General features: G+C 33.9%; 1 protein-coding gene across 3 annotated transcripts; it reads right to left on the reverse strand.

Annotated features, from left to right (window-relative positions):
• Nucleotides 1-26,065: 26,065 nt before the first annotated feature.
• LOC146993754 (uncharacterized) lies at nt 26,066-54,168 on the reverse strand. Of its 3 annotated transcripts, XM_085806908.1 has the most exons (4): nt 53,976-54,168; nt 49,324-49,595; nt 31,706-31,866; nt 26,066-31,408 (listed from the first exon to the last, which is right to left on the reverse strand). In XM_085806908.1, the coding sequence occupies exon 4, from the start codon at nt 31,111-31,113 to the stop codon at nt 28,714-28,716; it is 2,400 nt and encodes a 799-aa protein (XP_085663034.1). In that variant the 5' UTR covers nt 31,114-31,408; nt 31,706-31,866; nt 49,324-49,595; nt 53,976-54,168; the 3' UTR covers nt 26,066-28,713. The 3 variants fall into 3 exon arrangements, with proteins under 3 accessions (XP_085663034.1, XP_085663032.1, XP_085663033.1); XM_085806906.1 differs by lacking the exon at nt 53,976-54,168 and having other exon boundaries at nt 49,324-50,666; XM_085806907.1 differs by lacking the exons at nt 49,324-49,595; nt 53,976-54,168 and adding an exon at nt 32,268-38,353.
• Nucleotides 54,169-72,089: the final 17,921 nt, after the last annotated feature.

Here is a 72,089-nt window from a genome sequence, read left to right on the forward strand (position 1 = left end):
TTTTTTTATTCGGGTATGACATACCCGACGCGTGTTCTCGTGTTCGTCGGATCGGTGCGTGTGCTCGCGGGTTAAATCTTGATTCTTACTGGAGAAAAAGACGAAACTCTTTCGCATCTATTAATTATAAAAGTCAACTAATTTCTGGTCAGGACAATAATTACTTGGTTTGTTGATTGCACTTCGCTTTTAATTCCATTTTAAATATGTTAATGAGTAAATTCATTCCTTTTCTAACTATTTTTATTTTTCAAAGAAGAAAATGTATTCAATAATCCCCCTGAGAAAATTCATAATATCTCAATTTAATTTTTATTATTACTAATATTGGGAGAGTCAACGGTGATCCTAAACTGACTGAGTAGTCTTAATTTTTCACTTGTCAGATATACTTTCTTTACTCATTAGCAGATGTTATTTCGTTGACATTTTAAAATTAAGACAAGTTGTTAATCAAATCTATTATTTCTAGTTATATATCAGAAGTGCATATACTAGTTTCAAATTTTCTGTGTTTTTTTTTTTTTTTTTTTTTAAATGAACCATTAAAACCCAGCAGGTAATCGAATATATGTTTATCAGTAGCTATCTATAGAGTGAAACAGTAACTGGCAGCAGTGTGAAGCTAAAACACAACTTTTAAATGTTTTAATTTTAATAAAATACAATAAGGTATTCGTATTTGCATAGAGTTGGGGATTATCATTAAGATAAAAAATTTGGCAATTAGGGCATTAATGTTTTAGAGCTTAGGATAAAAATGCAGATTTGAAATAGTTCATTTCCATGGTGTTCCAAATGGAGGAAATGTAGATTGTATTTATAAAACTACCTTTTAATACATTTTTGAATTGCCACAAGAAGGCATGCAGCTTCTCTTAAAAGATCACAAGATAAACTATTTCGTATTTCAAAATTTCACAAAGGACATTATATGACCTCTAATGCAAAAGGATATTGTCTGATTTTGACTTAGCAAGAAAGGAAGGTAAGAAAACAGTTATAAAGCAATTCAAGAAAGGGCCAGCTTACCAAAAATTTTAGTTCAAGGAATTCGACTTTCAAAAAGGATGACTCTTAGTTTGTAATAAGTACTATTTTCACAATAAAAACTTCTTAATATTCAGTTAATTGATTAAAAAAAAAAGCATACGACTGCTGTCACAAACATCCTGAGGGTAGTTGACCCTATCAGTTTCACCTGTGGCTAAGTGAATAAAACAGCTCTAAACTTTTATCACTTAACAAAGGTTTGAATGCTGGCAAAGAGGCTAGTTTCACACTGCTTTTATAGCTTTGCTCATACTGTGTATGTAAATATGAGCCAGTCTTTATGAAGTCCTCCATGCTGTGACGAATTCAGAAGGCAAGAGGTAAGTGTAAATAAATTTATTGGAGTTCTTTCTAGGCTATATGCAAAAATAAATAAACTCACTGTAGGGTGAGGGGGGGGGACTATAACAACCAGACATTGTGAATAAAGTTTCCATTTAGCACTGATTCTAGATAAAAGCTCTTGTTTCAAAATAATTCAAGATGATGCTGTTTAGAATTAATCGTCTCTCCAAGTTAGTGGTTCCCGGACTGAGTTGGATGCTGTCTGGTAAGGTAACGCGAGGCTACCTCACTGTAAACTCTTGGCAGAGATATTAATGTCACTCTACGCAGAGCGAAATAAAATTTGCGCATGACCAAGCTGGAAAAACCAAGAGAAGGTTTCTCTCTTCACTTACTGTAACTCACTCTCACTCCTTCTCTAAAACTACGTTCCATGATTTTGTTCAAGTTGTCCTGGGCATGTTGAAAAAATATTGAGGATCCTCATTTGTTCGTAATTTTAAAAGTGCCTCTTGACTGGCAAGAGAACCTTGATTAAAAATCGGATATAATGAAGACAGCCTGGGGACTCAAACCAGGTGGTCTGAGACAACGCACCTATAAACTGATGAAAGGGAACAGAACAATGTCTCCCTTCGGACAACTATAAGAGGAACAAAAACTTGAGTTTGTTTTGTGGCTGCTGGTCACTTTCTTTCTGAGAATTCATTAAGAAATGCTCTGTCCGTGGGAACTTTCAAAGCCGCCATTCTTTTTTTCAGAATGTTGTGGTGGTCGATACAATAGCTTAAGCCATTATAATGCCCTGTTCTGTTAGTCAATTAAACATTAACTTTTGCAAAGTTCGAACATAGATAGAATTTTTTTTAACAGATCAGTGCATATTTTGCTGATTGGAGATTTTTCTCTCTGGGAGCTATAGAAAAAGTTAATTTTTTAATCAAAATCCTCAATGTCTTGGAGTCAGTCTTCATCTTATTTTGAAAAATTCCATAAGTGGAAGAATGTATATTGGATCAGTTTTTAAGCTAATAAATCAGTTCATGTATACATAGGGTATGAAGAAATATGCTCTGTGTAAGTAAACTGAAAGCATTTTCCAAAATAACTTTAAAATAAGAATCGCAAAAAAAAAACGCTTCTTGAAGTGTTATATAGCAATAGGTAATAAAGAAGAAATATTAAGATTTATTTCCTTCAAGACTGAGCCAACTTGAATAAAATGTAAAATTATTTACTTCCAGGCATTCTTCCTTTCAAAATAAATCTGAGCATGTAACTTAAGTGAAGATTGAAATATCAAAAAATTCAGTACATAAATGAAATAAAATTTGTATATTCAGTAAGCATCAGGGATGCAATTTTTAAGCTTTCTCTTTTATGTAGGCAACAACAAAAATCTATCCCTAACTAAAGGAATATGTGAAAATGATAATAAAATTTCAATGAAATGGTAAAAATCGGTTTAACTGCAGTAATTAAGTTTCTATGATTTTATTGCTATTTCATTAACACATTTACTACTATAATAATACATATTTTGACTCTCATATATATTACACGGTAAGAGATGGACTATGAAATGCTTGGGATATGCAAATTCTTGATAAATAAAATTTCCGGATAATAATATATAAAATGGTGTGGTGTTGGTGTATTTAATTACGGCAAAGCACACTAGGGCTATCTGCCAAAGATGAGGGAAACTGGCTCGTATACACGTTACACATGGGGAAAACCACGAAAACACCCATGCAGCCGGGATTAGAACCTTGGACCGAACTACCAGTGTTCAGCAACTTTACCACTCGGACCGAACTACCAGTGTTCAGCGACTTTACCGCTCGGCCGCTTGTGGGCATATATAAAATGCAATTGGCAGAAAAGTCCTGTTAATGGAGAAAGAAATTTCAGGTCTAATACTATAAAAACTGTCTTCTTATTTTTTATCAGCTTCTAATCAAAAGCCTACAATTAATTATGTAACGTTTAAAAAAAACTTCACACATAAATTTGTATGTATTTGCTAGGCTTTTGCCATATAAAATTAAAATATCTTCTTATTAAATGTCATCATGAAAATTAAAGGAGATGTTGCCAAATTTGCACCATTCATTCCAGTAGGAGCTTAAAGAAAATGGCCAATTTTTATTTAATATCATGATTCAAGTTAAGGATATAGCATATCAAAAACTTAAATTTTGTATGATAATTTTGCACTTTGTATCACCATTGTTCATTCATTTTTTCCTAGTTTAATGTCATAAATTATAATTAATCCGATGCTAAAGTCTTTCATTAAATTTTGCTTGTTTTCACCTTTTTCAAAACTTAATTATTTTGTTTTTTATATGTTGAAGAATCTTCCATTTTTGCAGTCAAGTTCTGGCAAAGATTTTCAGTCAGCAGATGGATAATTAATCAAAATAGATACAATATTAATTTCCTGTCACACTAAAAGATGTTTAGAAATTGTTACCTATAGCCTATTCAACTTGAGGACCAATTTAATGAAAAATCTGTTAGTAAAACAGGTGAAAACAATTTCTGATAGAACACCTGTGTTCAAGTGCACTTCCAAATTTCCACTCTATGCAGTGACCTTGGTCCTGTTTGCTCACCACAAGAAATCTATGTTCCCCTCTAGTAGTAACAAAGGACTTCTAATGGGAACTGAAATGTGTAACTTCTCACAACTGGTGAGAAGAATCTGAGCCAAAAATAAGGACTATTATAGTTACTGTTAGCCTTGGGTGAAGCCTATTCTCTGGAGGAATTCTTAGAACAGTATGATGGATATAGCAGTGGGGAAGAGGGAATGTAAGAAAGGTGTGTAAATGTAAATCTCTTCACAATTTAGAAGTTATCAGCAGGGTTTCTGGAGGCCTGTCCTTGCTTTATATGTCACTTAAATTTCCAGTTAGTTGATAGTCCAGCTTTTACTGTATTTTAACATTTAAATGTTATGGATATATAATACTGCTGTATTTAATAATTATTTAAGTAAATTATATTCATAAGTGTGTCACTGGCTGCTATCCACATAGGTATTTGTTGCACGGGCAATTATCACAATGGTATTTGTTCAGTGGTCTTTTATCCGGGAACCTATTTTAACTTGTTCTGGAATTTTCAAATATTTTTTAGGAAATGACTGAGAAGAATTAAGCATAATTTCCTGCTTTTTATATGAAAACCAGATTTCTATTTTTCGGTAACTTATTGGTAATTTCTTGTATGACTGGTTTCATAAAGGCTGATTACATACAAAATATACAGATGATTGATGAATTAGATATTAATGAAGTTTTTAATTTGGTTTCATAAAGGCTGATTACATACAAAATATACAGATGATTGATGAATTAGATATTAATGAAGTTTTTAATGTAACAGGATATTTAATCTTGATTCTGCTGTTATTAATGATCTAAATTTTGTGTAACATTAAAAGTGAAATTATAAATTTAAGTTTTATTGTCTTTATGTAACATATTTTTTTATGCTTTAAAACACTTTTTTGTTGAAATAATTTTTTTTTAATTGCATGGTAGCTGAATGATCTCTTATATGGATGGATGCCATGCCAGTATAAGAAAAGATTAAGTCCCAATGGCAATTGTTTTTGTGATTGACTGTGCAATATATTTGTAAAGCTTTCAGAAAATAATTGCTTTTAGGACATATAAAAATATGTTCCCTATATAGAATTTAAAGAACATCTGGTAAAGTTACATTTGAATTCTTGTTAATTGTTAAAAAAGCAGATGGTATATTTCACAGAAGATGGATGATATGTTTCACTTGTTTTTATTCCAGATTTCTGTTATTTTCAAATATTGCAACTAAATATTCCTCAGATTCAAGAAATGTGGCCTCTAACCATTTTGAGACGTGGAATTGACAAAATAGTAAGGAGCTTTAAGTGAACTATCAAAATCTAGTTGATCATTTATAAATGAAATCTAATTAATTTGTTAACTTTATGGCTCAGTCTTAATTATAAACACTGGTCATTTTTTAGTATTCATTCCTCCCATCAAATATAAAAAAATAATGGTACATGAAAAGTCATCCTGTGGACTCGGAACCATATATGACCACAGGATGACTTTCGCAGAAGTCATCGTGCGGTCATATATGGTTTCGGATTCACAAATCAATGACTTAATCATACATTTTTTTAAATCTTTAGAATTCTCAATATAGTGTCAACTATGTCAGTCCATTTCTTTGTATAGTTGTTAAATTGTATCCTTAAAAATAACACATAACAGTAACATTTGGTGAAAGCATTCTTTTATTGGAAAAATGAAATAAATATGAAATTATGGACTAAGGCTAATACATTTAATTGCTTCATAATGAATTTATTCTCATAGCATTTAGCACAATTCCAAAATACATTTAACGCTTATAAATATAATATGTTGTTCTCAATCACGTACCTATTTTAAATACCAAATTTCAGAAGTTTCTCTTGTCTTTTTACAAAAGCCTGTTCCAAGTGTTAAAAGTATCACTTCCAGTGTATTAATATTAAGAAAAATCTAGTTGTTCCCATTGATATGAAAGTCTTAAATGCCAAAACTGGAAAGTAAGAAGATGCAGATTTGATATAGTATGGAGAAAAACTGTAAAATTAAAAAAGATATGAATGGGTGCATTAAATACAAAGTAGTGGTTTTTGCTTATTATTAAAGCAAAAAGCATTACTTTGTATTTAATGCACCCATTCATATCTTTTTTTATACTAAGTTCCAATACAGCTTGCTAAAGAATTTTTTTCCATTAAAAGTAAAGAAGATAAGACTGGATTTTAACTATATTTAGGCATGAAACTCTTGAAGCAGTTCTAATTGAAAAGTTAAATATAATGGGAAAAGAAACTTTATTTAAAAAATTCCATAATTTAGAGCTTAATCTTACTAAGCATGCTACCTATAAATATTTATATTCATTATTTGTAAAGAAATTATAAGTAATTTTATTATCATTATATAGTACTATTCTTCTGTATCTAAAATTCAATTTTTTGTAACTTTATTTTTCTATAGAAATCAGAATTCAAAAACCTAAATATATACGATTTATGGATTCTAATTTTCTCTATGATTATTTGTGATTTAAAATATTTGCATCAGTAATGTTTTAGTAAATTTTGATATTTCTGCTTTAATAAAAGGAAAATTTCTAATAAAATATGCATATAATTTATAAGATTTTTATTTATTCAATTTTATATAGAGAGATATTTTAAGCTAATCTAATTAAATGGATTACAATTAATGATTTAATTAAAAATTAATAAATGGGTAATAAAAATATGCTTTATATGCACATTTTCAAATTTGTAAAAATGTCATTCACACATTGACTGCTGACAAGTTTTGCTCTAGGTTGGAGTATAAGTAGTGTAAACAGGCCTTATGAGCTTCAAGCAAAGTACCACTTCTAGTTGTCCAATTTTGCCCAAAATCTAATCAACTCTTTATGTACGAATGTAGAAAGCTTAAATATGGAAAATGGGAATTTTTGGAAGTTCCAGCAAGCGTTATTGTGGATGAAAACATATTCACACACAAACAGACATCATTCTAAAAACAGCTGAAACATGTTGAGTTCCCTAATTCGCGCTTTTTCGCGGAAAACATCCTTTAGAACAGCGAAAAAAAGGTTGTAAAGCCCTTTAGAAAGGCACGATCCAAATCACTTTTCTGCCCTCCTTTATTACTGTTCCCTAATGAGAAGAGTCATTATAGAGGCTCACCAGCGACCGAGCGGTAACGCTGCTGAACACTTGTAGTTCGGTCCTAGGTTCGAATCCCTTGAACGGTCTGGCTGCATCAACGTTTTCGTGGTTTTCCCCATGTGTAACGTGTATACGAGCTAGTTTTCCATAAAAAGTACTCCATGAAGGCATCCCTCCCTTAAGGCAGATAGCCCTCGAGTGCTTTGCCGTAATCTAATAAACCAAACCATTATAGTGGTTATTTGTGCCCTCCCCATGAAAGTAGTAAAATTTACAGAATGAAAAACATTCTAAAATTTCGTAACATCAGTTTGACACCTGAAGAGATATGTAGCTAGCAACTGCTCAGAAAAATGAAATGTAAGTGAAATATAAACGCATAAGCATAGGGCCCGTACGCACTTGGGGCTGAGGAACACATGCGTTAAGACGGCCTTGGCATAACTACACTGAAGTGCAAAATTAAGAAAATTTGCAAATTATGTCTATTTTTACAAAAAGTATTGAACCAAAGATACTAATTATGGCTCTAAAGAATTATGATGAAACATGTCGAATATAAAGCGTACGCATATCTGCGGAGGGGATCTAGGCCGCACGAAGGGTTTTCGGCGATTTGTGTACTTGTACTTCTTTACAACATTTGCTGTGTTTCTCGCAAGAGTGGGGTAAATTTTATGACGTATCAAGTAAAATTAGTAGCCAAGAATGTATAGATGATGGAATAAGGGGGGTATTGTCAGTAGATTGGAGATAGGACAGTCAAAAGCGCAGATGGCTGCAATGTAAAGTCCAGTGTCATTTGCCATTTTCCGGAAGTAGTTTCAGTACAATGGATCTATAGCGTTCCTATTTTATATGCACTTCCGAGAAGTACACAATGGATCTATGTCAAGAAGACCTGGACAAGGTCCACAAACATTTAAAACGATGAAAGAATCATAATTTAGAACATTCAGGGCGGCGACACGGGACCGCTACAGCTGTTACGTGAGATGTGTGCTGTCAATGTAACTCGAGTTTTACGGTTTACAGTTGCCTCAAAGCTTCGTGAGATAGGGCTGTATGCCAGGAAAATCTCTGGTTGTGTTCTGCTCACTGCAGCACGGAAGAGAGCATGTTTAGCATAGTATAAATGACACGTGCCTTGAGCCAGATTTCAGCGGAACAGCGTGCTTTTTCACAGGTGAGCCGCGATTCATCCTGGGGCACTGATTCTTAGCGTATCTTTATCTGGCAGTGGCGTAGCTAGGGTGGGGCAAGGGGGGACATCTGTCCCCGAGCGCAGCATTCAGAGGGCGCCAAATTGATGTTACGAAATTTTAGAATGAAATGTTTCAGTTCTTGGCACAGAGAAAGGGGCGCAAAATCTTCAGTTGCTCCCGGGCGCTGGAAACCTAGCTACGCCTCTGTTATCTGGAGAGAGTATGCAACAAGATACCACCCCCTCTTCATCAGAAAAAAGATCATTATGGTTGTGGAAGTGTAATGGTTTGAACAGGCATTATGTTGAATAGCCACACAACCTGCATGTGTTTGACAAATGCTTCCAGACTATTACAAGGTATAGAGAGATCTTAGAGCTCTTTTTTCGACTTTCAAGGAGCGCAGTTGGTGGTGGGTTCCTGTTAATAAACGATAACGGTCGTCTATAAAGGGCTCAGCTAGTCAACCATTACTTGTAAAGTAAAGTAAGTATATTTGTCAACATGGACTGGCCAGCTAGATGTCCTCACCTTAATCCTAAAAAACATGTCTTCGATGACGCTTTTGGTAGTCCAGTTTAATCTCGCCATTTCCCCCTCCAAGAACTAAAGCGAAGTTGAAAACTGCCTTGCTGTAGAAGTGGGATCGCCTGACACAGGAATTCCTTAACTGCCTCATGTCCAGTATGGCGTCACCTTGCGCGACCTGTCTGGCTGTGAGAGGGACACATAGCTCATATTGCACTTATTTTTAGTTCGATATCACAACGTGGATTTTCGACATCCTTGCATCGTGAACTTTATTGACAATCTCGCATATATGAAATGATTTTTGAATAATACATCTCTTTCTCTGTTATAAATGTATATTCATAGCAAATTTCGTTAAAATCTGCTCATTAGTTTTCAGAAGTTCATTGCTAGTTGCCTAAAATATGGATACTTTTGTGGAGGAACCCACCAGCGAAAGAGTGATAAGATCGCTGAACACTGGTAGGTCAACCGGGGTTAAAATTCAGGCGAACATGAAAGGTTTCATGGCTTTCCTCATATAAAACGTGAATGTGTGCCTGCTTTCCTTAGGAAGTCTTCTACGACGGCATCTCTTCCCACACAGATAGTCCTCGAATTTCTTTAATTAATTAATTTAACTTTTAAGTTCGTCGAAGACTTCGAGAGAAAGCGGCTTATAAATCACGTTAGACACGAGGGAATAGCAACAAGCTGCAATTTCGAGTTTTGACTTTCCAGCAGCTAAACTGACTGCCAATAAGTATTTGGACACCTGTGATATTTGGACACCAATAAGTATTTGGACACCTGTGATAGAAAAGAAAAATAATTTTATTCAAAATCAATAATTGGTAGAGCCTCCACGAGAGGTAATTACAGCGTGGACCCTCCAGGGCATACTTTTCACATAGGGGCGTAGCTAGAGGGGGGCAAGGGGGACATCTGTCCCCGGGCGCAGAATCCAACGGGCGCCAAACTGATGTTACGACATTTTAAAATTAAATGTTTTTCATACTTGGCAAGCAGTAGGGAGCGCGAAATCTTCAGTTGTCCGTGGGCGCTGAAAACCCTACCTACGACTCTGTTTTCACAAGTCTTTGTATGACAGCTAGTGGTATATTCTTCCACTCGGCTTGGAGAAGACATAGAAGTTCCTTCGCCAATTTTGCACGGGTATTGCACCCCTGAATTCGGCGATGCAACTTGTCGCAGAGGTTGTCGATACGGTTCATGTCTGGACTCTGGGCAGGCCAGTCCATTGGCACCATACCAAGCCTTGGTTAACGTCGAAACATGACAACTGGCATTGTCGTCCTGAAAGTAACAGGGGTCCAACCCGTAAAACTGCCACAACGTAGGAAGCACATTGTCATCCAAAAATAGTGCAGTAGGCATCAGAGTTGAGCTTACCATGAATGGGGACTAAGGATCCCAGCCCATACCAGGAGAAACACCCCCAGACTATAATTCCACCTCCGCCGAACTTGACTGTTGGCACAATGCATTCTGGCAGGAGACGTTCTCCAGGTAGACGCCAGACCCAGACCCTGCCATCCGAACGGTAAAGGGTGAACCTTGATTCGTCACTCCAAAGAACCCGTTTCCACTGATCTACGGTCCAATTTCGATGTGCTATGCACCACATTAACCGAACAGCGCGGTTGGACTTTGTGATCAAAGGCTTATGGGCAGCATAACGACCATGAAAACCAAGCAAATGTGCTTCCTTACGGATGGTATTCATTGAAACAATACTCCCGGATACCTGTAGAAACTCCTCGCGGATGAGGGACATTGGTTGGGTGTGGTTCTGGCGAATTTCTCTGGACAGCACTCGTCGGTTTCTATCTTCCAGTTTCGTTGGTCTGCCGACTCGGGGCACATTCCGACAATCATCGCACACCTTGCACTTCTTAATCACATAGGCCACTGTCGATTTTGGGTACTTCAGATCATTAGATATGTCCCTTAAGGATCGGCCACATTTGTGATACCCGATAATTATACCTTTCTCGAAATCAGAGAGCTCCGAACTGCGAGGCATCTTGCACGCGACTAAAGCCGATGCTGTTTCCTACACGATATATACCGGCGGAGTCCGTGACGTACCTTAGGACCGCAGATATCATCATTTGCATAGGTGTCCAAATACTTATTGGTAGTCAGTGTATAACCACTAGATTATGCATATGAATCAACATGAAAATGTCAAGCTTATTTTTCCAGCGTAGAGATGTCATCCCATTTGTGAAACGCACTGTTCGTTTCTCCTCTATTCAGATAATTTTTCCCTTATATCATTTTGGATATGCTTCCTATACAGAATAATAGTTCAATATGCATTTGTTTTATTTTCATTTAATAAATTTTAAAAAAAGTTTGGGGGATGAAAAGAAATTACCCATCAATAATTTATGGCCTTTGTTTTTAAGTGCCACTCCTTTCTTTCACGACATTATAAGATACCAACAAAATGCTTCGTAACTTGCCCAGAAATATTATCAGTAAATTTGCCAGCATACTTAACGCCTGTTTCACACTAAATTATTTTCCTGATCCCTGTTATCAAGCAAAGACCTTTCTTCTCCCCAAACCTGACGGATATCGACCTATCAGTCTGTTATCCAGCCTAGGAAAAATTTAGGAACGAATTATACTTACAAGAATTGAGCCATATTTTCATCTTTTACCTAACGATCAATAAGGCTTCAGAAAAAATCTTAGCATGACTTGTCAACTCGTGAGAATTGTTGAATTCGTCGGATCTGCATTTCACAATAAGTGTTGCGCTCCTTATGCTGGACGTGACAAAAGCATTTGACCGCCTCTGCCATGAGAGGCTCATCTTCAAGCTTATCAAACTAGGACTTCCTAAAGAACTTATTCTTCTGATCTTCTCCTTTTTGCAAAACTGTACATTCTTCGTTGCAAAAGGAAATGAAAAGTCAACTCCAAGACCTATAAGATCCAGTATCCCGCAAGGCAGTATCCTTGGTTCTGAGCTTTACCGCCGAATTTCGTGTTTTTTTTTTAGGGATGCATGCCGCTCCAAATCTGCAAGAGTAACGATGATTTTCGCCAGCTAAACGCTCTTACTTACCGCTCAACAACGGCCTGTATCCCCTCAAAGCGCACATATTCCATTACAAAATCTCTTTAATTCATCCCCTCTATGCCTTTCATTTTTGGCTGATATTTTTTAATCGCTTTGTATATGTGTATGTTTGTATAAGATAAAAATTCTATTTTTATTTCAGGCCCTTTAATTTTTAATATGGAAATTCTTCCTTTTCGAATTGCGTTATATACCAGGCTCTGTTTTATTTCAAATAAAATTTAAGAAGTAAACATTATTTGCCGATAGCTTTGAGGGAACGCTTTGATGATTAAAAATGTCTTATTGCAACATAATCTCTCTCCAAAAATTCAAAATATTTTAAAACGTGGCAAACTCTTCCAAGCCCGCATCTGTTAACATAATTAGTACCTAATTTACCTGCTGAAATCTACATTTGTGAGCAAATTAAATGCCCATCATTTGTAACTGTACGTTGCTAAAAACGAAGGATCAAATATTTCGAATCATAAATTCATCACAATCAAGAATTAAGTACAAATTTGGTAAATTACTTTAGAAGTTCCAAAAACTCTTAATTTGGAATATTATTTTTCGTCCTATCTAACGGTACAAAAATCGAAATTCTGCACTGTTTAAAACAAGGATATGAGAGAAAATACACTACCCAACATTGAAAAATGCAACACCAAGCAGGACAGGGCTAAAAATTACGCAAATTTCAGGGTAGACGCACCTCACCGAATTATGCGAATGATGTGAGATGTGCGGCTCTCGAACGCACGTTGAAAAAGATATAAGGGAAGGAACCTGCAGAATGTCCAATTTTAGTGCCGTTATTTCTGCTAGGGAAATCATCCTACAAAATCTGTTCTTAGAGGACGCGTCTAATAGCAGAGAATGCCAGGCCGTCAAGGGAGGCAGTTACAGCAGAATTTAAGAGGAGCATGGTGATCGGACTGAGAAAGGCAGGTTGGTCCATACGGCAAATCTCAGCTGACACACACCTTGATGCGTCCACAGTGTACCAGCTGTGGCAACGATGGTTGGAACAAGGAAATGTGCTAAGTTCGACGGGTGCCGGTGCAGCCAGAGTGACGTCAGCACGTATGGACCGACGCATTCGACGACAGGAGGTGGCGCACTCGCAAATCACTTCTACCTCCATTCTGCAGCATGTTCAAGACACCCTGCATGCTCCAATATCGACCAGAGCTATTTGCCGTCGATTGGCGGCTAGTGGACTGCATTCGTGGCGTCCGCTAAGAAACTGCAATTGACCCCACATCATACACTCCAACGTCTGCAATGGTGCCGTGCTCGAGCGATGTGGACGACGGAATGGCACATAGGTTGTGTTCTCAGGATGAGACTAGCTTCTGTTTCTCCAATGATAGTCTCCGCGTACGAGTGTGGCGTCGATGTGGAGACAAGTTCAATCCCGGCAGCAATTGTGGAACGCTCCACTGCGCGACATCATGGTTTGGGGGCCAACTGCTTACGATTCCAGGTCACCTCTAGTTCGTATTCAAGGCACTATGACGGCCCAATGATACGTGGATCATGTGCTGCGGCTGCTGACACTTCTGTACCTTCAGGGAGTGGCCAATGCCTTCTTTCAGCAGTACAACGCCCGACCACACACTGCTCGCATGAGCCAACGTATTCTGGAAGGTATCTTTTTGTTAGTCAAATTGCGCTTTGCGACGCTGCCAACGGGCTCACAGGCCACAGAACAACCCTCTTTTCGGCCTGTGTTATTGAAGTAAATCCACTTTTCATCACAAGTGATGATTCAGTCCAGAATTTTGTCCTTGCGTTGATATTCGAGCAGATTAGTGCAGGCCCGAACACGTATATCCTTATCTTTTTGAGACAGTTCATGTGGCACCCAGCGATTGAACTTATACGTCAAGTTTATGCGACGACTAATGGATATGGGATTCCTTATTACGTATAGCGCGACTAATGGATATGGGACTAACGTCTAACTCCTTAGCAAGCTCTCGATGGGTTCTATACTGATTTTCTTCTACAAGTTTTCGCAAGCGGGCCTCATCAACGTCAGTAGGCCTGCCAGAGCGCTCTGCTTTTGAGCCCAGCCCTTGTTTTTGAACTTTCGGTTCCAAACCTTCACAGTGTCATATGTTACGACATTAGTACCTAAAGCTGTAGCACATGATTTGGTGACATTTTGTAGCTGATTTTTTGAAACAGAATTGGAAGTAAATGATGGTTCTAATCTGGTAGCGTGATAGTTCTATTTCAGACACCTTGTATTTAATAATAACGATAATTTTTTACAAATTTCACAACACAGTGTATAAGCTAGTTCTCCCGCCTTATTAGCATGCCTTCGCAGTGTAGTGGTCAGCACGCTGGGCGCGTATTCCCGAGGTCCGTGGTTCGATTACCGGAGAAGGTGTTGCTCATTTTTAACTTCTCCTGCTCCAAAACCATACCTAATGTCTCTACAGTGGCGCCCGAACTAAAAGGGTGGTTGTGATGATTCTCCACACCCAGGATTTGGCCATTGACTCCCCTAAAACCCCAGACGCCCTTTAAAAGGGAGAGTATATAAAGAATTTCTCCTGCCTTCGTAGTGTAGTGGTCAGCATACTCGGCGAGTATTCTAGAGGTCTGTGGTTCGATTCCCGGCCAAGGTGTTGCTAATTTTTCCCTTGTTCTGCTTCCAAAAAATACCTAATATCTCTATGAGTGTTCTAAAACAAATCTCTTTTTTTCAAATGCCAAAAACCATTTGACAAAATATGATTAAACACGCCAGCGTATTATGTTTGCGAAGACGATATTTGCGGTGGCAGGAAAGTTTAGTTAAAACCCAATATATATGTATGTTATTATGATTCCCCTTAAAAAGTCGGGATCTGTCCAGGGAATCAGCAATAATTCTTCTGCTTTACTCTACTATTTAGTTTTTATTTACACTGCTGTACCTTTATTTATAATCTGGTAGCTTATATTCAAATCTAAAAATGCTTTCTTAATTGCCAATTATTACCACAATAGCCCACTTTTGCATTCTAAATTTCATTTCGAATTTCCCAGGAGAAAATTTCCTTTATTTTGCTTTGTTATTCTCCCTCCTTTCAGCATGCCTTCGTGATGTAACGGTTAGCACACTCGTTTCGTATTCGAAAGGACGAGGGTATTTCTCATTTCCCATATCCTCTTGCTCGAAAATAACCTAGTGACTCTACAGTGGCCCCGACCTTAAAGATGGTGGATGATGATTCTTAGCCATCAGGATTTGGCGATTGGGTTCCCTAAGGTGTTTTCCCCCCTCCTTTCTGCATGCTTTCGTGGTGTAATGGTAGTACACTCGGTGCGTATTCGAGAGGTCTAGGTTCGAGTCCCGGCGAAGGCATTGCTAATTTTTCACATCTCCCATATCAAAGAAATCCTGATTTTCTACAACTGAATTGAATTATTTATATAAATATAAAACAGAGGGATTGTCATTAATTAGAATGAAGACATAAAATTATATCTGAAAACATTTTTTAGAAATTTGAAATTTAGCTTTAAATATAAGTAACCTAATCTGAAGAGAAGGTGAAAATGTAATAAACTGATAAAAGAACTAATTTTGTAGGGGGGGGGGGAATTCTCGTAGTAGAAATGAAAGAAGTAATATACGTTTTAATCTTACAACAACAACAACAAAAAAAAAAAAAAAAACGGAGATATGTAAATTTAACGAGTTATCTTTTGACTTTCATTTTCTAATCAGTGAAAAATTAACATTAATAAAATTTAAGCTATCCAAATGAAGAAGCTTATAATTTATCATTTAAATACCTAAATGATATACAAATAAAAATTTCATCACAACTTTCTAGCTTTAAAACCAGTTATTTTGAACAGTAAGACTGCTTTAAATCTTTTAAAGATAATTCTCTAATTACAGCCTAGTTCAATCATAATGAAATTTGAAGCTGAAATAAGGCTAATATTCAGAGTTACTGTTGCTGATGGTAAGAGAAGCTTCTATAATCTTAAAATAATAAAAAATTATGAAACACCTTCATCTATTCTCTGTATAGAATATGAATTAAGCTATCAAATTCCTTCTGGAAAAAATATTGATGATTTTGTTCTATAAAGGTAAGGAGAATTAAATTATATACAGTCAAAAGTCGTTAATCCGGACTCGTCGGTACTTCGGCGATTCCGGATTACCGATTTTTCCGGATTATAGATCATCAGTTTATATCTGGTAAGATGGCATGCAGAAGTTATAAAATAAAAAATATGAAATCGTAATTTATGAAATAAAGAACAATTATGATCTAAAGGGTATCAAAATTTACCAAAAAAAAAAAAAAAAAAAAACCTTAATATTTATTTGTTTTTTTATTAAACATTTCTTTCAAAGTAAGTTGTTTAAGTTGCTTTGTTTTATGTGATAATACTTTCTCTTTAATTCTATAAACAGACATAATTTCTTCTTCAGTTACAAAGTTCCGCTGTTCAAGTCCTGCAATTGCTGTGTCGAGAATATCGACAAATTTGTCAATCGAAATTTTTTCGTTTTCGATAACCTCTGTGTCACTTTCTTCACTATCGGAAGCGAATTATAATGAGGAGGAATTTGATTTAAATCATATCAAAGACGGAGTACATCGAGATGAAATACTACATTTAGTAAGGAATTATAAGCCAAATAAAATAAAAACATCTGCCCTGAAGATAAGGATAGTGCTGACAGATCAACTTCCAATTCATTGCGGGCCGTGTCGTTTCCCTTCCCCCGCAGAGCAGCGTGAAATTGATAAACATATTTCGGAATGATTAGATAATCAAAGGATATGCCTTTATCCATTTTTTGCAGCAATTCCACTTTTGGTTTAATGGACTTCGAAGCATACTTTCGTTTTGTAGATCCTTTACATATTAGTAAATATATATCGGAAATTCTATTTGACATAATCGAAAGTTCAAGCTTACTTTTATAAAATTGCTGTAACAGTCTGCAAAAAATAATAAACCGGATCCAATTCGAAGAATAAGGAACAACGCAATCTGCAACATTACGTGAATTAGATAATTTCAGCTTAGCTTATACCGTACGTTATACATTAAACGCGCTTGCGTAAACGTATTATGCGCATGCGCACACGCATATTCGCAGCCGTAAAGGTCTTACGCGCATTCGACGCATGCGCAGAAAGTTTGTAGATTTGAAGTCCGGATTATGGGTGTCCGAATTAACGACTTTTGACTGTATATAAAATTACATAATTAGTACAGCATTTTTTACATTGCTATCTATTCTGTTTCTTTGATATTTGCTATTTTTTAAACATTTCTCAGTTTATAAATATAGATCATTATTTGTAACATAATTTTTCTGAATATATAAAGCTATGATTGAACATATTATAAGTGTTAGAATGTTGTGATTTGAAATATTTATCTTCAATGAATATGAAAGCGTATAAATATCATTTATTTCAATAAACTTAGGGATATGCCTCTGCTTAAGGCAAAAAAATATCTACGTAATGCTCTACTTAGTTAGAGTCAGCATTGCAATATATGTTTTAAAAATTCCTCAGTGTAACCTCAAAAATATGTATTGATATTTATAATTATAAAAACACATAATTTCTAGACCTTTCACCAGAAAACGTTGAGGCATTATTTCCAATTCAATCAGTTCTTATGATTCAGAGAATGAAAAGAGATAATATAAAAATCAGCTCTGTGCTTCAAATCCCTAATGCATTATTTATGGAACACCTAAATGTATTCTTTTCATGTGGTATCTACTGTCATGACTTTGAGCACACATGTTTGGGACAAGAATATTTGCATCTGATAAATGTTTGTTAATATAAATATTCAGTTTAAATTGAATTTTCAGAATATATTTTCATATGTGAAATTTTCAGAAATTTTTATACATGGAACATACCTTCATCCACATAAGAAACCTTATAATGTATTTTGCTTATGTCATTTAATGACTATTATCTAAAAATATGTCGCATTACTTAGCATTCCTGACTGCATAACTTTTCTTCTGTTTTATCTTCTCAGAAACAAAATAAATCATTATATTTTAATGCTTTTCTGCATAAATTATTTTCTTTTATTTAGTCCCAGAAATAAAATAAACCAACTTACTTTAATGTTTTTTTCTGAAATAATTTAAAGTAGTCTTTTAGATATTTTCAGTAACAATTTGGATATAAAAGTTCAGCTGAACTTTGGGAAGTGGCCCTTACATGTTTTGCTATGCTTTTGTACACTAAAGCCTACATTTAATAATTTTATTGCATCGAATCTACTGTCTCTTATTTTAGATTACAAGTGAATCATTTCTTATGGGATTCACGATTAGGCCTTTTCAACATTAGATTTTTTTTCCACTTGTTGTAATCTCAACTATTTCTAAATGTTAGGTTAGGTTATTTAACTATGGCAAAGCCTTGAGGGCTATCTGCCTAAGGGGAGAGATGCCTTTGTGGAGGACTTTCTAAGGGAAACTGGCTCGTATACACGTTACACATGGGCAAAACCACGAAAACGGCCATGCAGCCAGCCCGTTTGCGGAATTTGAACCTCGGACCGAACTACCAGTGTTCGGCGACTTTACCGCTCGGCCGCTGGTGGGCCCCTATTTCTAAATAATGTCATCTGGTGTGACCGCACAGATTCCAGTGCCAGCTCTCATGAGGTTTCAGGTGGTTTTTTGACGTCTTTTATTTCATTTCAGAGGCAGATGTAAATGCTTTAAGTTCTTATATCCATCATAAGCGAGTGATTTTTTATTACTGAAAAACAGCTAAAATAGAAGCAAAATGCATGGTCTTTTTCTTCACTATGATTAATTCATTATGATCTCCATTGTTCAAGTCCTGATGCAATGATTTGGTGAATATTTTCTAAAATAAAATAATTATCCCCTTTCTCTAGCAGATCTTTCAGTTCTTTGGCATCACTTACAGAAGGATTCTATCTTATCACATCAATGTTGAAGTACATTACTCAATTTCTTTTATGAAGAGAAAAATGCTAAAGCAATTCAATTATTGCTTTCATTATTACTAATGTCAAAATTACTAGGATAACACATCCTGATTTTGGCGGGACAGTCCTGCTTTTTGGAGAACTGTCCCGTGCCCCACAGATTTTTAAAAATGTCCCGCTTTTTTAGAAAACATCTGCATTTCTTATTTTAAATGTACTGTTAAAATATATTACGTATTATTTATTAATTATTATAGTAAATATAAAGAAATAAAAAAACACATAAAATGTATGCAGAGTACACTAAAATAGGCGATGTAACGAGTTAGATTTACTCGGTGGTGTTCGATCATTGTCGTTACGTCTCGTCAAGGAATATCTATTGTTAATGGAGGAACAGCTAGCATTAGCTGAAGGGCTATTTGCTTTCCACACTATAAACCACAATCAAAGTTTCAGATCAATTGATTGTACATCGTAAATGATCAAAACATTGTACGACAAAAAATTTGCAGATGCAACGACAAAAACTGAAGCAATTATTTGTAATGTTTTTTCACTATATTCGTTTTCACAATTGCAGAAACAATTAGATTTTAAATGCACATTTATATCCATATATTATGATCCCCACAAAGATTATTTCCAACCACAAAGATTTAAAATTATTTTCCACAATTGTTAAACTTTTTGATCTAGAAACAGAAATTAAAATTAGAATATTAGATTTTATTTCACTGCCGGCTGAAACTTCAGAAATAATTTTTGATTCAATAAGTACTATTTTAAAAAATAATAATTTGAACTATAAAATCATTGCCTATTGTGAGGATAACACTAATGCAAATTTTGGTGGAAAAGCTAGAAGAAGCATCAATAACATTTTTACAAACTTAACGAACATTTGAACCACAAAATTATTAGAGTAGCTTGTCCAGCACACATTCTACACAATACTATTCAAACAGCATCTGAATTACTTCCAGTGGATCTTGAAAATATTATTGCAAAAATTTATTCATATTTTTATATATATACTGCACGTGTTGAAAGTTTGAAGGATTTTTGTGAAAGCGTAGAAATTGAATATAAAAGAATTGGGTGACATTAAAAAAGGAGATTTTATGGGAACATGTGGAAAAATCTTTTTAATATAGTAGTAACCATTTTCTGAAAAATAATATTTGCGAAAATGGTCTTTATGATGAGGTGTCATTGGTAAAAAGATATGTTACTGAAGAAAAAATGAAATGTTGGTTGTCTGCAAATGTGGAAACAGATAAAAAATGGACGGAGTTATTCCTTCATTTTAAACAGAATAATATTCCTTATGAAAATATTTTGAAAACTTTAGAACACGCGCTCTTTCAGGAACAAATGCAGCAACAGAACATGTGTTTTCTAGTATCAATAAAATATGGACAATTGAAAAAATGCAGTTGAACATTAAAACTCTAAAATCTGTATTAAGGGTAAAGTATAATTTGACCAATTCATGTGAGAAATTTCACGACATTTCAATAAATGATCCGAATCTATTGCAAAGTATTAACTCAGATAAAAAATATAACTGTGAATGAAAATCATAATTTTTTTAAATAAAATTTTAAATTAATTAAAAAATATAATATTCAAATTATTGTTTTTTGCAAATATTTTATAGTTATCAATAGTTAATAATAAATATATTTTTGTATATTTATAGAAAAGTATATGAATGTATACAATAAAATATATTTTTTGAATTATTGGTCTGCTTTCATAACTAAATTACAATTTTCATTTCATTCCATTTGTCCCGCTTTGTCTCAATGAAAATGTGGTCATTTTATACTAGGATCATAGTCACAAGTAACTGTCATGAACTCAGGATTTTTACCTCCAGCCTTTTCAGTTATTTTTCTTGAACTACATCAATTTATTTTATTTTAGTTATTTATGCAAAATCTCACAATTTTTCTCTCAATATTACATACTTTTCACAAATTTCCCAGCCAATGTTGAGCTTTTGATAGCTCTTCTTCTTAATTGAAGTTACTTTGGTACTTTTCCATTATGCATCTGCCACACATCTTATAGGTATTATTGTAATAGTATGTGGGTATTTAATTATTCTTGTTCATACACACAGTCCACCAATAATGCTACCATTAGGTCTCAACATGTGTTTAGCTTCTCTTTCACAGGTGTCAAAAAGGGTGGCAGGCACATAATGGAAAAGTATTGTTACTTTAAATACTAAATCCAGATAATTGAATATAAAAGCATTATTTACAAACATTGTAAAGTTGTATTTATGTAAACTGTGAGAAGAAAAAAAGTTATTGCATCACTACTGATGTTGTACTATGAACTCATTGAATTCTTCGGCACAAAAAGAAACAATAAAAACTGCACATAGAAGTGAAAATAATAACAATTGAACACATAAAATTAATAACATAGGAAATGTCAAATAAATTCAAACTACCAAAATTTCATCTGCCACCTTATAATTATGTTTTCATTAATAGCATACTACTTTGGGCCTGGGTTCAAATTCCAGAGAGTGCATGGATGTTTGTTAGTATAATAGTATGTGTGTGATATGCGGCCATTTAAAAAGACTAGTGAGCCAAAAGTCCTCTTGAGTGGTTTGGTGGCAGGGAACGAGAAATGGAAGACACTCAGATGTATCCCCAGGGGTGTTCTCTATCAAAATTTGGATGGCTGCAGCATTAGCGCAGTGGAATTATACCTGTATGACCAACAGTTTAATTCGCATATTCCACCACATGATGAAATGATGCTTGGTACTGAATTTGGAAAGAAATGAAGGACAGAAGATATGCTTCTAGTTCCATATAATTTGATATTAGTCTAACACTGACATACAATGTGTTCATTTTAAAGCAGGTAAGAAACAAAATCATTATTTCAGTCTTGTATCTCTATTATTACAGTGGTTTTAAAGGGAGAATCAAGTAATAGAAAATAAAATAAAAAATAGAAATGCAAAACTCAAATAATGATTTTTTTTTAATGATCTCTCTTATAATAAATGCACTGTGTTATGAATAAAACAACATATTGCATTACACTTTACTCATATCTCATCACAAGCAACTTCAGCCCCATCTTCCCTAGGATACTATGTTCAGCTGTTCCTTTGTAATATACATGTCAACAATCTTATATTTATGTTAGAAGATAGGGATGTAAATGTATTGATGTATGCTGAAAATTTGGTGATATGTCTTCCATCCTCAAAAAAGGTACACAGAAATAGTTGATTAAATGATGTCATGAAGACTTGAGTACTTGGTGCCAATTAAATAACATGCATAGAAACAGAAACCTTGCCTGTATAACTTTTGTATTGTGTCACAAGCCTTTTGACTTGGAGTTTTGTATAATAATATCCATGTGCCTCAATACTAAACTTTTAACTAAATGGGAATTGTCTTAAATAGAAATTTGTCTTGGAATTAATGGATTGGAGGAATTATCATTGAAATAATTGTTTCTAAACTTTTAACTACATGGTAATTGTCTTAAATAGGAATTGGTCTTGGAATTAATGGGTGGAGGAACTAACATTAAGGATAAATAATTGTATCAATGTAATTAAACAACAGGAGTAAGGTGGGGATATGCGACTTCCACTTTATTTACAACTTACAAACCTACTTACTGTTATGAAATATTCCAGCACTCAATTAATAACTGCCTTTGAGGATTTGAAGAACAAATTAGAACAAATGCAAAATCAGATTCTTCGCCTTGACTGGCATTGAAAAAAACAAGCCTAAGAGTTACTTTTATACTGAACTGGACAACTGTGCATGTCTCATGAGATACAAATTTCCAACTCAAGTTTCAACAACATTCTTAGACTTTCATAGATGTCTCAGATAAACTTTGAGCCATGAAGCTTAAAATTCAGCAGGTTTTTGTTCAATTTACATTGAGGGAAAAACTCAAGGATTTTGATGATTTACTAGACTGGTGCCCTTGTGAAGATACAATAGTTGTGTTTTGATTAGCAGTGGAATATCATTGCTGGGCTGTCCATATGAGTAAGACTGGAATTTTTAATAGTCTTGATTATCTCTGCCATTCTGGCTTTATGGATAGTGATCACTTCCTTCTTTGTCCTGCTCTAACAAAGAATTCTCTACTTAAACATTATTGGGAAGCTCGAAATAACATGAGACTTTCTTCACACTATTTTAAACTTTAGTAATTTAAATTTAGCATTTTAAACTTTAGTAATTTAAATTCTGGCTTGGCTATTGAATTCTAATTTTATGCTTATATGCTATATTTTAATATTATTTTATCACCTAAGGACAAATTTTCAAAGGTTTTCCATTTTAAGTATATAGTTTACGAAATTTAACTCATAATATCCTAAAATATGATTTCAACTAACAAGGAATAAATAACATTTTTATGACTTGAGTATCAAGTATAATAACTGAAATTCAAATATTTCTTATTTGTAACGTATTTTACTTATATTCACTATCAAACATGCCAAAGTTGAATAACACTGAATCTTGAAGGTTCTTAAATATCCAGTACTGTAAGCCTGAATACAGATGATACTGTAAGCAGCTTCTGTTTTATTACTTGATAAATACAAAGTTCTAAGATTGAAAACGAGGAAAAAAAAAAAAAAAAAGATTAAAAACCTAGGAATTGAAATACCACAACATATAAGGTAGAGTTAAATAAGCACGTAACTAAAAAAATAAGAAAACTGTAGCATGTTTTTCTTTAGTACTACTACTTTAATACATTTTATTACCTGTTACAACAAGTTTGATTGTTATGGCATTTGGATTTACAAAGTAGATCAGCTGATTTGCACAAACAGATGTTTGTAGTACACTTTTTTAACAGCTGCATTTTCTAAGTCCTTGTACCCCAACTAAAGATTTTTTTTTTTTTTTTTTTTTTTTACTATTTCACATACAATTACTTTCTATACCAACTTCTTCAATGTTCAAAAAATTTTTCTTTACAAAAAATAAACTGCTTTCCTGTTTACAACGATTTTAATTTACCAAACTTACTATCAAAAACATAAAAACTCATCATCTTAAATATCTCTAATAACGGCTATTATTGATTTTGGATCCATTTTTGATCTATCAATATCAGGTACTTTTATTTTAACATTTTTCCAAAAGTAGATTTCGGAAAGTTTTTAGTAGACACAGTCTTCATCTTCTTTGCCTGCTTCTGAAGTCCTTCCTTAACTGTCTCTCGAAACACTTTCACATTTTGAGTTTTCTTGATAATTGCACCCGTTGTGTCAGAGCATATATCTGGTTCTTTCATTTCAATTCAAACTTCAGTATCTGCTTCCATTGTTATGCCTGATTATTTTTCATATGCATTATTATTATCTTGCGATTCTAAATCAACTGTTGATTCGAGATTAGTTTTCCCATTTTCTGTATTAACCACACATTCATTAGTAATACCTACTTATAACTTTTTTCTAAATCTTGTTCAGTGGTCATGTTACTAATCAAATTATGTGGCAAAACTGAGTTAGCAAGTCCTAGCTTCATAGGACAACTTTGCAAGACATCACAGAATAGCTTCATTAAGATGAACATTTGAATCCCTCCTGATATGCTTTGTTTTTTATTTTTGAATAAATTTTAATCCTTCTGACCAATTTCCTATCTTATTTGTTTCCAACATGTTCTCAACATCTTGGTTCACCCGTTCGACAGAACTTTGTGACTGACCGTGTCTCGGTTTTCAGTGAGCTATTTTTATATCACTCCACATTTCACATAAACTGTTTATGATTTGATTTGGTTGCAAAATTCCCTCGTATTATCAGAATGAAGAATGTTCAGGGCTCCAAAAGCTATATAAATATCCAGAAAGTGATATGCTACTTCAACAATTCTTTTACTGTGTAAACTTCAGAGTAGGACAAATTATGTAAGATGATCTTGATGCACTCAAATGAATTTCATATCTTGATCAGTATTGGACTGCATATCTATTAGGTTGACTTGGCATCGAGAATTCATTTCACTATGCACAACTGATTTAATTACAATCCCCTCTTTCACAGTTTTTTGTTTCTTCTGACATGGTTCGCATAGTCTTAGATATGTGAAGATAGGTTCTACTGTTACATTCTTGTACTTACGATTCAGTTCTTTAATCATGCAAGTTCTTTCACCATGGCCAATTGCAATATGAGTGCTGTGTTGAAGACTTCATCAGTTGTAACATAATATAGGATTTTTGCAAATAGTGATATTATAAGTTTGTCCTTTCCTCCAATTAGAATACGACAGCGTTTCACCTTCTGTAATGAACTGTTTGTTTCTCCATCACACATTTCTCACTTGTTAAATAAAAGCAGTTATCAGGCTTATTTTTAACAAATTCAGACAAAATGTCATAATCTTTTTCCGCATAACATCACTCATTTCCCATCAGCAAAATAAAAAAAGCAAAGTATGTAAAAATAGAAACAAACTTCAGGGAAAGTGCAGAATCACCCCTGCTTAGCGCATTTCTCAAAATCGCCAACTTGAAAATAACAATTCTAAGAATTGCACAAACTCAGTGTCCATGTACACAACGACCTATTTTTGCTTAAAATAACATCAGAGAATTACACAAACTTGGCACTATGCACTCCCTTGACTTTGTCCATGTGCACATCGATAAGTGGGCGATTCTGCACTTGCGTCTAAACTTTTTCTTTTTTAGATTGTAGCTGCTTACACTTATTTAAATTATGTCCAAGTTAGACTGCGAATGGTGCAAATAAGGAGAGGCAGGAACAGAAAAGTGTCATGACGGAATTTGTGTGCGGAGGCTTATTCAAGGTTGATTTAAATCCCTCATTTCAGGATTTTACCAGAAGGCATTGGTAACTCCTCGGTTTTACCTCAAAGGCTGAAGTGGAATCCTATTAAAGCATACTTCGAGCTTTTAACAAGCTACTTTGGTAAAAGCCAGGTTTTACTAGTAAAACCTAGGATTTACCAGACTTTAGGATCTTACAGTAACATATCTCCATTCATACTGCATATAATATTTTACTTGTAAAATGTATACGATTCTCTTATATTCTTATATATATTGATTCAAATAATAAATAAAACTTAAATGCAATAATGAAAAACAAGTGCAAATGATTTTTTAGAAAGTACGTAGCTTTTTCATAATATTTATTAAATTATAAAATGAACAAATTATAATTTTTTCACAATTTTTATTTATTAAATTATAAAATGAACAAATATCATTATTTCACAATTCACAAAATTACACATATATACAATAGTTAATATATATTATTAGTAATCTTCCTTTTACTTACTGTTCATTCCTAACCTACTTTTTTTTTTTTTTTTCTTCATTACAGATACTTTAATAATCCCATTAAAATATTCTCGTGCTTTCATGAAAAGCAGTATTCAGCAGAATTAATAGATTTTATTTTAACACCAACGAATGTTGTTAATGTTATCAAAAACAGCAGTATAATTAATTATCAGTTATGTTATGATCATCAGTTATGTTATGATCATGTTATCAAAAACAGCAGTAATATTAAAGAATATGAAGATTTAAAAATTTATTAGAACACTGCTCATATTTTGTTATACTTCTAACTCGGGAAAAAAAATCTTCCGGATTCTACAATTCTGAAGTTTTAGTTACATGCTCCATTACACAACGCATTTGTAATCTAAGTTTGTTTTATTTGGTTATTAATGCAGTTATATGTAATCATGTCGAAACATTTATCAATACGTAATGGATGTAGTTACCAAATAATTTTTTGCCATCAGTGTTTGTTTACATCATGGTATTAAGGATTTTCTATAAACTAAACTTCTCGAAATTCACATAAAAAAGTGGAAAACTGCCAATTATAGTAACCCACACAAATAGTTTGTGACGTATTGTTGCCACCAGTCACGTGACACCCGCTAACTTCCGTAAACCGTCAGCGTTTGTAGTCGCATAATTGTAATGGACTTCATAGAACTATATACAATACAAGACCACAACCGCACACAACAAAATATATATATATATCTATTTATTTATGTGTGTAAATTATATAGTATATGTATTAAAAACACAAATTAAACAGTATTTATTAATTTAACTATCATAATTTATTACAAGATTAATTATTTTGCTATCATAATTTATTACAAGATTAATTATTTTACTATCATAATTTATTACTAGTTAATTAATGTTACTATAACACAATGAGGCACACTGTTATTTTTAAGCTCATAGTTCTAAGAATTCATTTAAGGCGGTGAAGAATAAACCATCCCTTACATATGGACATTTAACAGATAGCAAAGAACAGTATGAGAAAAAATCGGTGAGGTATAATATTATTAATTATTTTACTATCATAATTTATTACTAGTTAATTAATGTTACTATAACACAATGAGGCACACTGTTATTTTTAAGCTCATAGTTCTAAGAATTCATTTAAGGTGGTGAAGAATAAACCATCCCTTACATATGGACATTTAACAGATAGCAAAGAACAGTATAAGAAAAAATCGGTGAGGTATAATATTATTTACCTCACCGAAATGCCTCGTTACCAAAGTGTACGTGGTAGAGCCTTATCATGTGAGGAAAAGTGCAATGACAGAAAAGGATACCGGACGTCCCTTCCAGTCACACTTCATCATTCTTTATTTAATTATTTCAATAACTTTTCAAACTTTTAGTCTGTTTGCTTATTTTTCATGTTCCAAAACGAAAAGTCCCTAGGCCATTTCCAAGTCATTTTCCAGTAGAAGCAGTCCGGCTAATTCTATCTTTGGATTTCTTAACAGTGAGATTTTTTTATGGGGTGGGGTAGTTAGCCCCACACCCAACCCCCAACCTGGAGGACCAGTTCCCTGATATAATAATACCCAGGGGCAGGGTGCCCGGCTGTACCCCCAGACGCTGGGTACCCATTTTAGTCGCCTTTTACGACATGTATGAGCTACATTGGGACTATTCTTTCACACCCGGTCACCACACGGGTATATTAGTAGATTGATTTGTGCTTATTCACTGTGAATAATGTGAAGAGCAAATATTACTTGAGCTGAACATGTAGTACTATCCAGAAAGAGTCCATACAATTATTGCATAAATAGAAATATTAGAGTTAGATTGTGCAGAAAGAAGCCATTATGGAATTTGTCTTTTTTTTACACTACTACACTATGCCATGTAATATGTTCTTTCTACACTACTACACTACTACACTATGACTACACTATGTCATGTAATTGCAGGATACAAAATCTTAAATAATGATGAACATTTTAAGAAACACAATTGAAATACAAAATAGAAACTTTGGGAACTTGAGAAGTAACTGAGTATAAAGAAAATTTTAAATAATATAAAATCTTCAGTAATACCAAAAACTTGGTTAAATAACTAAATAAGCAAAGAATAATATCTACAAGTCCAGAATAAATTATGATATTTAGCATTTAAATGTATAATAAATATGCTTCTTAAATCTCAGCTGCTCAGCAACGATGACACGTAGATATTTAGCAAAGGCGCTTGTAAATGCAATATAGAAATTTCAGGACCTTGAGAAGTAACTTAGTATAAAGCAAATTAAAAATTATATAAAATCTTGAGTAATATTAAAAACTTCATTAAATAAGCAAAGTATAACATATACAAGTCCAAAATAAATTTTGGCATAAAGCAATTTAAATGTATAACAAACATTCTTCTTAAATCTCAGCTGCTCACCAAAGATGACACGTAGATATTTAGCAAAGATGCAGTTTGAGAGAACTTTAAAAATTACTTTTAAAGACAGCATCAATGTTACTTTGCAAGTGTCTGAAGTTTTTTTTTTTTTTTTCTTTATTGGACTTAATATCGTCATTTTTCCTATTGCAAAGATTCTTGAGCATGATATTTGTTGATATCCAAATTATCAGTTTGCTTATACTTTCACTTGTATGACCATTATCACAAATAATATCATCAAAGAGCATTTCTTTTAATTCTAAAATTTTAAAAGTCAAATTTGCAACAATTTTCCTCTGATTTTGTTCCAACAAAAAATCTTCATATTCTTCACTACACAGCTTATTTACAATTAAATAATTATACATAATTATATTTACAATAAATGGTTTTGGCCACCTGAGTCCACCACGATCAAGATTCTTTATAAGATCATACGTTTGATCATGATTAACTGTGGAATTTATTGTAATGTTTTGTTTGCAGGTACAGCATTTCACTTTCTTTAAAACTGCATTACAACAGTAACCACCCAAATAAGTCAGAACTGGCAGATGGCTACTAATGCCCTTCACATCACTCTCCATAATATTTAATGATGGGTAATATACTGTATTATCTAATTCTATAATATCATGAAGATTATCATCATATTCAAATGATGTTAAAGGGACAGTAGTATTTTTAATAATCAATTCTAACTTAATACTTGATTGTATTCTTAATTTTTTTTCACATTCTAATAACTGTCTCATTGAAATATGATACTGAGAACCAGAAAGTTGTCTGTATTTACCAAACCGGGCTTCAAGAGCATCAGTCTGAATTTTTCCTGGAAGTATATATTTCATTCCAAGCTCTTCAACACAATATCTAGTCAACTCCAGTATACCATAAGTAGTTTGTTTGAGAGCTGCATGAGTTTCTTTTGTAAACATGCCTGTTGAACATTTCATTGATTCCCATGCATCTAACCAGTTAAGAAACTGATTGAGGAAAATAACTTTTTGATCAGAATCATCTGCTGTTAATGGCTTCATAAATTCACTCTTTTGATGTATACCTTTAAACATAGTTTTAACATTCATAATATCCCACCATTTGCATATTATGGATATAAACTCAGATGTATCTGAATAGTGTGGTATTTCATGTAAAGGACCCAAATGAATCAGACCTTCAATAGTAAATTTATTGAAAATCTTAAGAACCAGTTTAATGTTTTGTTTCTCTAAATTAGAAGGTGAAAGACTTTTTAGAGTTAAACCATTAGAAAATGTAATCAGTTGGTCATTTTCAATTTCATGTAGCTTTCTCAAAGACATAAACGAAGCAGTTTTGAAGTGCTTCTTTGAAAGATCTTCAATATTTGGAAAAAACATACATGTACCAGGATTTTTCTGGTTCAGCCAATTGTTCCTTATATTTTTAAATAAATGAACTGCATCTATTATGTAGAAAAGAAGCCTATTCCCATTCATTGCATGTTTGTAAACAAATGAATTACCTGGTGGATTTGAAAACAAACTCATGGCTTTTCTATTTATTGCATTGTTGTCTGTAATAACACAAATAACAAAAATTCCCATATTTTCAAGACATCTAATCACTTTTTTAATTACATAATGTAATGTTTCAAAATTTATTATGTTAACAGGCATAATATGTACTACCTCTTTGAATGAAGATTCCAAACTGGATATCATAAAAGCAAATGCACTGGTTGCCGGACTGGAAGAATCAAATGCAGCCCCAACGACAGAGCCTCCTTTGTAATCAAAATATGGCTGAACATAAATTTCATCTACCAAAAGAATCACTTTTCTTTCTCGATCCTCAAGGAAAGTTACACGATTTTTTATATATTTTAAAAAATTTTCATCAATAGTTTCATTACATGGTGACAATACTAAATTGCTACAAATTTTTTTTAAAGTCGAAGGATGAGGCATAATAATACTGCCACTATCCCTTAAAAAATTATATGCATGTGGTGATATAGTATTTAACAAGCATGCTAACACTAGTACATCAGGATTGTATCTAAAATTATTTTTAGGGCAAAGTAAAAGATTCATCTGGTCTTGCAAAAATTTAATAATGCTCTCATTTTTGTCGTTAGAGATAGTTTGCAGTAATTCATTAATTATATCAATTATGGTTAATTTTGAATTTAACTCTTTGGTTTGAAGATTAGCCAATTTATCTAAAACAGTCCTAATTTCATTAAAATTTGTAACTTTATGTGGGAATGTGTAAGGAGATAATTGCATAATAGATTTTTCTTTAATAAATACAGACATTTCTTGATTGTCATTCACAACTACAGAATAATCAATTGATGGCCCAGGACTAAAAACAATATGAATAAAGCAAACAGTTAACTGTGTATACATGCCAAAATGCTGATATTCCATAGCGATCAATACATGACGAAATATCATTAGAACAATTAATTTTCAAATCATTATTATACATTTCATATTCTTTAAGGCTTTCACGCAATGCTTTCTGTAAATTATGGCACTCTCGGGCAGTTTTTTTTGCATCAGGATCTTCTCGTACAATGGTGCAACTTTTTGAACTGTATACAGATGGATAGTCCTTAAATATTGATGGCACTGTATTTTCTTTTAATCTACGCACCTGAAGTGGAGCAGAAATTAAAATTCCATTCTTAGAATCAAATGCTGAAGCTTCAACTTTAAAATCACTTTCCTTGAAATGCAATTCACAAACCTTTAGAGAAAATTAAAAAAAAAAAAAAAAGAAAGAAAAAAAAAAAAAGAAAAGAAAACATTATGTTAATAGTAATAGTTTAAAAATCATAGGGTTCGTTCTGAGCATTTGTAGTAAAGAATATTCATTTCACAAATAGAACCAGAGAATATTTGCAGTGATTAAAGCTCTATTTCAATCCTTTATTTCTGTATATCGTGGTTTATGTAACAAAATATTATCATTTAAAAATTTCTGAATGAACTCTTATATGTAATTAAAATCTACACTATTAATTAATAACTCTACTTTACTTACCTTTGAACTCTTTTTGGGTGAAAAGTCTTTCCGTTGGATTGCAGAAAGCCACTCTCTCTTCAAATCTTAATTTTTAGGAAAGGAGAATACAGACACTTTTGGTCCTGTTGGGTAGTTTCCCTTACATAATGGTACACAGCATCTACCCGGCATTTTAATAACTGAAATGTTTTTATTTAAATTAATATATAAAAAGGAGTAAATAGTTATGTATAAAATATAAATTAATTATTTTTAAATATAAAAGGGAGTAAATAGTTATAGTGTATAGCTAATGGCATGTAAAATTTTAAGAATAAGCTGTGTTAGCTTATATTATAACATCAAATTTATACAGGTCCATAAAAAAATGTTTTATTCTGAAACAGATCAGGTAATATAATTATGCAAAGCCCGTTTATTTTACGATGGGCTGAAACAACATTATTCAAAAAGAAATTATACATAGCACAGCAGCCTTGTCTCTACCAGAAATAACACATGTATACTAGAACATACGCCTAAAAACGTTGATATAATTAGAAAAATATAACTTTACAGAAGTAAAGTAATGTATTCTTACCTCTCTAAAATACATCCAACCTTAAAACCATAAAAAAATCAAAGTATTCTGCTTCAGCGTTCGCACAACGTAAGAAGCTTCAGCAATCAGCAAAGAGCCACTGCATGCGTTGCGAAGTTTATTATGACCAGAAGTCGTGACGTCACACGAATTTTCGAGCCGCGCGCTTGCGCTTAGGCTTGAAGTAGAGTCGGTGTTGGCTTGCCTCGGTGATTGCAGACCTTAAAGCCCGAGACATCCTTTTTAAGACAGACAGACAGACAAAGTAGACAGATGTCTTTTGTTGCACCCGCTAAGTCTTTCTGCACCGATGGGCGAAAAATCAAGCATAGGGACGAAGGAAAGGTATATAGAAAGGGGGCATTTTCGTATTTCAGAGGAGAGTAAAAAGGAACTTCGTATATTTTATACGAGTTCGAAAGGCCAGGAAGAAAAGATGGGACAAAATAAAGTAAAAAATAAATGGCCCAAAAGTAATGAAGAGGAAAAAATTTATTTATAATTAAAAAAAAGGGCCTATAGAATGAAAAGAAGAGAATTTTGTTACAAAAAAAAAAAAAAAAAAAAAAACCCACGATTGTGTTTATGAGTGCAGTCAAAGTTGTTATCATTTACATTAAATAGAGTCTTCCAGGTGTGTGTAATGAGTGTGTTTTGTAAAGCTGAATAGATGTAACGATGGGGGAAAATTAATAATAAAATAATAAATATTGGGGGTCCAGTCACATAACAGTATAAGTCAAGTTTAGAAGCTAACTTTTGCTATAACAGGGAAACTAAAATTTAAAAATTTTTAAATTTAAACTTTTATTTTTTAACATGGAAACCAATATTAGCCTCTACCTTGAGGCACAGTAACAGAAGACACATAAGATCAAGATACATATAATATCATGCAAAGTTATACATTAAACTAAGTAACATCATCTATTGCGGTTTCCAACATTTTTATATACTCAGTAACACCATCAGATAAGATCATAAATCCAAAACAAGGCGAGAACATATCAGCAAAAATAAATAAGTAAATAAATTACGGAGTTTTTTTTAATATTAATTAATTTAAAAAAAATTTAAGCATTTTATTTATTTATTAGTTTAATGGTGATAATTTATTATATGTGTACTATTTTATCAATTTGAGGCACACTGTATTAATATATGCTTTTAATTTAAATACATAGGAAATATAGATTAAAAGAGCAAAAACTACAACTCTATACATTCATTGAGGCTCGAGATCGTGTTTTCCCTCTCAAGAAATTCCTCAAAGGGGTCCCAATGGGTAGGGCTAACACTACTGATAAGGATAGCGTCCCTACGAGATGGTAACCAAAAAAGAACCACATGATTTAAAGCAATTACTAAGTATTTAATGCCAGAACATAATAAAATGAGCATAATAATAATAATGATCATAATAAATAAATGAATTTAAAGGTACTTTAGTGACAGATATTTGATTTCGCTTAGAGAAAAGAAGTTCTACTTATCTGAACACTCCGTCTTAGTGCTGCAAAAGATTGCAAGGAAGACAAGACCCCCAGGTACAGGAGAACTCCCGGCCTTGAGAACGAGACAATGCAGAGGCTATTCGCGAAAATTTTCTTAAATAAATGAAGATTTTCCGGAAAACACCTTTGAAAATTCAGGAGCTCTTCCAAGATCCTGCCCCCATCGTACGTGATCACAGCGCCCTCACACAAATTAGACACGAGACATCCTTTTTGGCGCCCAAAGTTACGGTTACTAGTTACGGTTGCAGTGAACGATGAACTCGGATCGTTAAGTTAGGGGCGAATTCAAGTGCAACGCTTGTCATGGTAATCGCACTTGCATTGCAAAACCGAATTCAAGTGCAACGCTTTTCGGACACGCCTACTGAAAATACGTCACTACCATAGAGGAATTTTCCGGCTACTCCTGACCTGCCGCAAACTTGGCCTCCCAAGGAGAAATTTCCAGAACCGGCTGGAAACCACTGTAGGCAGCGTGAACCGTGCGCTTGAGATCGTCGTAGGCAGTGGCGGAAGGCAGGAGACCCGGCGTTTGATCGATGGGCAGGGACTGTGGGAATGGCTTCAGGCTTGCCTGCTTGCGTTTCCCACAGCTCAGCGTCAGCCTCCTCGTGGTCCCGCTGGAAACTATACGGTGCCTTGGTCCAAGCCTTGGCTCGTATAGCCTAATGACGCTAAGCAACCAATCCCAGGGGATCGACTGGTGGGAATTTCCGGAACCGACCATTTATGGGAGGAGACACGGGGTTCTCCCAGACCACTGGCTGGACTTGTGTCCTGCCGGCTTCGATTTGTTGGGTAAATAATCAGACTTCACAGGACTAGAACCACAGGTCCATCCTATGGTAGGCGCGGGCTTTGCAGGGACCATACTGGTACTGTCGTATCCGTTGCCTTTGCTGTGGGGGCGCTCTCATGTAGATTTTAAGCGCTGTGCCGGGAGGGATGGCTTCCCGCGCAGCCCTCTGTGTGATGGATTATGGCGATGAACATGAGAAGTCCCTGCGGGCTGTTTGGTGGGTTGGCGCCCCGCCGGCGCAGTCAACTGAGGAAGGCCTCTGTATCATGTTAAGGCGCTCTAGAAGCAGCCAGGTAATGTTGCCCGAATCGGAGTTAATGTTCTATATGACAGATTTTGTTAGAAATGCTCACGTTTTGATAGACTTCAGATAATACTATTGCACTTTTTGAAGTACTTCTCTCGACTTTTAATTGGAAAACCAATCGGGTCTCACGAAAATTTCCTGCCACCGCAAATATCGTTTGAGCAAATAGTTCGCGTTGACGTGTTGAATCATATTTTGTCAAACGATTTTTGGCATTTGAAAGGAAGAGACTTGCTTTAGACCACTGTATTGTGAAATTTGTAAAAAAAATATCGTTATTATTAAGTACAAGGTGTCTGAAATCGAACTATCACGCTACGAGATTTAAACTATCATTTACTTCCAGTTTTATTGCAAAAAGTCAGCTACAGAATGTCACCAAATTGTGTGTATAGCTTTAGGTGTGTGTGTGTGACTATTGCAAAGCCTCGAGGGTTATCTGCCTAAGGGGAGGAATGCCTTCGTGGAGAACTTCCGAAGGGAAACTGTCTCCTATGCATGTTACACATGGGGAAATCCACGAAAACGCCCATGAAGCCAGCCCGTTCGTGGGATTCGAATCTCGTATAGCTTTAGGTACTACTAATGTTTGACATCGTTAAGGTCAGTGCCGTATTTATGTATAAGGTGAACATAGCTTAGGGCCCTCCGAAATATTGTAGCATATCCCATATAAAAAAAATTGACTGATATCCCTCATAAAGGGCCCCATATCTCAAATAGCTTAGGCTCTCGTCAAATCTAAATCTGGTGCTGGTGAAGGTTTGGTATCGAAATTTCAAAAACAAGCATTACGACATTCAAGAGGCAGAGCATTCGAGTCGGTCTACTGATGTTGATGAGGTCCGCCTGCGAGAGTATGTGGAAGAAGTGCAGTATGCAACCAACTGAGAGCTTGTTAAGAAGTTAGTGCCATGTCCATTGGTCGCAGTATGCATCTCATACACTTGACGTAAAATTTGAATCGCTGGGTGCCGCATGAGATGATTCAAGCAGATAAGGACGGACGTGTTTGGGCCTGCACTAAACTGCTCGAATATCAACGCAAGGATAAAATTCTGTACCGGATCGTCACTTGTCATGAAAAGTGGACTTCAACAACACAGGCCAAAAGGAGGGGTTGGTCTGCACCCGACGAGCCCATTGGCAGCGTCGCAAAGGGCAATTTGGCTAACAAAACGATAATGCTTTGTATCTGATGGGATTGCCGGGGTATTATCTACAATATGTATCTGGAAAAAGATAAAGAGCGAGATGCTAGTCTGTGTTGACGCTGCTATTAAGGGCAAACGTCGAATTGAGTTCCGGAGCAAAGAGGTAATGTTCCATCAAGATAATACAAGACCACATGTGTTTGCTTTCACTGACTGGACTCTGTAAGGACTCAAATGGAATCTTTTGTCACACCCCCCATATAGCCCTGACATTGCTGCTTCGGATTTCTACCTTTTTTCACATCTACAGTTACATCTTGCTGGTGCTATCTTCCATTCTGCACAGGACGTCTGAAATGAGGGTGATGTTTTTTGGATTCTCGGCCAACAAGTTTCTATGCCGAAAAACTACCAAAACTTTGGCAGAAAATCATAGATTTGGGAGGTGATTACTGCCCGCACTGAAGGTACTGGTTTCATGTTTTCTCCTTAACTTTAATGAAAACATTAACCAGATATTAATCCATTTAAGTTTTTAAGGGAGACTGTGTTTTATTCCTTAATCTGAAGTGGTTGTAAAGCGTTTTAATGTACTTTAATAATTAGAGATTTTACTTGGCTTTATATTTTATTTGATCTTGTGAATTTTATGCATCCCTTCACATCACGGTTTTACTACGAGGCGTTTGATTATTTTGTTGCTTTTATGTTGTTTCGCATTTTTTTTTCATTACATAATGCATTTTCAACATGTGTTAGCTGATTTTTATAATTTCATACCATTTCTAAAGGAGAGAATAAATTATCATGCTTTTGGCCCATTATAGTCATGTGCCAAAATATCCACCAACTAACCAACAGTATATGGTCATAAACAGACCTAAAATTGTATAAACTTGGTTTTTTGAGATGGATCATAATTCTAGACGGAGCGCACCGGAGTCCTAAATAAGAACGCTCCGGCACTTCTATGTAAGTGAACAATAATTTCAGTAGAAATATGGTCTCGAAAATTTTATTTTTAGCAATAAAATTATATTAAAAATTGCTTATTAAATTTTAATTCATCTCTGTATATTTCAGTGCTGGTTTAAGCTCATTTCCGGCACTGGGCACAGAGGATCTAGGGGGGCCCTTGGCACTGGCAGATCCAAGGAGGAGCGATAACAAATGAAACAAAATTTTAAGTTTTATTGTAAAAATATATATAAAAATAGACAGTATTCTAAAAAAATAATTAGACCAGCATTTGCTATGACTACACATAAAGCACAAGGACAATCATTTAGAATTAGGACAATCATTATCAAAGCTAAGAAATAGATACAATTTAAAAATCACATTGCCCGTAAATTCAAAATAACATATTACAAATGTAGTTTACAAGGAGTTATTGTAACCAGATTAAAGGAAGAAATACTTTTATGAAATATGTATACTTAAAAAAAACTTTTGAAGATGAATACTATAAAATCCATTCTCAGAACGGGTAGCTCTGCTACTAGTACTACTAATAATTTACCTTATTCACTACCATCTGCTATCCTGCAAACCAGTACAGTAATCTATCGTTTTGTTTTTCTGGCAGTCCACACTCCATTATTTATATATAATGTTTGTGTCGTGTTACATATTTGGTAAGGTACTGTCTGTAGTCTAATTCATCTGCCTGCTTCCTGATGTAAGACTCATTATAGTTGTCATCCCACTCTTACCACCCGGATTTTGTATTTAATTAACCGCAAATTTGATATAGACAAACAATATGGACATGGATGTGCAGGTGAGAGGCGCGGATTATTTCCACAAAACTATTTATAGTTTTTCTATCGAAATTTATAACCAAAAATTCTGGTTGGGTCCAGCTTATCCGGGCTATTTTATATTATTATTATAACTCTATTTTTATTTATATTATTATTAGTTTTTAAATTATTAATGATTCTCATAGCCATTTTATTTATTTATTTACTTTTTTCCTCTTTCCTGACGGTCTTGCATAGGGCTCCGGCATTTTAGAAACTAAACCCTGGTCATAAAAGACAAAAAACAAAAACATAGCACCAAAATGTATCAGATTTTGCAGATGAATTAAGGCTGTTTTTCCCAATATTTCAATAAATTATCAGCAGCTGTCTAACTATACTACATTACAAATATGAAAATAATTTGGGAAACTTTTCCTCCGGTGCGTATCAGTGCATCCCAATATATAAAGCCCCAGAAGAATGCAGTTTTGTGAAGCCAATAAAAAAATATTCACGATTTTCAACAAATGACGGAAAACTAACAGTTCTTTCAAAAAATAATAGCATAGGAAAATGAGTAGTTAGTTAAGGTATTTTCTGCTCTAAAAACAAGAAAATTAATTAATTTAGGGGGAAAATTATTCAAAGAGAAAGGAAAGAAATAAAATGAAAAATTATGTAGCATTTGTGAATGAAAATTACTCTTAGACAGATTTTAATGCAAATTGATCAAAAGCATGTACTGTGATTTGCTAGATTATACAGAAAGTATGCCAGACATTTTGAGATTTATTAATTGCTATAAATATTTTCCATTAGATGCTATTTCACTACCTTGTTGTAGAACAGCAATTTGCAACTGTAAAGCAGGGAAATGTGATTAGTTGCAGCTTTTCAGCCACATACCAGCAAGCCATCATTGTACCTTTTACACGAATTAGATGACTGGCTATTAATATCATATTGATCACCAATACGACATTCGACAGTTGAATCAGGATTCACTTTTTCTTCATAACTAGACTCGGACATTGCGACTATTGTTTAGTACAACAAAAATTATTCCTTAGTTAATAATGTCTTAAGCCATTCATTTCATTACACCAAGAATCTTAGCACCTTCACATCAATCCAATCTCTCTTGTCAGAACAGCTGTTATCAAAGGGTTTTCAAAGATCCACAGGAAATCACATCCAAGCAATCTTAAAAAAAAAACTGTCTTCACTTAAAATGGAATATCTGCAATTCCTTGTCAGAATGTTAAATGTCTTGAAATGTAGTGTTTTCCTTGTGCTACTTTATTTGAAAGTAGTGATTACACATTTCCATTTTTTCTTTTCACCCCATGCAAAAACTAACATATTTTTTTGTCTATCATCCTATCTGTTAAACTCAATTCCTTCAAAACTTTCGGTACTGTTCTGTTATCAGGATCAGATTCAGAAATGTATGTATGGATGTATGTGTTCATGTATGCATATATATATATATGTATATATGAATGTACGTGTGTATACATGTACATTTCTGAATCCAGTCCCGGTAACAGAACTGTACCAAAATTTCATTATAAAACACAGTTGTTACTAATAAATGCACATGTGTAACTGTGCATTTATTATCATTATTTTATATTATCACAAATATCATTATTTTAAAAAAATATTTTTATTTCATATAATAATCAACAGATGATAAAATAACAATCAAGAAAAACTATGATAAAGCAAAACTGAGCATAGGTGAACTTACTATCCTAAGGAGGGTCCAGACCCCAGACATAGAACTAAGATGTCCTAATTTTCACAAAAGGGAATCAGAAAATATTCTAAAAGCACTTATTTTTTTAAAGGTATCCAAATGTACTGCATAGACAATCATAAAAACAAGTGCCATTGGGATTTCATGAGATATGGTCAAAACTATATTGAAATCTACATAAATTAATTTACATTTATATCTTTAAACAGACACAAAAACATCATGTAAGCTCTTATTTCAATATTAATAATAAAAAAAAATGTCAGCAGAGATTTTAATGGCTAACAGAGAAAAAGAAATTGATTATAAAAAAGTCCCTCCTGAAACAAAAATTTTAACTAGTTTTACGAGACTATTTAATATCATTAACATTAGAAACAGTCCCAACACTGACAGACATCAAGGCCTAAATATGAAATCGAAACAATATTCATCACAGCAATTTAATTACTAAATTTCAATATATAAAATTTTGAAAGTATTAAATTATAGGGTTTTTCTTAATTTGCATAACATATTTATTTTAAGTTTTCCTGCTCTCAACTTCTCAAATTTCCCTTCACATTCTCTCGCCAGGATGTGAATTTAAAATTAAGTGAAGTGCTATTTAAACGTGTGATTATATCAGTTTATTCAGAGCGTGTTTCGGTAGCCTAGCACACGTCTCGTTGTAATTTCGCGGTCACTCGAGTAAGCCTTTTGGCCTTATATGTTTAGTATCACACCGATTAGAATTCTGTGAGTCCATCTCTTAAGAGTAATTTTGAAGTGTGTTCTTGCACCCATTTATTTTTCAGATTTGATTTATATTCTCGTCTACGTTTAAGTTATCGCCACAAATAAACGGTGTTTTTGTAACGCACGAAGCCGTCCTGCCTGTTATTTTTAGTTTGAGTTAACTTTCTGAAGCCGGCTGGTACAGCAGTTGTACCAGGAAAATGACTTTCCTTAACGCCGGCTGTGGTACAACTGTCGTACCAACCATTCTCTCCCTATTTTAGAGAATCGTCTTCTGTAGGTCTCTGAGTGGTACATTGTCACTGCTCAGAATAGCCGCTGGCTACGCATTATTTACCTCTTCTTTACATTTTGGCAAAAAACGCAGGTTTCGTCTTGCGCCAATATACTTGAAAATCAAATAGAGGCCATCTCTAATTTTTTTAGTACTGACTTTTGCTATGATTAAAACGTCAGAAATTTTGCACGCTGTTTAAGCTTACCAGATTTAATGCTTTTTAATCACAGCAAATAAGAATAAATTATTTTTTTTAGATTTAATGCCCTTCTAGAAAATAGCTAAAACCGCTTTTACCGTTTACTTCCTTTTTTTACTTATGAAATATAAAATTTTATTTTGACATTTTTTTGGGGTGCACAAAACCCTTTGTCAACTCTTTCAAAGTGCTTCTATTATGTAGGCAATTTTGTCCGATTTATCAGGAGATAAATAAGAAACTATTGTATGCATAATATTTTTTGTGATATTCATTGATTGTAAATTAAATAAAATCAATTTATCTTTAGACCCTCTTTTAGGATGAGATCTGTCAAAAAGTATTTAAATATCAGTAAAGCTCACGTTACTTCTAAATTGAATCAAAACATCAGTTACATTGTAAAAAATTTCGGCCAGTTTTATTTGCTGAAATTCTTATACTCCTCAAGAGATAAAGCAAATTCAAACAAGTTAATAATAATAATAATAATAATAATAAATCTTTAAAAAAGGTTCTTATTTTGTCTGTAATAAGGTGTATGTCAACTAACTATTAAAGGTATGAGAATTAGGATTGGATTACGGAAAAGCACGGAAGTGCTATCTGCTTATGGGATGTATGCTTTCCTGTAAATCTTTTTAAGAGAAAATTGCTCGCATTTACGTTCCTGGTGGAAAACTCCACATGTAATCAACCCATTCTTCGGGTTTGATTGGATTAATTTTGTTCGCTTACTGAATTCCATCAAAGCTCACAACAATTACCTGTATGAGGGGAGGGATGCCTTCGCGAAGGACTTTCTAAGGGAAGCTGGCTTGCATTTACGCTACACAAAAACCATGAAACCAATCCTTTAGCCGGATTCAAACCCGAGCAAGCTACAAGTGTTCAGCCACCTTTGCCGCTCTACTGAAGGGCCCGTAAAAAAAATTGATAAAAAAAGTATTGAAATAATCGGTTTAATTTACTAACCTATATTTCTCAATCGACAGTACATAAATTACGCATATGAGGGAATTATTTGTGAATAAATAAACTGTATTGCACTTTTCTCCACTATTTCATATTACAATGGAATTATTGCATTTCAAAGTTATTTCTGATGAATTAATTTTGCTCCGTTCATGATTTTTTATATTTTCAAAGAAAAAATTTCCTACTTTAAATAAAAAAATACATGAGAAGATACTTTATGAAAAATTTGGCGTAAATGGTTTTCTTAATTTTGCTTTGAAAATATTCCAGGGTAATCGTTTTCATTATTGGAAGAAATATGAAAAACAGATTTACTACCTTTAAGTGACAACACCCAGTATGTCCTTATTCTTTTGAAAACGTGAAAGTTTTCTCTTTCTAAAATAAATTAGAAAATATATTATGTGCAAATAGAATATTCGTTGAAAATGAAATAGACTTTAACCTGGTTTTGGATGAAATTTCTACCTATGAAAAGAAATTGACGTATAATTAATTCTTCATGAACATTTAAAACTGTTCTGAAAAATACTTTTGATGATTGCATGTATAAGTCAGAGATTTTTTTTCTCTGCTAACATAAACAAAAGCCAATTTTACAAAGAAAAATTCTCGTTAAAGATATACCTCCTTTGCCTGATAGTCCAATGTAATATCTGTTAAAAGATGAAACGCAACCAATGCAACTCGGATTATACACTCATGTCCATAAATTAAGGATAATTCAGAGTCATTCAGAAATCGAACTCTAAAATAAATATATCACCTGTAAAATCACTACACACATCTTCAAGAATCATATGCAAATTTCAGGAAGTAACCAGATGACACGGATGGTACATCACAATGACGAGAGTGTAAGAGAGTGATATATAAGGAATATAGGCAAAGAAGTAAAATTGTTCACAGGCTCTTTATAACCATTTTAGTGCAATAACCGAATAGTTATGATACAAAGGACGCATTTGGATGATTTTTTACGTGGTAGAATTATCGGCGTCTGGAATGTGGGCGTACCCAACTGGAAGTATCAGACGAACTTGGAATTTCCCAGGAGGTACTGTGTCAGCTCCTTACCATAATGGTTCCCCAAAACTTGCATTTTTACATTCAGTTCTACATAATTACTATAATTTAGGTTTTAAAAGTAAAGTTTGTAGCTAGCCAAAGTAAAAATGTTTGTTAAAGGCCTATAATAAACTAACTTCATGAGATGTATTACAATGAAAGTTTCAGAAAAAAAAATTAAGCTGTTTAAATTTTTTAAAAAGTGTTTACTTAAATGATATAAAATACTAATCGAAAAAATAAGTTTAGGACATATTAATTATTTTGAATATGAAAAACAGGATAAAATACATCACTTACATAAATTTAATACTACAAGAGAATTAAATTTTTTTAAAAACAAATATACTAAATATATCATTCAAAACCAGACTAGTTAAAACTTTAGCTCTCATTATCTCAGACACATCCATTTACTTGAGTTTTCATTCTTTAAATTTTTTTTATCATTTCCAATGGCTTGGCAAAAAATTACAAAAAACTAAAATCTTATAAACAGATTCATGGTATTTTATACAGACACAGTATTTTTATACAAATAAAGCAAAAATAAATTTTCTTAAAACAAACTTTATTACATGAATATTAAATTGTACTAAAAAAAATCATTAAACATTTTAAATCATGACCTGCAGAAGATTTTGGCAAGCTTCAGAAAGCCACTGTTATTTCAACATAATGAAGGTATTAAAAATGAAACAAACAGATTAACACTGTGTAAGATGAAACCATATAACCCGACTAACGTACTTTGGTGCAGGAATAAAAACTCAAAAATCTTGGTCTTCTGTTTCTTTATCATTAAAATATATAAAATTATTTCCTGAACTTACTTTCCTTCATTTATCTTCCCAACTAACTACCATAAATAAACTTTCTGAAATCATATGTATTAAAAGGCTGATCAATATCCAAATGCCGGCTAAGTTTATGCACAAAATCGCATATAAATACCCCACAACTCATACCATCATTTTGAACAGTGTGACTTGGAAATGAAACACACCAACTATCACTAATGTTTAAAATACTATTTATGACCTTTTTGCCACAGCTGAATTTATGAAGATACTGAATTTTGAACCGAGTTAAAACCAAGCGGATCATAAAATTGAAACATTTTATCTTTAATTCTTGCTACCAGTAAAACCCAATGATTATTTTTTACAAGAACTGGAATAAAAAAGAAATCAACAGAAGCTAAATCCTGTTTTTGCCATACAGTTTGATCTTAACTACCTGATGGAAAGAAAGGTGTATGATAACACTCGGCTGCTACTGAAGAAGAACCACTAAGACTAATAAAAAGGAAAGCATTAATAACATCGTCACTGAGCCAGCCAGGCTGAAAATTTAAAGATGCAGATTTTAATGTTTGAATTTCCTCACATGAAATGTATGGATCCAGAGATTTTACATCCAAAAATGTTAGCGGTGTTTCTCCAACATATAAAATGCATTTTGAAATATCCTCATCAATAAGCTTGGGAGTAAAAGTACTTTTATTAATTGTTCACGCTAAATTAATGCCTAATAAATCTTCTTTAACGGTTTTTTTATTCTGAATATTCAGATAAGTTGAAATTTTACGCTTTGCACTTTTTGAAGCAGTTGTACGAAACAAAGTCTGACGGGCTAATTTTAAATTTGGGGGAACACTGACAAATGGCATTTTGTCAGGAAATTCTTTCAGATAGTTCGACTCTATTACACCTTTACAATTAGAAACAATTTCTTTCAAATTTTTTGTTATAGTAGGCAACAATATTTTTTTAACTGTTGGATTAGGCAGCATAACCTGTAATTTAGATATTAAAGTCTTACAATTATCGATTTTATGTTCTAAGTTACATGCTACTGCATTCAAAATAACAGACTTTGTACCTGTTTGTATGGCTGATGAACAGCTTTTGCTTTTATGAGTATCTGTTACGAAGAAGAATGGATCTCTTTGTCTGACTGAATGTACTTTATGAATGTGTTTACATAATGGACTGAAATCTGGACAATTACAATCATATAAATGACTACACAAATTACGGCAAGATAAGCTAATACATTTAGAGTAACAGTGATCAGTTTGAGGACATAACTAATATAAGCATTTAACTGTATACTGAATATTAGAAGTCTGTGATTTTACAGTCCACAATAAAAAACCAGCCCGTTACATTATCAGGTTCAATGTTCCGCCTTACTTTCTTTGGGAACATGCACAGACCTGACTCGGAACAGGGAGCTTATATAAGCTATGTTCAATAACTGTGGGAAGTAGACAAGATACACAGGAAGGGTATACGAAACCCTTTATTTTTTCACTCTTTACAATAATTTCCGTACTTCGGAATACAGAGACCAACTACTTGTGGTCTGAACGTAAGAATATAAAAATATAACTAAACTCTAACTTAAATTTGGAATAATCAACAAGGGCCTACGTGTAAGATTGGCCGGATATTAACAGGAAGCCGTATGTAGTACAGAGAACTGTTAACACTACAATACGTTTAAAATTATCACGAGGATTAAACCTCTGGCCTGGAAGGCAAACAGCAACCGAGTAAAACTTCTAAGGCAAGCGGCCTGCTTCGACTAACTCCTTCCTCTCTCTCGCTTGGAAAAAAGCCACAACTTAAGTACTTGGCGTTTGGCAGAGAAATTTTGCATAAATAAGTTAAAGCTTTTAATTCTGGCCGGAAGTAGAAAATAAGAAGTGATAGTAAAGATTTAAAATAAAATAAACGTTAGTAAAACTTAAGATCCTTACAACATCACTATCTAAAATTTTTATTCCCGAATCATGTCGCTTATTATATGTTGGTGGACAAGTACTCTGCTTGTAATTAGTTTTAATTTTATAGCTGTGAGCCATGTATGTATCCTCTTCAATTTTTAAAAGTACTTCAATTAATTTATCTAAAAGCCTGTTAAATTTTCGTCTAAAATATGTTGTTTTTAATTTATTATGAAACGATTCACAATTCATATTGGTATCTGTGAACGCATGAGGGAAGTTTCTATGGGCCATTGACCAAAGAATAGCACGGCTAAAGTAATGTTCTTCAAAATATTGTATAAAAGATGGTGCAATAGTTCGAAACTCCTGAAGGAAACCATCCATCATCACTATGAGTCGAGCAGAATTGGTTTCTTCAAGTAATGCTACCATATTAAAATAGATTTCATCTTTATGTTTTTCATTAGTAACCATTCGGCACAAATTACGTTGCCAAGCACGATGCACATGCCATTTACGTAACAAATGTGCAATACCAGGACCAAATACTTTATCAAATGCAGGATGGGTAATCTTATCATCATCTGTCATAAGACAATTGACAAAGTTCAGGTATTACACATTTGATACTGAGGAATAAATTATACATTGTATCCTGGTCTAACTTATTTGTAATGAAATGCGCTACAGAATAACCACTACCAAACTCATCAGGAACGATTAAATTTAATAAATAAAAATCATATTGATTTGTTTTGTGAGTAGAATCAATACATAAAATCCTGGAGCAACCTTTAATCATCATATCTTTCTGCTGTTTAGTCTGCAAGCCTAATGCAAAAGACTCATTTGTAGAAGAAAGTTCATCAAGCCCTCTTGGACCGTACAATGTTGGCTTTCCTTGTGGTCTATAAATAAGTACTGGATCATATGATTCTTGCCTGAGTTTTTCAACTATTGTGGCAACTGAAAGTGAATCATCACCAGGAAAGGAACATACTAACGGCTTTTTGTAAGTGTTTATCACTCTTCGTGTTACAAAGACATCTTTATCATATATGCCCTCCGCATTATCCCGCAGTCCACTTCCGTCTCTGATAAATTCTTGAATTTGATCTGTGGATACACCTAACTGTGCATAAGCTTTAATTTTATTACAGCAACTCTGACTAAGTTGGTGGAACCTGCTATTTTATTTTATACCATATTTTAAAACTTCTGAATAAAGAGGTTTAGACAGAACATCAGGAGAATCCAACAATACTGAAATACTGGGATGGTTATGAAAATCAGTCAAAACGCCTGGTAATGCTAAAACATTAGGACGACTATCCAATGTAGTGCAGACATGCGAAACCCGTTTCAAAACACTTGAATAAAATGGTTTCGAAGGAACACTTGAAGGAGCACACGAAACTGAAACACTAGAATCTGATAAGCCTAAACTATCAAGATAACTATCCAAAGTGCTGCAAACAGAAGAAACCCGTTTCAAAACACTTGAATAAAGAGGTTTAGAGTGAGTACTTGAAGTATCTGAAATGACAGAAGCACGAGGATAATTATCCAAAATTGTGATAGGTACAGAAGGATGTTTTCTTGAAACAGTGAATGGAACAGCTTTAGTATTGGTCCTTTTGGCGATTTTTTTATTTGGCGACAAACTTCGGTCGCCAATGTATACCTGGCTTTGAAGATCGGGAAAAAATGGTGGATTGTCAACAAAACCCGATCTAGATTAAATAACAATCCTGAAAAAAAAAAGCTCTTGATCAGAATAAACAGTCTTTCTCTAATTTTCAACATTTCTAGTACTGCTATGATAAATTCTTGAAACACTACCGTAAATGAATTTATGGCAGTGATTATGTTTATGAGTAATGAAATTTACAGAAGGTTAATATTTTAAATTACAAAATATAATATTAATGTATTAAACATTAATATTTTAAGTAGTTAGTTACTATTTATATTATATTAGTACTTAGCTAATATTTTAAATTTACAAAAGGTTAATTTTTATGTTATGAATAATGAAATTTACAAGAGGTTCATAAATGCATTTCAAACTAGTAGTATATGTTACTTTAGTTTCTTAGATTCTGTTATTAAAAGAAAATAAAAAAATATTTCAAAGGAAATCAAATTAAATTATAATGAGCAAGTTTTGTAGCAGCGTTAAAAATACTTTTTATGATTAAATTTTGTAAATGGTAAAAATATTAAGAAGTGTGTATTTTTTAATCCCTAAATTTATTACAAGTAATTTATGTTTATAATTTAAAAGCTAAAATTAAATTATCATAATGAGTAAATTTTGTACCAATGGTAATAATACAACTATCATCATAAATGATGATTTCTGTGAAAAATTGAAACAGTCATTGGAATCCACTAGTGTTGGAGTGATAAGCCACTGAACAGTGGTAGTTCAGGCTGGCTATATGGGAGCTTTTGTGGTTTTTCGTACATGTAACGTGAATCTGAGCCAGTTTCTCTTAAAAAGTACTTCTCTTTAAAAGTACTAAAAGTTCTCTTAAAGGCATCCTTCATCTCCTAGCCAGCATATATATTTATTTTTTATTCATAATTCTCTCTTATTTTCTTATTTCTTAATTCTAAATCTTACTTCTGAAGTGAAGAAGTGTTGCATCTATAGGTCGAAAAATATGGTTTATTTATTTGAATTTAAATTTTACATTTGAACTTAATTATTATCATAAGTTATCTTGCCACAAGTAGTTGACAAGTAGTTGTAAGCACAAAGTGTGCCTTCTGTTCTGTACATCTAAACTTTATGAGAGAATAAAAGTATATCTTAATAAGAATATATCTAAACTTTATAATAATAACATTTAAAGACATTGAAATCAGTATTTAAGTGCTTGCCATGTAGTCAAATTTTTATATATAAATTGTACTCTTACTTTTATTACAAAAAATTCAGATTTCTGTCAGATAAAATGTTTAAGTAATGTAGAAAATTGGCATAAAATTTAAAATAAAAAGTCGACTGTTATGTCAACATACTATTAATAAAAGTAATTGTACTCAGTGAAGGTTATTCATATACAGCTATTAGGTTGTAAGATTTACAAAATTTGAGAACTGTAAATTATAAGCAGTATATTCCATAATCTAAGCAACATTGTATTATTTTATAGTCAGTCAAATTATAAAAATGTTATAAAAGCAATAATTTTGGTCCTGATTTGAACCTATGAATTCATGCAGTTACACATCCCTATAATTCTAATATGAGGCAAAAAAGTACTTTTAGACCATGGTAGTTTTGATCTCCTTAGCAAAGGAAACACAAAAAGTTTACCTCATGCTACTGAAAATGTTTTTTTTTTTTTTTTTTTTTCCTTGGGTGGAGTTTATAATAATATGCAGAGTTGACATATGAAAAAATGTCAAGACTCATGTGATGTAATATTAAAAGCATCAGTTTAAACTATCAAATTTTAGCTTTTTTAAAATATTTTAAATGTTGTGCTGTCCTAACACAAACGTAACTTTAAGAAAAACATGCAATTTATCCCTCCTGCCATCAAAGCTCTGATACCTACCAAATTCGTTAACGTTACGTGGACAGAAATGGCGGCATGCTTCTCAGATCAGTATTTAGGGTTAGCAAGGTTATCATAATTTTACATTTATCGCTCCAAAATGTCGCCAAACAAATTTCTTGCCGAAAAGGACTAATACTAAAGCTGTGCTCAGTGGATAAAGCTGGAAACTCAATAGCGGAAAAAGATGTAGCACTTACCTTTGGAAGGGATTTCACATTCAAAACGCTCTTTATGTGCTTCACAAAAATTCTCCCAAGCTGTGCATTACCCTTACGGTTCAGATGCAATCCGTCTCTTGACAAACAAGTACTCCAATAGTACTCACCAGATCTGCAAAAAGAAAAAGCTTCTCGGCCTTTGAATGCTTCGAAGAGATTAGTGTTTATCCGAGCTAATTTTCTGTGCAGCTTCTTTAAACTGTACGGGTTGAAACCATTCTCGAATAAATTTCGTTCACGCGGGAGGATACCTGAAAAGAGAATGATCTTCGGGTTTAAACGCTCAATAACCTTATACAGACAATCATATTTATGATGAATATCATCCAAAGTGTCACAAGAGTTATTGGTACCAACGTGAACCAAAACTAACTCAAATTGATTGTCTATCAAGGTTATGGTAAAATCCTAGTATACGGTGCGGCCTTGGCGCGATTTTTAAAATTGTCGCCAACACCAAAATGCTCCCAAATGCACTCTCATCCAGAGCATTCAAAATCGGCTTGGTTACCACAATTGGCGCGCTTATTAGTCTCTTAAACCCAAATTTCGCCAACTCTCATGTGCACCGTATACTAGGATTAAGCCAAGGCTATCTTGCGTGTCAACCTTTCAATGAAACCCGGAAAACAATGAAAATGAACTTCATAATCCAGTAAATTCAGCAATAAATATTCTTCTAAATATTTTATCATCGAATCTTCGATTATAAGTATTTTCCTTTTTCCTGTTTGCTTAGACAAAGACATAATAAAAATAATACAAATAACAAAAGAATACAAATAATAATACAAATAATTAAATAATACAAATATTAAGTATAATATTATTAAGTTTAATAATAATTAAAATAATACAAATAATTAAGAATATTAAGAATTAGCAGTGCAGTAAAAAAACTCACCGACGAAAATGGCGGAATACGATTTCTATTTTTACTAGATTTACGTATTTGGCGCCAGTGTCCAGTTTGGCGTAAAAAGATAACCCTCCAACCAATCACAGCAAAGTACACTTTCCCGTAAACATTTGGCGTTTGTCTGTACATAATTGTTCAAACTCCTCCCGTTTCATCCGCTGTTTGAAAAATAGGTGTTTACTTTGGTCGCCGCTTTTTCGGATGGCCCAAACTGTCCTTTTACTATCGATAGGCAGGTTTTTGCCACCGATAATGAAATGGCCGTTGTTTATCGATTACGAAGGTTTTAATGTTTGGATTGGCTGTGTCTAGGAAGTGTCTACCCGTACGACGTCGGACGGCTAGCTCAAACATGGTAAAAATCAAGGAGGTTAGAATAGATGGAGTAAACCTTCAACGTATGTTCCCATGCAATGAAAATGAAGCCATGATACGTCACGATGCGTGACGTCACGACTGATATGGGAGAGTCGTCAGCCATGTTGTTGCGACGCTTTAGGGTTGCAATTTCGGTTGGGGGCCAATCTTTGGCTCTTTAGCGGTATTAGTTAAAACTTTAATTATTTAACATTTTAGGACCTTTTAGAGAATCTTAAGTTCCGATTTTTCGCACTCATATAAAGATGTGTGACTTCTCTCTCGTAGTTTTTTAAAATGACGAATTTCTCATATGATTCATGATACGTTTTTAAAACATTTTCACATATATTTCAAATCCATATATAAGTTACAAAAACTTTCTTGTCAACTTACTTCTGAATTTTCAGTTTATACTTTTACATACATGCATACAATACATGCATAATGTTAGACAACTCAAAATGTACTTTTTGACAAGAGATTTCCCGCAGCTGTATTCTTAATTTCCATGAGATTATAATGGGTTTGAAATCACGTTTTCTTATTTATGTAACTACTTTTCTTTTATAATTCAAGGTAGTTTCATGTATTATATAAAAATTATAAGCCTTTCAATACAGTACTTGTATGATAATTCTTAACTATGCCATTTCAGTACTGATGGAGTTAAGCATATTACTTTTATTTACATTACACGTTAAATTATTTAGAGAACATTAAAGCTGTGGCTACAAATTTGTATGAAGAAAACTTCAGTAATTTTAAGTTTCTAAAGCTTTCCTGAATCAAAAGTTACTTTTTTAAAATTGTAAGCAAATTTTATATATTATATTATATATTTATATTGACGTAGTTTAGCATTTTTTAAGCGTTATCGACTTTCAAAAGTTTAGAAAGGAAAATGGGTTCCATTTCTTGTATATATTAAAAGAAGGAACACATTTCCTTTTATTAAAGTATATATAAAAAATCTGATGTGTACACCACATGACTTCCTCGTACGGAATATTAAATTATACGCAATTTTTCTTGCATTTCATTTAAACTCTGGCGCTAGATTCACTCAACAGTATTATATTTGTTCATATTATAACTGATAATGCACAAAATTTATATCATTTAAAGAATAGAATTATCTAATCGTTGCCACATGTTCTATTCAAATACTATAATAAAGCTAGAATGATGTATAAAAGAAATTAAGCAAACAAAACAAAAAAGAAACAGTTTTTCACAGACGATTGAGTATTTTTCATTCAATTAATTCAGTTCTCACTTCGCTAGAAGGCAAAAATATATAAAAACTCAAAATATCTATATTAAAAATTACAAAGTAAATCTTAAACACTTATTTCCTCGAAAAAATTACAGAAAGGATTAAGCAAGATTTAATTGGCAATAATAAATGAAGACGATATCTTAGCTAAGTTTCTATGGATTGGCAACAAATCCACTAGTCTGCTGTTTCAAATGTAAACAATCAATGGCCGCCATAAAAAAACGCTTAGCGGCACTTAAACAACTTTAAAATTGTTGATAATTCTAAAAATATTGCATACAGATTTACTTAAGGCATAAAAACCTTAACCGGCAGATAAAAACAACATAATTCAATCATTTTTAAAGCAAAAAATGTACAATTTACAAACATATAAGAGTAAAGAAACTGAGATCACTGAACCGGGTAACAGAGTGGATATATATATATAAATATATTTATATACGTTTGGTGCGGCCGATTGCAACCAAAATTCGAGGTGCACATCTACATGTTATAGCAGTCCTATATACAAAATTTAAACGTTTTGAGGCTACTCATTTTTGAGTTATGCGAGATACGTACGTACATACGTTCGTACAGACGCCACGAAACATTCTCTTCAAAATTAATTTTAAAGCAGTTTTATAATTTTTTTGGAGGAAAAGCGTCTTTTATTCTGTTCTTACGTACATAAATCAAGCAAAAACATCGTTAAATTGCATTCGATAACGGTTAAAATGGATATTCTCGTTGAAATATGTTGCCTGAAACTTTTCGCGATTACAATACTTCCTTTTTACTTCGTACAAAGAAGTAAAAAATCTGATGTGTACACCACATGACTTCCTTGTACAGAATATTAAATTATACGCATTTTTATCTTGAATTTCATTTAAATTGATTGGATTGAATAAAATCTACTTCGTCGACAGCGCATAAACCACAATAGAATAAATGCACTCTTTAAAATCCACTATATTTGTTTACTATAACGATACTCTGAATGCACAAAATTTATATCATTTGAAGAATTATCTTATCGTTGCCACATGTTCTATTCAAATATTATAATAAAGCTAGAACGATGTATGAAAGAAATTAAGCAAACAAAACAGAAAAGAACAGTTTTTCACAGACGATTTAGTATTTCTCATTCAATTATATCAGTTCTCACTTCGCGACAAGGCAAAAATACATAAAAACTCAAAATAGCTGTATTAAAAATTACGAAGTAAATCTTAAACACCTATTTCCTCGAAAAAATTCCAGAAAGGATTAAGCAGGATTTAATTCGCAATAATAAATGAAGGCGTTATTTTTGTTGTTGCGAAGCTTAGTCTCTCCAGATTGGCAACAAATCTACAATTCTGCTGTTTCAAATGTAAACAAATATGTCCGCCATGTTATTTAAAACTTAACCGCACTTAAACAGCTTTTAAATTGTTGATAATTGTACAAATATTGCATCCAGAATTCCGAAAGGCATAAAAACCTTAACTGGAAGATAAGAACAACATAATTCAATCATTTTTAAAGCAAAAAATGTACAATTTACAAACATATAAGAGTAAAGAAACTGAGATCACTGTGCCGAGTAACAGAGGGGACATATATATAAATTGCGGCCCATTGCAACCAAAATACGAGGTGCATATCTACATGTTATAGCAGTCCTATATACAAAATTTCAATGTTCTGAGGCTACTCGTTTTCGAGTTATGCGAGATACGTACGTACGCACATACGTTCGTACAGACGCCACGAAAAATTCTCTTCAGAATTAATTTTAAAGCAGTTTTATATTTTTTTTTTTTTTTTTTTTTTTTTTTTTTTGAGGAAACGAGTCTTTTATTCTGTCCTTACGTACAGATATGACGCAAAAACATCGTTAAATTGCATTTTATAGCGGTCAAAATGGATATTTTCGTTGAAATATGACGCGAAAAACTTTTCGCGATTACAATACTTCCTTTTTACTTCATACAAGGAAGTAAAAAGGGCAGATTTTTCTGTTCATAATGTTTATCTTTTTCCTGAACGGTTGGAATAGTTTAAATCAAGGAGGTCAGAATAATAGAAATACTAAAATACCTGTTTATGGCATTTACTTATGAAATTAGCTGCGTAGCAGCGGGAATGATTGTTATATCCTTCACTACATTCACCCATTTTTTTCTGGCTGCGCAGTTTCAATACAATTATAAACAAACCTTTCGTCTTATCCGTACGCCATACGGCAGCCATGCTCATCAGTCGTGATGTCACGCTGTCGATCCTTCCTCGGCTTCAATTTTGTGACGTCATGCTTACTCCATCTATTCTAACCTCCTTGGTAAAAATGCTAAACGTACGACTGGTTGCGCAGAGACCATCTGCGCATGAACATGCCTCCAATGTGCCATGCGAATCGAGCGCCATTTTGTTCTCGAACGTGGTCTGATGGTGTGGTGGTGAGTATACGAGTGATATCTATTGTTCCAAATTTTAAGTTGAAAATCAAATAAATTAAAATTCTAATGCTTTTTCCACCTAAATGAATAGCCTTTTTTTAATTTAATTGTCTTTTTGATTAATTTTAATCATTATTTTTTTTCTTGCACAGACCGCAATTATAGGCATAATTCTTTTTCTGCTGAATGTATAGGTAAGAATTATTTTTGATTTTGTAAATATTTAATTAACTTTGAATACAAAATTATTTATGAATTGTATATAGTTTATCGGTTTGTGTGTGCAGTTAAAAGGAAGAAAAAAAATCGTGTCGTTTATGTACTTATTCACCCATTTTTCTTATTAAATCCTGCGAAATATAATATATTCTTGTATTTCTGTGTTCTTTTGAACAAATATACTCATTTTTTCATGTTCTCTTTGATATCGTATTAATTGTAATGTTAAATATCTGGCTGAGCAAATATTTTGGTTATCTGCGCTCAACTTTCCAGACGTTATTGGAAACCAGCTTTAATAATGCATCTAGTTGAACATGCTTAGCCGGAAACATTAACATATTAACTTCAGTCTAGCTAGAGCGTGTAATAATAATACCAAAAGCCTAACATTCTATGTACATTTATTGTAAGCAATTCTAGTATTATTCTGTTATTTGTAGCGAAATTAAAAATTGCAGCAAGAAGCAGTAGCTTTTGCTGTGATGTGGTTGTTTTGTTATTAAGCCCAGTTAAATGTTCTCTTGCCTGTATGCAGCGTGGTGTGGGTGTGATGCGGCTATTCCCATTCTTGATTGTAAGGTAAAATTTATAATCCATTATTTGCTTAAATGAATAGGTTTTCAGTTGTAATTATTTATGTTAATTCATTTTTTTAAAGCAAACTGGTGAATGCGATCTTTTTTACCTGAATTTCTGCATGTATAGGTTAGTAAAAACTATATTTGTAATTATTTAATTTCAGTACAAAATGTGTATTAAATGTATATAATTTGTGTGTATTATTAAATTTCAGAATGTAGTTGCAGATTAAATAATTACATGGTTCTGTTCGATTCAGGGTAAGAAATGAATATGGTGTACTTCAAAGGTATTCTTTCAATGCTGTGCGCATAACTCTTTTTTCTTATTCAAATGTAATTGTATGGTGTGGCAGTGATATTGATGTGCCTTCTTTTTTTTTTTTTTTTTTCCCTGCTGCTTATGTGCTTATTTACACAAATTTCTTATTACATTCTGTGAACAAATTTATAATTTTGTTGTTGTTATTGGATGAGCATTGGTACTAAATGTCTAGCTGAACAAATTAATATTTTTCTTAATATCAGCAAATATTTCAGTTATGTGTTCATTTGGCAGCATTTACTGCAAACCAGTTTTAATGTTGCTTCTACTTAACTAGAAACATTAACATCGAAGTTGAGCCAAAGTATGTTTTGCCAGGAAGCTAATGTGTGCTATTTTTTATGAGATTCTGGCCATGTCTAACCATATGCTTTTGCAGTGCCTTTTTTATTTTTTTGTCTGCCATGGTCCATATGATTTGTTTTTAGGATTACAGTATTTTTAAATTGTTAAACTTGTACTCATCCTCAAACATGTCTTTTCACAACAGCAATATGGTAAAACTAGATATTATGGTCCAGATTGGTGAGTTTTAAAAAAATTGCCAAATCGATTGTTTTCGTGCTCATCATATCGCAGGTTACAAATTTGAATTAATTCTGTAAACATGCAAAAATATCTAAAACAGGACTTCAAGAAAAACAATGAAGAATCGCCCACTGCTTGGTGCATTTTTAAGAATTACACATCCTCGGTATCCATGTACACATCGACCAATTTTTTACTTGAAGAAACATCTTAGAATTGCAGAACTGCAGAGTCGTAGGCGAGAAGTTGAGTATGCAGCTGAAATCATAGAATGAATGTCAGTTTGTGTTTGCTTCACTGTGTTTCAACAGTTGTGTTAAGTTGGCATTAAGGTAAAAAATTACAAGAAGAAAGCTTCAATGTAACCTTTGTATATATTTATGGGATTTTGTCTTAAGTCCCTATTCTGTTTTGACATTCAAAGTTAAAATATGCATCAAATGATTGTATAGTTCATTAATGCCATATATTTTGTTAATTTCACAAAACTGGATCAAATTATTTCGTAACAGTAGTATATAAATTTCATAAATTTGCCAGCTGGAATGTCCTCTGGAGCAGGATTTTTAATTTTCTTTTCTGTTTCAAGGGCAAACTTGCTAGCAAATTCCAATCTGTGTAATTATTATCATATATTAACCCATTAAATGCTGTGGTGCTCGTTTGGTTATCATAAACAGTTAAAAGTCTTTAATTTGGACTCTTCGGCGATTTTAGATTATCGGTTTTTTGTATTATAGCTCATCAGTTTAAATCTTTTAAGATGGCATGCAGAAATTATAAAATTAAAAATATGAAATAAAGAGCAATTTTGATCTAAAGGGTATCAAAATTTACAAAAAGAGTTTCATATTTATTTGTTTACTTTATTTAACTTTTCTTTCAACGTGTGCATGCGTAAAGCATACATTACGCATAGTCGAAATTAGAAAATTGCAACCAGAAAACTATTTCATGTGTATTTGTGATATTTATAATGATGAATTTGATTTAAATCATATCAAAGACGGAGTACATCGAGATGAAATACTACATTTAGTGAGGAATTATAAGCCGAATAAAATAAAAACATCTGCCCTGAAGATGAGGATAGTGCTGACAGATCAACTTCCAGTTCATTACACGCTGCGACGTACCCCCTCTCTCATGCAGAGCAGCGCGAAATTGATAAACAGATTTCGGAATGGTTAGAGAAACAAATCACCTCTCTGTCACTTTCTTCATGCCTTTAACCATTTTTTGCAGCAATTCCACTTTTTGTTTGATGGACATCAAAACATGCTTTCGCTTGTAAATCCTTTGATATCTCCAGAATCGGAAACTCTTTTTGACATAATCGAAAGTTCAAGCTTACTTTTTATAAAATTGCTCTAACAGTCTGCAAAAAATAATAAGCCGGATCCAATTAGAAGATTAAGGAACAACGCGATATGCAACATTAACTGAAATAGATCATTTTAGCTTAGCTTATACCGTCCATTATACATTAAACGCATATGCGCATGCGTTTAAGCATGTGCAGGAATGCGTTTAAGCATGTGCAGGAAGTTTGTAGCTTTGAGGTCCGGATTATAGATCATTCCGGATTAAAGACTTTTGACTGTACTTTAAGCCACCTAGTAACACCATCTAGCTATCTTGGAGGGGAAAAAAGGCAACATTCAAGTCATCCACTGAATGTCATTTGTAGAAAACCTAAAGTGATCACTACCTATACGCTCTTATGCTGAGCTCATGTTCATTTCCACATTCCACTCTCCTCTTATCACAAAAGCGAAACATGTGTTTCGAAAATGGATTAGACATAGTAGATTGAGGCTAATTTTGGTCATTGTGATTTCACTATATTATTTGTGAGTGTTGATTAAAGCGGTTATTTACTTCTAGCAACAGTCCCTGCTAGACGGGACTTTCCTGGGAAATAAGATTTTTAGTAGCACTGGTTTAAATGGGAGGATTCTTAGAAAAAAAAGAATCCCACCTAGTTACAGAAACAATGTAGCGGCTATGTGATAGTTCTTCAAACCTCGCCAAAAATGTCTCGGCTGAAACTCTGTCCTGGGTAGAAATGAACCAATCAGATGAAAGTTCTGCTTCTGAAGGATCACATGGTCCCAATCTGAGCGATAATCGATTATTGTTTGGCATTGTCTTTGTAGTAAGTGAAAATGGTAACCTAGCTACATGGGTTTCCTGGAAATGTGCCGGTTCTGAGAATTGCCCCTTTCGTCATCCAGTTCGGCATAGCCGAAAGATAATGCGATTTTAAAAATTAGATAATTTTTTTTTTTTTTTTTTTTTGGTCAGTGTAATTTGTATAGATGATGGACACAAATTCATAAAGCCGCATTTGGAGATTACAGTTGATACTGAGTAGAATTTCAACAAGCATTTTATGATTGCATTGTACAAGAAAAGGCTTGAGAAAAGCTTTGAAAGAATTTAAAGATAATATGGGATTCTCAGAACCTCTGTAATTCTGCCTTTGAAGATGACGGCAATGATTTTATAAACGTGGAGCTTCCTCCACAGCAGGTTCATGGAGTTTTCTGATGATGGACTAGAGGCAGAATGAGGCATTGCTAGGAGTGAAAAGTGTTATTTAAGATTCTGTGCTTAGCAATGAATCATTACGGGCATTTCAATAGAGATTAAAAATTGTCTTCAGTTAGTCATTTATCTTCAGTAACATACGAGAGTATGCTGAACAGGCACTGGAAGCTGTAGACACACTAATGTTTGTGAAAAATGCAACACCATGAAGGAATTGTCGGAAATGAATGAAATTTATTCCGCATATTACCGATAGTGATACAAGTAAATGATCACATTTACAAACGAAAAAAAACGAAAGTTGGAAAATCAGTACTTTGGGTTTCTGTCATGCTGAGCGAGAGCCTGTACACATCGTGGCATTGAATCGTATAGGTTCTGAATGTAATCCTGGGGAATGGCTTTGACTTGATGTGAAAGTTCAGTTTCAGTGTGTGCCCCACTAGCTGTACGTGCGAGTCGCTAACCGATGAAATCCTAGGCATGCTGATTGAGCAACATATCTGGGGAAGATTCAAAACCTGTTGTACCTTAAAGAAGGCTTGTGCACAGGTATTTTTTCCCCTAAAATATAGTGCCTGGAATGCATCGAATAATGCATACTCTGTCATCATTATACTCCAGATTGTAGCCAGATTTGTTGGAGAAAGCAACTTGTTGCCACAGAGCACGCCACGCACTGAGTTGCAGTGCTCACTGAAGTCGGAGGCATATGTTACTCAGTGACAGGGCAATCCTGCGTAGAGGAATCGTTGCATGCAGTTCATGTTGCAGCAGACAGTGACGAACACTTGTAACCGTGCTCCAATATTGTACTAACATATGAGAGGATGCTCTACAATCCATCACAGCCATGCAGATGAGGTGTTTGTCGTCCTGTGCTGTTGTGTGCCCCATTGCCAGGATTTCACCTTGTTTGGTTCTCGCTGTCCGTTTCTTCCAAACATGCATCACTGTTGTGGCATTGTGCTGCGTGCGGGCTGTGATTGTTTGATATGAAAGTCCACCCTCTTGCGTACAGACGATGTGGCCTCGTTCAAACTTGTTGGTATGGCATCCTCCGCTGTTGACGAGGCATACTGAGCACAAATTAAATGTTCACTGCAGACGGAGGATGATAAACAGATTTCAGCACAACTTTACAGTCCTTTAGTACTGCCAGTTCTCATTTCATGCATGCATAATCCCTTTGTAATTCTAATTCTTTATTTGTGTGTCTTAACTCACTTTACATTTCATGTAAGTTTGGTTCAAAGTGCATAATTTCTTCATGGTTGTGATTTTCACAAACATGAGTGTATATTAGGTAGTCCTAACTAAAAAAGCATCTTGAAATAAAAGTATGCAGTTGTCCAGATCAAATGTTTATTTTACAGAAAAATATAAACAGCTTATGCATACATGCATTGTTTTTATAGGATTCTGATCATACCTGAATAATAATTTTTCACTAAGTTGTATTTTACAATAATTCTTTCAAATAAGTAACAGTTACTTATCCATTATTTTAATTAAAAGAATTTTGTATATATTTTTTGTTCTTATCAACTAATGAAAGGGATGTATATGTATTAATTTTATAAAATTCATGTGAATGTATGCAAATAAATTGTTTATAAATGCCACATAAGTTTATACCTCCTTAAACCATTTTCATGTGAAACAGAAGCCTTATTCATAACAATATAATCTAACATACCAAGGTATAATTTTATTAAGACCCTGAGTTACATCAGTATGAACTTATGATGGAACTATTGGAACAATACTCATCATGAGTTGAGGATTACTTATAATTTGTCAGTAGGCATGTATGAAAATGGGTTTTGTAATTAATATTGAATGTATAACTTTTTCTTTTCATATAAATACAGAAGGATTTCATGTCTGCAGATAATGTATTACAAGAGGCTGTTGTGTGCCAGTGGACAAGCTGGTGAGAAGCTGAACACTAATAGCTTGAATCCTGGTGAATGGACTGCCTGCATAAGCGTCGTCATGATTTTTCCACGTGTAATATGAATGCAAGCCAGTTTGCCTTAAAGCATCTTTTCTCGGAAAATATCTTCTAGTGTTTCATCACAAAAATCAGTCAAAAACTGTTTCTCATGATTTGAAAAATGCATATAAAGGAAGTCAAATTTAATTGATAAATTGTGCATGCTGAGATTGTATACTATATCATATACATTTTTAATATATTTTCTGTATCTCTAATGTTGAGAATTTTGGTGTTTTAATTTAACCCTGAATAAAATGTTAAGTACTATAAGCAAAATAAGCAGTATTGTATTTGATGTCAGAACAATATTTTTTTATTTTATACTTGTATATTTTTGCTTATGATTGGAATTTTAGTACAAATTATTTTGGCATGATGTGGCCTGTTCTCATTTAAAATGCATTTTGTATTTTTTTTCTTCTATTATTTGCATTATAATAGTTTGGCCATAACAACTATGGATGCCAAATCAACATGTATGGGAATAACTGTATTAAATTTTGAGAAAACCTTTAGGTGTCATTTATTATAAAGGTTGAGATGATTGTTTTTATAAATTCGTTCATTCTTATCTATTTAAGAATTATCATTTAACATAAAAATATGAAAAAGAATAATATATTATAATACTAAATAAAATATACTTTTATATATATATATATATATATATATCCAAGCTCACTATATGCACACTCAAAGAGATACATTTCTTTTTTGTGATGTATGTGATGATAATTTACTGTTAAGTATCTTAAGTTGTTCATAAATAGTGCTCATTTTTCATAATGCACCAAACAAACCTCACATAATTAATTTAATAAAATATTATTGCAGAGACATATTTTTGAAATTGACATTAGTCCTCTATCTGTCCGTCCCATAGGGATAACTATGGGCCAGCTTCTGGGCAGATTCCTACTGTCATCTACAATATGCCCAAGCCCTTCGCCAATGACAGCTGCTTCTCAATACCCGTATTTCACAATTAAATTCACGAATCTGATCTGGCTGAGTTTCACATCAGGGAAATTAAAAAAGCAAAATACATTCATTACCTAAAACCATTTTTCTCCAACTAGCTGGATGATTATGTGATTGGTGTGCATGGATGGTAATGTGAAAGGATATGATTAGATTTCTTCTAGGTCATAACAGTTTTTAATAATGAAAAGCTCTTGTTCTTTTTTCTTTAAATTCTTGTTTTTTTTTTTTTTTTTTAAATTTATTTTTATTTTTTTATTTCAATGCACACTTTTTTTAAAAGTAAACTGAATTAGCTGGATGATCACTACGAGTTTCATGACATATTTAAAAGTAAAATATTGCATCTACATTCATTCTGAATAAATTGTTATTACTATAGTCTGCAATCATTGAGTTCATTTTAAGATTATTTGTCCTTTTTTTGTTTGTGGAATAGGAGGCTGTATTGTTTAGATTTTCTGTTTATTTAGCCAGTTTTCTATATAATGGCTAACATAAATTAAATTTATGTGCCCTGTTTTAAAAATTATGTATATCTTAATTTAAGTTTGTCTCATGTCAGATGAACAATGCTGCTAGTCTGGTTGAGAAATTAAGAAAGTCTGACCATTCCATGAAAAATCTTTTAGAACAGCTCACTGATTAAAATACATATACACACCAATTAACTGTGCTCATCAAAAGTGCTGTATTATTTAATGCTTCTTCTCATGAGCAAAATTCAAAGCATTATTTCTCTTGTTTTCTGTGTATGAAGTTTGTAGCAAAATGGAATTATTATTTTTTTTAAATTTCATTCACTGATATCACTATTTTTATATGTCTGATAATGATCTACTGCATAAGTAATATCTATATGCAAACATAAACCAAAATCTTGCTTTAGAAGAATTCCACCGGTTTCGGTTCTGAATAGATAAGACCACAGAATACTGGTGATACAATTTAGGTTTGAATTCTATCAAATGGGTTAGTTACATCTCTGTTTTTACAGTTTTCGCTATGTTTAATACGAAACAAGTCAGTTTCATTCAAAAAGTGCTCAAAGAAGGGCATCTCTTCTTTTAAGCAGATAGCCCTCAGGACCTTTGCCATAAAAATTCAACAGCTGAGCTATATACAAGACATAAACTATATACTAAAAGATAACATAGTATACAGATGTCCATTTTATAACTTTCAAATGAAGTGGTCGATTTAAATTTCACATCTGGTGCTATAGCAATATATGTGACTTGGGTAAACAGCCAGTTGATATGGTCTAAGGAACGGGATTTTTAATTTTATTTTATTTTCGTATAGCAAACTAGCTTGCCTATGCATATATGCAAGTCTAATTTATTTTTTACAAAAGATTCATATTAAAATACATACACATATGACAAAGAAATGTATGCACATAAACTATAACTAATAAATCAATTGAGCAATATGTGAACATAGATGCTAATGGTTCAAGTGTCGTGTAGCAGGGTATGACTGCAAACCCTATAGTGATGCTGCAAACAAAAATTAGTGTCTGATTCAAAGCAGGCATAAAAACTAGTATACAGTTTGTCCCCATATGACACAAAACAAAAAGTATGTAATCAGAAAAAATATCATGTAGACATTGATTTACCCAACTTATAAGCTTCGGTAAAGGCCTTATCATTCGCCTTAAATCTGTAGAATGATCAGCACCCTTCTGCTTTGGAAACAGCTCCAGAAAGACATGTTAACCTAATCCACACTACAGTAGAACATGTGCCTCTGAACCATTACCATCGAAACTGCAATTTCAGAGTCACTATGTACACTAATCTCGATATTAAAGCACTGGTAGCTCTATTTGCGATTGTGCTACTGCAGATGAGTGTAGAGTACCATAGAATGGTGATGTATAATATTAGGTTTATTTAGGAGAAAAAAAAATCAGAAATGACCTATCCTGGATTCGAAATCTGGGCTTAAAGACTGCCATCCAGAAGTGCTTCTAATTACATCATGAAAGCATGCGTTGAGAAAAAAAGAAAATTCCGTACATTCTTCCCCATTTAAAAGGCAGTTGGGGAGGTGGTAACCTAATCGCCACCTGCTGGTGGTGAAGAATTATCGTCTACCACATTTTAGTTTGGGAACCACTTGGTTAGTTGGTTGAGCCTTCAGGTATTTATTTGAAATAGAAAATATCAGCGAATGACCGCCCCAGGATTTGCATTCTGGACTTACCTATTGCCAGCCGAACGTGCTTCTAATTAGAACACAAAGCCAAGCGGTAAGGAAAGAGAAAATTAGTGACTTAGTATCTTATTTTATTTTGGCTGCACACAGTTCCTATATGTAGCTAAGCGAATTTCCCGGTCAGTAGCATAAATCCCAACCTTCCTAGTGGACAGCGGGCTTCCGCTCCTGTAAAATATTGCGATTTAAGAAGTCATCCACGATAGCTGATCAGTTCTGCAATTATATAAATAATAAAAATTAAGAATGAAATGGAGAAATTAATGTAACGTTAGTACAAACAAGAAGATGCAACAAAAAGATCAATTAGGAGATCACTTAAGGTCCGGTATTGTACAGCATGCACATATACGTAGCATGACATCTATGGGGTGTAGGAAAGGGTATAAAGCATGGTGTATGCTCAAAACATGAAAGGAAGCTACTGCACGGTACATTTGGTTTTAACAACATCGATTTGTAGTCTCAGCGTGACAGTTCTATAGACAATATCTGGACGACTTTGTCTGGAAGTTTGAAAGAAGGCCAAAGTGCGACTATACACATCATGTCAGTAGTTTGGATTACATTTCGAACAAAGGGAGCAGCTATCTGAAGGTTTAGTAATGCTCATCGCCAAATTAAGACTTTTATATGCCCGTAGCACTTCAAAGATTTTGCTGCCTCCAGATACCCATCTATAGTATAACGCCTCTTTCTCATCATTCCCTCTTTCTTGGGCTTGGATTAACTGCACTATGTATTCCCTTCTAAATCTGCAGTGAGAATTTTATTTTTGTGGAGCCTTTGCACAATTTCTTTGAATCTTTAAGCACCTTTTTGTAACGCCGCTTTTACCTGATGCCCTAAGCACGTGCTTACTTTCCTTAATGGATAATCCAACTCTGGTAGTGGTTTTCCACAAACAACCACGCCAGGATATGAAGAACTGACATCTTCTCTTACAGATGATGAGTTGTGTTCAGTTTATTTAGTTATGGCGAAACATTCGAGGGCTACCTGTCTAAGGGAAGGGATGGCTTCGTGAAAGACTTTCTAAGGGAAATTGGACTGTATATAGGTTACACATATGGAAACCATGAAAAAGCTTAGTTAGCAGCCAATCTGCTCACCGGGATTCGAGCCCCGGCCCGAGTTTATCGGCTTTACCGCTCAGCCACTGGAGAGCCGTCTTTAGATGATGCGATATCTATGCTAATGACTCCCATCATCTGGTGGTGGTGACAGTGGGTGACATTCTAAGATGCATGCAATCTATTACTGGACATCCAATATGGCTAAAGACTTGCTATAGTTTTCAGCGCCTAAAGACAACTGCAGATTTCGTACACCCTTCTGTTTTCTAAGTATGGAAACTGTTTCATTCTAAAACTTCGTCAGTTTGGCATTTCCGTGACACTACGCCCAGGGACAGTTGTCCACTCTAGCCCCTAATTGGAGGCAGTGTCTTCTGTAGTGTTGCAAACAAAAGATTTGAGTAGCTCCAGTGGAGTGGCGAGCATAACTGGCGCCCGGGGCAAAATACCTTTTTGGCGCCCTCTTCCCGAAAAAAAACACAGTGATATGATGAAAATCTTGTTTGGAGACCATTTGGTGCCCCTCTGCGACCGGCGCATCATACACCCCCTTTACGCCACTGAGTAGCTCAGCAATCGAGTTGAGCTTTAAGGATAGCAGCAGTGGCTGGCAAGACTAAACAGGGAAAGGGGGGTGTCATCCAGTTTTCTAGGAGCAGCCGCTGCAATATTATATGAGGGGTTATCATCCAGGTTCAAGAATAAGATAACACCTTTAATCTTCCGATATTTAGATTATCTAGCCATTCTGGAAGTCTAAATATCTAGATAAAGCAGAGATTACGCAGTCGTCCCTCTAAGATCATCGAAAGGAAACAGTTTGCAAGTGCTCAAATTTTCGTTTGTGGAAGTGAAATGCTTGGTCGCTATATGAAGCTCCATACATCTGAAGAAGATTAATTCACTACTGACTGCAGTTGTGCTAATGTTCTTCTCCTCACGTGCATCTTTTCCAAGATTCTTCGCGAACAATAGTGCTACACTTCATGGTATACCAACTGTCGCTAGCTTGTTAAGGAGTGAAGATATAGTACCTGTCTTAGCGTAGGCATTCTGAAGGCTGTCGTATGCTCCAACTTAATATATGGTGTATGGTCTGGGGACTTTTGACAGCCCGTCGCTAGTGCCTTTCAATGCTTTCATAGCTGTAATCAGCCCTGCAAGAAGAATTGAACATAATTTCTCAGAAATTCGTGGACGATCTCGTACAGAGCATGAATATACAGTAGAGAGACTGCATCACAATTAAGTAGGATTATATTCCCTAGTGATAATTGAGTTTGTGTTACCCTTATCATATGGGCATTCACCTTCTAATTTGAGTAGAATACAGATGTATTTCGAATCTGCTTTTGTATCTTTTGCATTCCTTTCTTAGTCAGGGTTGTCACATTTCTCACTGTCTAATACGTTGACGATGTTATACTATGCTTTGCACCATTCTAATTACTGCTTGCACATGAGACATAACATGCGAAAATCTGTCTGTCTTAACCAATATACACCAATACCTGACAAAGAATCCAAGCACGATATTTCAGTAGGATAATGAACGCCACTCATAGCTTATTGCCCAAAACTGGCTACGTCATTTACTGACACTTACACAACCTACCTGCTCCAAAAATATGTCTCTTGTTGAGCATAAACCTACCAGTAAATTTGGTGAATACTGTTAGTTCGACTGGTTTGAAATTCCAGCGAACGGACTGGTCGCATGGGAGTTTTTGATGTTTTCTCTTGCGCAATGTGAATGCCAGCTAGTTTTCTTCGAAAAGTCATCCTGAAGCCATCAAGAATCTTTGCTCTTCTTATACAAATAGCCCTCAAGTGCTTTTCTGAAATCAAGCAAACCAAATCGAACCTTTAAAAAGTGCTCCACAAAAGCATCCCTGTTCTTAGGCAGAAAGCCCTTGAGTGCTTTGCAGTGATCAAAATAATGTGACTTAAGCTCTATCTGGCCTGCGTAGGCTCAGTGCTTCGATTCCTCAATGTGAAACACATTATTTAGTAAGTGTGGAATGTTTGCCATAGGATTATACGAGTGCCTGTTCAATTTTATGCCTCAATGCATTGTGGTCAGTACTTAATTTCTAAAAGAAGAAGGACTATGAAAGGTCGTCAAAAAAGATAAAAATAAAGAAAAAAATAAAAATAAAATGTAAATTAATAAATAAAATTAGATAATTCAATTTAATTAATGAAAATAGTTCAGTAGAAAATTGAAATACCGGAGCTCATCTTAATTTAGACTCCAACAGGAATTATACTTTTGCTCAAAGAGTGAAAAGTACTGGGACTGGATTTTAGGTGAATTAAAGACGTGACTATGACTTGAGATCGTACTGAAGATGATTTCACTGCATGCATATCCTTCTTTAATTGACCTGCTGCTCTGTTTTGATGAGCAGATCTCAAAACAAGAGAATAGATAAACAAGAGCTAAGTTCAGAATCCAGAAAGCAAACAGAATTAACATTTTTTATGAAGAGCATTGCTTATAGATTATAGGTCACATAATATCATGATAAAAGGTGTTTATTACGCTAACCTGTTGACTCAACTTGTACTAGGCCCACCAGCGGCCGAGAGGTAAATCCGCTGAATGCTAGTAATTCTCTCAGAGTTTTATCTTGACGAATAGGCTGGCTCCAGAGGAGATTTTGCTGTTTTCCTCATGTTTAAAGTGAATCAGAGCCAGTTTTCCTTATATTGTTCCTTTGAAAAGGCATATCTTCTCTTAGACAGATAGTTCTCACATTTTTCTGACGTAATAATCCAATACAATTCCTATTAACTATAAAAATGTGTAGCAAACTCAGCAGTAAAATTCCGCTATGCATAAAAACGCTGCAGCACACAAGACTAAAATTTGCCAGATTGCTGTTCCAGGAATGATAATTTCAGCTTATACCCTATGCACAATGTTCACTAGACTTTGTCATCAAATGATTTCTTTTTTGTTTCAAAAACAGAAGAAGTATTTGTATATTTATTTCATACTGCAGTTTGATGATGATTTGAATGATGTTCAGGAATGATCTGAAGGCTGTGATAAAAAATATTTTTATATTGGAATTCAATGCGTAATTGATTGCTGTACTAAATGCATTTAAGTCAACATAGGAAACTGAGAATGGAATTTTAAACATTTATCTTCTACAAATTTATTATGCTTAAACTTACTGAATATATCTATATATGGAATAAAATTAAGCAGAGAGAAGGAATATTTCACAAATGGCTTGACATGACAAAACTAAAATGTACATAGGCTGTACAATGAAATTTTCTACCATTATGAAGATGTAAGACACAGAGCTCTTAAGTTGTCTGAATAATTTAAAAATAATACACTTGTTATGAATCCAGGTAAACATTGAAATTTAAAATGGAAGTTAGATTTAGAATGTTGATCATAAGTTTCAAGGCTATTAAGTTAAACTGCAGAAAACGTTTCAAAAGAGAAATTAAAAACTGAAAACAACAAATTACAGAATTAATGTATTCAAAAAAAAAAAAATCACAATAGTTCACCAGACAAACCAGGAAGTAGCTGTTATTTTGGAAACAAATGAACAAAAACTTTTCATTTGAATAATAATAAAAAAATATAGAGAGATTTTAAATCATTAGTGAAAAGATCATTAAAAATGCCAGTGTGGTAACTGTATTAGAAATCTCAGCTCTTCTACATATAAATCCATTAGTAACTTTAAATAAATAAATAAAGGTAATACAAGACATTCTGGTGGTTTTGATGAAGTCATACATGTGTGCTGATTCATTGCAGTTAGCAATATTTCTTGAAATGTGTTGGTCCTGAAATCAGTTTCTCATTTCAAGGTTTTGAAAAGAAGTAAAAAAAGTATCAAATTGGTTAAAATTTATTCAAAGGGGTTAAAACAAACAGAGTGGCATTTATCTCATGTACATATTTTAATTCTTTTAGAACTTGTATTTTAGAACCATCAAAAATTGTTTTCAGATTTTTTCATTAAATAGCTTCACAAAACTCACTTCATTCTCTGACGACTGAAAGTATTAAATTATATTGCTTGTATTGTAAGGATCTTAAGTTTTACTAACGTTTATTTTATTTTAAATCTTTACTATCACTTCTTATTTTCTACTTCCGGCCAGAATTATAAGCGTGAAGGTTTTTATGCAAAGTTTGTCTGGCGAACGCCAAGTATTTAAGTGTGGCCTTTTTTTGCCAAGCAAAAGAGAGGAAGCAGTGAGTTCGAAGCAGGCCGCTTACCTTAGAAGTTACGCAGTTGCTATTTGCCTTCCAGGCCAGAGGTTTTAATCCTCTTGATAAATTAAACGTATTGTAGTGTTCACAGTCTCTGTGCTACATACGCTTCCTGTTATTATAAGGCCAATCTTACACGTGTATTATTCTAAAGTTAAATTAGAGTTTAGTTTTATTTTGATATCTTTTACGTTAGACCCCGAGTGGAGGGTCATTGTATTCCAAAGTACGGAAGTCATTGTATATAAAGAAAAATAAAGGGTTTTGTATACCCTTCGTCTGTATCCTGTCTACTTACTACAATTAGTGAACATAGCTTTAGTAAGCTCTCTGTTCTTAGTCAGGTCCTTGTATGTTTCCGAAGAAGGTTAGAAGAAACATTGAACCTGATAGTGGCGCCCGACGAAGAATAACCATGGCCGAATTTCAAGAAGAACCTGTGCTGCCTGCAGAAACGGCTCAGAATCCAGAAATGCCAGCTGCCGCCCTGGAAGGATTTGGGTACATCGTCCAGACCATGCGCGCTTCGATGAAACCAGAAGCAACATTTAATGGAAACTCACCGGTAACCAGTTTTTTGGAAAAATTGGATGACCACTTCATGCTCTACCCCGTGCACGAGTTTCAAAAAGTTACCTTAGCTACCAACGCTTTGAGGGGCCAAGCGCTTAACTGGTTCAAATGTATCGGCAGAAGTCTCTTGGGTCAAGCAGGAAGTCCCACCTATACTTATGAAAATTTCAAGACTGCCCTACTAAAAGCCTTCCCTGTTGTAAGGGATCGTGCGAAATTAGAAACGGAACTTTTTAGCATATATCAACAAAGAATCGAAAGCCTGTCGAGCTTTATTTTAAGAAAATTCACGTTTTCAAGCTCTTGTATGGAAACCGTCCGGATCCTGAAATAATTCAAGTGATTTTGCCGAGGTTACTACCCCAAGTGCAAGACTTTATTGAATTAAGAAATCCCACTACACTGGAAAAGTTATTTGAGCTAGCAATCCAGTTTGAAAGTAGAAGAACGGCGGACGTCGAAAGAAGACGCCAATATCAACAGCGAAACCAATTTGGTACGCCAAGACTACAGCAAACTCAAGCACATGGCTACGGAGAAAAAGCGAATCAGTGGGCAAGGAAACCCGAGCATTCAAAAACAGCCGGCGAACGTCGACAGTTCAATAGCAACCCAGGAGAAAAGTCTCAAGGCCAGGGGAAAAAGAAGGAAAGCACGGAAAGGAAAAATAATTTAAACTAAAACGGATTTCTGCTGACGAGAGGGTGCGGAAATCCGAAGGCCACGAAAACCCCTCTTCCTTCAAGTTAAATACAGTAATGGTGAAAAATTTGACTCTTCCGAAGATTGAAGTGTTGGTAAATAATATCCCGGCCACCGCACTCCTGGATCCCGGCGCGCAGTGTTCCTGTGTGGCAGAAGTCTTTTTTAGAAAGTATTTTCGCAAATACCGCATATATAATGCGGATAATACGACAGTATTAGCGGCGCAAGGAGAAGAATGTAAGTGCGTAGGTAAAGTACCTTTATATATCCGTATCAAGGACGAACAAGTAAAGGTGATGTTTTTTATAGTAAAGAATTTGCAAGCACATTTAATCCTAGGAATAGACTTTCTTTCAGACGCACAAGCTACACTGGATTTTAATGAAGCGTCCCTTAGGCTGACAATGAAACCAGTGCGTGTAGAAAAGGTTGAACCGCCAAGGTTAAATCTTGACCACCTGCCTAATGACGAGCAAGATAGAATCCGACAAGTGGTAAGTGAATTTGCTTCCTTATTTAGTGATATTCCAGGATTTACTCAGGTTACTAACCATAGTATTGACACCGGAGATGCATTGCCGGTTCGTCAAAAACCATACCGGTATGATAAGAATAAGGAAAAAATTATAGAATGGCATATTACCGATATGCTACGTAAAAAGATCATAACGCCCATCTCAAGTAGTTATGCTAGCCCGGTGGTTTTATGTAAGAAAAATAATGATTATCCTTTGGAGCATCCAAAAAGGTGGAGATTCGCTATTGATTACCGTAAATTAAATTCCATAACGAAATATCCGGTATATCCGTTACCGATCATAGAAGAAATTTTAAGGAACATAAAATCAACCAAATTTATGACGACTTTAGACTTAACGAATGGTTATTTTCAAATAGGGGTCAGGCCTGAGGACGTGCCTAAGACTGCTTTTATAACCAAGTCTGGCACTTATGCATTTTTGCGTATGCCGTTTGGCCTTTCTGGGGCCCCAGCAACATTTCAGCGATGCATGGACATTGTGTTAAGACCTGTTCTTGGAAAGTCCACATTTATCTATTTAGATGATATCATTATTACTAGTGATAATCTCGACCAACATATACAGGATTTAAGACAGGTGTTTTCTTTATTAAATGAGGCCGGTCTAAAAGTTAATGTCGAAAAGTGCAAATTTGCAGCCCCTGAATTAAAATATTTAGGTTACAAAATATCGCAAAAAGGGATCGAGACAGATGAATCAAAAATAATCGCTGTACAAAAGTATCCGACTCCAAACACGGCAAAGAAGCTCTCTTCTTTTCTAGGACTTTGTTCATATTATAGGTCCTTTATAAAAGATTTTGCGGCTATCGCTGAGCCATTGTTAAAATTAAAAAGGAAAAAGGCAAGATTCTCGTGGACGGCCGAAGCCAATAGTGCTTTCGAAAAATTAAAACAAGCATTAACGCAAGCCTCTGTGTTGAAATTTCCTGAAAAGGATGAAAATTTAGAAATTTCAGCGGATGCTTCGGATTATGCGGTAGGAGCGGTACTTTTGCAAAATCAGCAGCCCGTGGCATTTTTTAGCCGAACTTTAAATCAAACACAAAGAAACTATTCCGCGACCGAGAGAGAGGCACTTGCAATTCTGTTAGCAGTGCAAAAGTTCCGAGTCTATTTTGGAAAGGCGCCGATAACAGTATATTCTGATCATGCGGCGGTAACTAGATTGTACTCAGGGAAAAATTTAT

The sequence above is a fragment of the Stegodyphus dumicola genome, chromosome 12 (assembly GCF_044657685.1).
Source record: "Stegodyphus dumicola isolate Sdum_Otavi_A_Nest chromosome 12, ASM4465768v1".
In the NCBI taxonomy this organism is placed as follows: domain Eukaryota; kingdom Metazoa; phylum Arthropoda; class Arachnida; order Araneae; family Eresidae; genus Stegodyphus; species Stegodyphus dumicola.

What these genes read in the sequence shown, in the direction of transcription:
- LOC146993754 (XM_085806908.1), bottom strand. Translation starts at nt 31,113, where the DNA reads ATGATATTTCGTCATGTATTGATCGCTATGGAATATCAGCATTTTGGC.